The sequence below is a fragment of the Ochotona curzoniae genome, unplaced genomic scaffold (genome assembly GCF_017591425.1).
Source record: "Ochotona curzoniae isolate NIBS_2020 unplaced genomic scaffold, NIBS_Ocur_1.0 contig_4968, whole genome shotgun sequence".
Lineage (NCBI taxonomy): Eukaryota > Metazoa > Chordata > Mammalia > Lagomorpha > Ochotonidae > Ochotona > Ochotona curzoniae.
The window spans coordinates 26574-95226 of NW_024466443.1; the positions used below are offsets into that span (position 1 = coordinate 26574).

General features: G+C 50.3%; 5 protein-coding genes across 8 annotated transcripts in view; 1 reads left to right on the forward strand and 4 right to left on the reverse strand.

Annotated features, from left to right (window-relative positions):
* Window positions 1-1287, reverse strand: part of LOC121161967 (HLA class II histocompatibility antigen, DO beta chain) — a 4954-nt gene extending 3667 nt beyond the window's left edge. The window contains exons 1-2 of one of the 2 annotated variants that reach the window (XM_040988707.1): window positions 1190-1287; window positions 868-959 (exon numbers count right to left, since the gene is read on the reverse strand). In XM_040988707.1, coding sequence (XP_040844641.1) covers window positions 868-958 — 91 coding nt within the window. In that variant the 5' untranslated portion in view covers window position 959; window positions 1190-1287. Of the gene's footprint in view, window positions 1-867; window positions 1069-1189 lie in introns of those variants that run through there. The other variant, XM_040988708.1, reaches the window with a different exon arrangement.
* A 10925-nt stretch (window positions 1288-12212) lies between these two features.
* Window positions 12213-20738, reverse strand: TAP2 (transporter 2, ATP binding cassette subfamily B member). Its single transcript, XM_040988712.1, has 12 exons — window positions 20573-20738; window positions 19725-20225; window positions 19527-19641; window positions 18450-18580; window positions 18040-18245; window positions 16369-16566; window positions 16077-16205; window positions 14405-14593; window positions 14152-14325; window positions 13854-14013; window positions 13403-13539; window positions 12213-12707 (listed from the first exon to the last, which is right to left on the reverse strand). The coding sequence occupies exons 2-12, from the start codon at window positions 20215-20217 to the stop codon at window positions 12528-12530; spliced, it is 2112 nt and encodes a 703-aa protein (XP_040844646.1). The 5' UTR covers window positions 20218-20225; window positions 20573-20738; the 3' UTR covers window positions 12213-12527.
* Window positions 20739-23155: 2417 nt separating this feature from the next.
* Window positions 23156-26637, reverse strand: PSMB8 (proteasome 20S subunit beta 8). The gene is made up of 6 exons (XM_040988713.1): window positions 26241-26637; window positions 25459-25606; window positions 25208-25319; window positions 24719-24848; window positions 23904-24108; window positions 23156-23453 (listed from the first exon to the last, which is right to left on the reverse strand). Exons 1-6 carry the CDS (start codon window positions 26385-26387, stop codon window positions 23365-23367), a joined length of 831 nt encoding a protein of 276 aa, XP_040844647.1. The 5' UTR covers window positions 26388-26637; the 3' UTR covers window positions 23156-23364.
* A 1202-nt stretch (window positions 26638-27839) lies between these two features.
* On the reverse strand, window positions 27840-36798 carry TAP1 (transporter 1, ATP binding cassette subfamily B member). 2 transcript variants are annotated; one of them, XM_040988711.1, is made up of 12 exons: window positions 35926-36798; window positions 35398-35512; window positions 35138-35268; window positions 32729-32934; window positions 32178-32375; window positions 31248-31268; window positions 31140-31163; window positions 30790-30978; window positions 29982-30155; window positions 29648-29810; window positions 28957-29093; window positions 27840-28437 (listed from the first exon to the last, which is right to left on the reverse strand). In XM_040988711.1, the coding sequence occupies exons 1-12, from the start codon at window positions 36491-36493 to the stop codon at window positions 28225-28227; spliced, it is 2139 nt and encodes a 712-aa protein (XP_040844645.1). In that variant the 5' UTR covers window positions 36494-36798; the 3' UTR covers window positions 27840-28224. The 2 variants fall into 2 exon arrangements, with proteins under 2 accessions (XP_040844645.1, XP_040844643.1); XM_040988709.1 differs by having other exon boundaries at window positions 31140-31268.
* A 98-nt stretch (window positions 36799-36896) lies between these two features.
* PSMB9 (proteasome 20S subunit beta 9) lies at window positions 36897-41931 on the forward strand. Of its 2 annotated transcripts, none has more exons than XM_040988714.1 (6): window positions 36897-37112; window positions 39291-39358; window positions 40019-40150; window positions 40800-40929; window positions 41117-41258; window positions 41757-41931. In XM_040988714.1, the coding sequence occupies exons 1-6, from the start codon at window positions 37053-37055 to the stop codon at window positions 41882-41884; spliced, it is 660 nt and encodes a 219-aa protein (XP_040844648.1). In that variant the 5' UTR covers window positions 36897-37052; the 3' UTR covers window positions 41885-41931. The 2 variants fall into 2 exon arrangements, with proteins under 2 accessions (XP_040844648.1, XP_040844649.1); XM_040988715.1 differs by lacking the exon at window positions 36897-37112 and adding an exon at window positions 38744-39191 and having other exon boundaries at window positions 39252-39358.
* Window positions 41932-68653: the final 26722 nt, after the last annotated feature.

Genomic DNA, 68653 nt, shown 5'->3' on the forward strand with positions numbered 1-68653 from the left:
AACTCACACTCGGGACCCTGAGAACAGGAGTGTAGACAAGTTCTCTTACTTACAGCTGTACTACTGGGCCCAGTGCTGTGGGACAGCAGGTGAAATCACCATCCACAGAACAGGTATCCCATGGGGGCACCAGTTCAAGTCCCAGCTGCTCCACTTCTGATCCAACAGCTCTCTGCTAATATTAGTGCGTGAGATAGCAGAAGACGGTCCAAAGCCTTGGGACCCTGCACCCACGTGGGAGACCTGAAAGATGCTCCTGGCTTCTTGGCTTCAGCATGGCCCAGAGGATGGAAGAGCTTTCTTTTTCTTTTTCTTTTTCTCTTTCTCTCTCTTTTCTCTTCTCTTCTCTCCCCCCCCCCGCGCTCTCCCTTCCTTCTCTCTCCCTCTCTCTCCCTCTTTCCTCTACCTCTCTCTTCCCCTATCTCTCCTTCTCTCTCTGTAATTTTGACTTTCAGATAAATAAATCTTACAAAAATGTGCTGCCACTCTAACCAGATCTTAACAGGTAACAGAAGTCACCTTTACTTCCAAGCTCATGTCATCTACCCCCTTTTCAATAAACAGAGAGACAATGGTAATCATCAGAATAGGGTTTGGGAGTGGCAGCCATTCTCATACTGCATCTGCAGCAGCTTTTACTGTGCCCTTGGCTGACATTGATACAATAAGGAATCCAAACAAGACTAAATGTTTCCCTCCCATTGCCTCCTGATTCCTTGAATCTGTGGGAAGGAGTACTTCCTTTGTCATGACTCTTTGAAACTAGAAACCACCTCTGGTCCAGTCAAAGCCTTGGATCTATAGCAAAAGTCATCCCTCCCCATGGTAACGGTAGAATGCACACCTTGAGAGCAGTGCCTCTCTTACCTGGAGAGTCTCTGCCTTGAGCCATGGAGTAATGCAGCCAGGTCAGACTCACTAGCAGAGCCAACATCCAGTGGAGCCACATGGAATCCATTCTAGGGAGAAAAAAAAAAGAAATGAAACAATAAATTCATCAGCCACTTTAGACTGGAACTTGCACCACCCCACTCAGTCAAAAACAGTTCATAGAGTAGAGATTACATAGTGCCTTCCCCGGATTGGAAACTTCACAGATTGCTGACCAATCAAGAGAGAATTGTATTACATCATTAGGTGCTGGGTAGAGTACCATAGGGTTGCGTTATACCACTCAAGAATTGTTTACCTGCAGAATCACCAACCATAGCTCAGATATGTGGAAAATGGGCTGGACGAAGAAGGACAAGGTATTGCACAGAGTGTGAGGTCCTAGGATGACTGGGCAGGCTGCTTGTTGTGTCTCCTGCTGTCCTCATGTGGCATTGCCCCCTGCCTGCTCTGACCAATGGGTCTCACTTCCTATGGAGTGGCTGACATTGCCAGTGGGTGTGTAAATAAGAGGGAAAGTGGACAGCATTCTGGAGTGTACATGTCAAGAAGTGGTGAGGGTTACGGAGGAATAGAGGAGAGATAGAAAATGACCCTTTCCTGAAAGCAGGGGAGGGCCATGAGAACAAAAGGAATATGCAGAGGAGTCTCACAGGAATCTCACGCAGCAGAAATGTTCCTAAGGATGGAAAAAGGAAAACACAGGGGCAGGAAGGGAGGCACAACCAGTAAGATGGCAGGATAGGGCCTTCTGGCATCCCCAGCCAGCAACAACGCAAAATGGAACAACTCTCCATGCACAAAAGCACTCTGAAAAAACATGAAGGAAACCAGGTTAGAAATTAGCAGTATGTGGGTGTAGCCGAGTACTAAGAAGAGACACACTCAAGAGAGCAGGAAGCACAGTTTTGCATGATCCATGCCACTTCTTCCTCTAACCGAAGCAGCACAGTGTGGAGAGAGACCTTGTGCATGATGGAAGGAAGAAAGAGGAACCCTAGCTTTTGCCTCAGACTCCAGCATCAGACACTCCAACCAAACCCAGCAATGAGAACGCTCCCAAGGCACCAAACTCCTGGCCTGGCAGACTCTGTCTTCAGGCTACCCACTACCAGCCAGCCCCCATGCCTCACACTCTACACCGTGCCCAGCATAAGGCTGGCACTGCTGGTCCCAGGCTAAATATAACAACCCAGCACCAAGCTAGCCCCTAAGGTCTCAGGCTCTGGGAAAATGTGAGACTGTGTTTCTAGTCCTGCCCCATGCCAGGCAGGATCACAGTCACGGGTTCTAGGCCATCCTGGTGTGCCTGAGAGCAAAAGAGCACGATCGTCTATCAAATGGCTGATACCAAAGAAATGGGGTCGACAAATTATCTGGCAAAATTTCAAAATTGTTTTAATGAATTCACTGAACCTCAAGAAACCACAGGAAAAAATAATTTAGTTAAACCAGGAAGTGATAAATCATTAGAAGAAGAATTTTTTATTTTTTAAAATTATGCAACTATGGGCCCTGCACGATAGTGTAGTGGTTTAAGTCCCCGCCTTGAATGCACCAGCATTCAGTATGGGCACTAGTTCTAATCCCGGCAGCCCCACTTCCATCCAGCTCCCTGCTTGTGGCCTAGGAAAGCAGTCGAGCACGGCTCAAAGCCTTGGGACCCTGCAACCGCATGGGAGACCCAAAAGAAGTTCCTGGCTCCTGGCTTCAGACTGGCCCAGCTCCAGCCATTGCAGCCATTTAGAGAGTGAACCGTCAGATGGAAGATCTTCCTCTCTGTCTCTCCCCTTTCTGTTTATCTGCCTTTCCATTAAGAATAAATAATTCTTTAAAATATTATGGAATTAGAAAATGCAGTAAGCTAAATTTTTAAAAATACAGAGCAGCAGTGAAAGAATTAATCAAACAGAAGAATCTGTAAGTGCAAAACAAAGCTATTTGAAAATACACAGTGGGGCCCGGCGTGGTGGCACAAGTGGTTAAAGGTCCTCGCCTTGCATGCCCGGGATCCCATATGGGCGCTGGTTCTAATCCCGGCAGCCCCACTTCCCTTCCAGCTCCCTGCCTGTGGCCTGGGAAAGCAGTTGAAAATACACAGCGGGGGAAGATAGACATGAAAATAAAGAAAGTTTAGAGGATTTATGAGACAGTATGAAAAGAACAAAACTAGAGCCACTGGAATCAAGGAGAAAAGAATCACAAAGGATCAGAAAGCTTGTTTAGATAAACAACAGCATAGAACTCCCCAAAGTTGGGGAAATAACAGTATACAAGTGTCTAGAAGATTAAAAGTCTCCAATCAAATTCTATGCAAACAAGTTTACACCAAGTTTTTTAACTTCCAAAAAAGCAAAGACAAAGAGAGGCTCCTGAAAGCCACAAGAGAAAAGAGGCAAATGTCACACGAGGGAGTGGCAGCACACCTGCTAACAGACTTCTCAGAGAAGCTCACAGCTGAGAGCGGGGTGGCATACAGCGTGGGGAGGAGAAAACTGCCAACCAAAAACACCGCAGCCAGAAAGGCTGTCCAGCAGAACGAAGGCGTGGGAAGTGCCCTCCTGCACAAGCAGCTGAGAGGCCATCCTGAGACCTATGCCCCAAGACATGGTGATGAGAGTCAGTTACTCACTCCAAAACCAATGGACACTAATAAGTGACAGAAAAAACACAAAAGTATAAACATCACTGGCAAAAATAAATACACAGTAAAATTTAGAATATTATAATACTGTAACAAAGTTATTAAGAATAATATTCATATGGCCAGAAAGATGGCATAGCAAGCTAATCCTCAGCCTATGGCACCGGCATCCCATATGGGCATCATTTCATGCCCCAGCTGCTCCATTTTCCTTCCAGCTCCCTGCTACGACCTGGGAAAGCAGCAGAGGTAGACCCAAGGCCTGGCCACATTGCAGTCGTTTGGGGAGTGAACCAGCAGATGTAAGATCTCACAGTGTAGGGCCCGGCGCGGTGGCGCAAGTGGTTAAGGTCCTCGCCTTGCACGCCCGGGATCCCATATGGGTGCCGGTTCTAATCCTGGCAGCCCCGCTTCCCTTCCAGCTCCCTGCCTGTGGCCTGGGAAAGCAGTCGAGGACGGCCCAAAGCTTTGGGACCCTGCACCCGCGTGGGAGACCCGGACGAGGCCCCTGGCTTCGGATCAGCATAGTAACAGCCGTTGCGCTCACTTGGGGAGTGAATCATTGGACGGAAGATCTTCTTCTCTGTCTCTCCTCCTCTCTGTATATCCGCCTTGCCAATAAAAAAAAAAAAAAAAAAAAAGATCTCACTGTGTATCTCTCCTTCTCTCTGCAATTTGGATTTTCAAACAAAATAAATAAATATTTTTTAAATAACATTTACTACAATTATTTGTTAAGGCATATACAATATCAAAAACTTTACATTGGAGGTGATGGAATAAAAGTGTTAGGTTTGCTTTGTTTGTTAACTCAAGTAAAACTGTTATTAACTTGTTTATCAAATGCATATATGTATGTATCAGCTATATATTGTATTTATTCTGCACAGCCTGTTATTTTTTTTGGAAAATTCATGGTAACCACAAAGCAAAAAGTCAGTAGTAGATACAGAAGACAAAAAGTAAAAAACCAAAACAGAGCACTAGAAAAGAACAATCACTAAGGAAACCAAGAGAAATCATTGAAGAAAGCAGCTACAGAACAACCAGAAAGCAACTCAGAATAGTCACAAACGCAAGTAGAATAAATTCTCCAACCAGAAGACATAGGGTGGCTGAATGGACTAAGCAAAAACAAGATCCAGCCACATGGTGCCTCTAAGAGACCCACTCAAGTTTTATGAATAGCTAGTCTTATGCAAAGCTGGAGGGATAGAAAAGAAACTCAAGCAAATAGTAACAAAGAGAGGAAGGGTGACAGTACTTGTATCTGATAAAGTATGTATGCTTCAAGGAAAAAATGTCTAGGAGACAAGGAAAGTCACTTCATGATGACAAAGGAATCAACTCATCAAAACATATAACCATTTAAATGGAATTAAAATGGAATACTTGAACACTTAAGTCAAATATGAACAGAAATTAAGGGAGAAATATGTAAAAATACAGTAATAGTAGCAGACTTCAACAACTTATTTTCAGCAGCAGACAGATCATCCAAAGAAAAAAGCAAACATTAAACAATAAAATAACACTTTAGAACAAATGGGGCTCGTACAAAAAATATACATTCTCCTCAAGCCCATCCCTAGGAAAACGTGACCTTGAATCAGTAATAAGGAGCCCATATCAAAGATGCATGGGTTTACTTAGGGGATGTCTATTTTGTCCTATTTGCCTACATGTCCATTTTTAAGCCCATCCCATGTTGTTTTGGTTCTAATAGCCCTGCCATGTGTCTTGAAATCTGATATTATGATACATTGGTTTCATTTTCCAGGCTATAGCACCCACTGGCAAACACCGAGGTGAGGCAGGCTGTGCCAGACTGGGCCACAGCACCCAACCAGCACACGTGAGACCCGGGGTTGGGAGTGAACCAATATTCCTTTGACTATTCAGAGTTTCTGTGTGTGTGTTTCCAGAAGAGTTTTGGGATTGTTTTTCTAGGTCTGTGAAGAGTGCCCTGGAGTGTTGGGTTGACAGTGCACTGAATCTATAAATTGTTTAAAACTACAATATAGTTTATATAAATAGACATTTCTCAAAGGCAGAAATACAAATGGCCCACAGACATATTTTTTTTAAAAATGCTTAGGATCAATAGCTACAAGTGAAACGCAAGTAGAAACCACAGTGAAAAATTACTCCAGTTGGAATAACTACTACCCCAAATCAGAAAGTAACAAATACTGGCAAGTATGTGGAGAAAGCGTGCATTATTGAAGGGAATGCAAGTTAGTACAACCAGCATGGAAAACAATATAGAGATTACTGGGGGAAAAAAACTGAAAATATAATCAGTGCATTATGCAGCTATCCCACCTCTAGGAATTTACACGCACAGTGAGGTAAGCTCAAGAATTAGATGCCTGTATTGCCATGTCGACAGCAGCCAGGTCACTGAAGCAAAGATAGAAATCACCTTAGCTGTCCATCACGTGGTGACTGGATAAAGAAACCATACTATAAATACACAGTGGAATATCAAAAAATATGAAATCCTAACATTTTCAACAAAACAGATACGGCAGGAAGTCATCATAAGCAAAACAAACCAGACACAGAAGGAAAACTATCACCTTTTCTCTTACATGTGGGAGCTGATAAAGTGTAAAACTAATGGATGTCATATTATTTGGTGCATGAATAGGTGCAAATATTGTCCTCACTGAATTGTACCAACTACATGATAAAATGTCTTTCTTTCCGTATTTTAGGATTATCATGAATCCCGTAATATGTGACATTAGTCTCTCTGTTTTCAAAGAAAATAGTATACATGTGTATATATAATAGGGAGTAAACATGGGAAAATGTTTAAATCTGTTCAATCTTGAAATTCTATTAGTTAAAAAAAAAAGTTAAAGGGAAAAATAAAGTTATGAGGGCTTCCTTTTTAAAGAAAAGGAATTTCAGAAGTGCACACCAGGTGAACCGTGACACCCTCACTTGGGAGAAAAAAGTGATAAGAAGATAGCTCTAAGATAGGAAAAGCTTTACAAGGTTTAGTCAAGTGGAAGGCATCTGTACACAGGAGACACTGAAGATCCGAAGACAAGATTTCCCCAAAATTCTGAGTGGAATCCGAAAAAAAATGGAGACCACGTGAGACTCAGGAATGAAACGGAGGGTCTGCCCAGACAGGCAGAGCGTAAACACAGGGGCTGGGAAAGCCGCTCAGTGCATCGCCTCCGCTGACGGCGGGGAACAAAATAAGATCAGCTAGAAAGGAGACAAGACAAAATGTGTTTGTGAACTGAGACAGAGTTTTGTTTTGTTTTGTTTGTCTTGTTTTGTTTTGTTTTGTTTTGTTTTGTTTTGTTTTGTTTTGTTTGCCAAAGAGGGCCATAGTGAGTTCTCAGTATCATTTATTTGGCAAAGAGATACTACAGTCCACCCAACAATAAACCAGACACGTTCCTTATCCCAAAAAATGTATCCACTGGGCCAGGAATGTGCTATAATAGAGAAAGCCGGTGCTTGTGTCACTGGCATCCCATATGGGCACCTGTTCATGTCCCGGCTGCTCTACTCCCAATTAATGTGCCTGGGAAAGCAGCGGAAAATGGTCCAAGAGTTTGGACCCCTGCACATGGGAGACCCAGATGAAGCTCCTGACTCCTGGCTTCAGAAGGGCCCATGCACCAGCCACTGCAGCCACCTGGGGAGTGAAACACATCAAATGGAAGTTTTCTCTCTCTCTCTCTCTCTCTCTCTCTCTCTCTAATTCTGGCAAATAAATAAATAAATAGTGTACAGCCTGGGGTAATGGCTCAATTGGTTAATCTTCCTACTGCAAGCACCAGCATTCCTTATGGGTCCTGGTTCATGTCCTGGCTGCTCCACTTCCCATCCAGCTCCCTACCTGTGGTCTGGGAAAACAGTAGAGGATGGCCCATAGCCTTAGGATCCCGTACCCTCATGGGAGACCTGGAAAAAGCTCCTGATTCCTGACTTCGGATCAGCTCAGCTCCAGCTGTTGCAGCCATTTGGGGAACAAACCAGCAGATGAACAATCTTTCTCTGTCTCTCCTTCTCTCTGAAAATTTGCCTTTCCAATAAAAATAAATTAAAATTATTTTAAAATTGATATTGCAATGTTTGTATACATAAAAGAAATCAAATTGTAATTTCATCTAGGAAGAGTTTATGATAAAGTTAGTATTTGATACAAATAACATAGCAGAGACTTAAAGAATATGGACAATCTAATATATGAAGATTACAGAACAGAAACAAACAGGAAACCAAAGGTTAACTGGAATGTCTTTAAAGTTGCTGGTATCCACAACAAACAAAAACCTTCACACTGCTTCACTGAGTGGAGGAAAGATGCAAAACTGTTTTTCTTGATTCTTCACCTTTTTAAAGAAAAGTGTTTTGATGCGTATGTAGAGCGTGGTTATCACGGGAGTTGACGGAAAAACTCGGGACTTTTGAGTCATGCTGAGATGCCCTACACTGAAGTAGTAACAGCAAACTGTAAATCAGAGGCTTGCTCTATTTCAACAGACCAAATCCCCCACGCCCTAATGGAGATCTTAAAATTCTCTGGAGCACGAGGTCCCATACAGGGTCTCATGTTTCCTCTTCAATCTCATTTGTACCTCTCACCAGGTATAAATCCTGAAGGACAGCAGTTCTCAAACTCACAAGGACTAGAGTGGGAAGACTAAAGAGCGAGCCACACAGGCTGTGTTCCAACGGCTGGAAACAGGAGCCAGGGGAGCTGAAACAGACCTGGCTGACGTTACAGCCACGCCCCTCTCCTTCCACCTCAGTAAATGCACCCCGGGCACTGTCTTCAGTCAGAACAGTGACATCTAACAAGTTCACCGTGACTCCACTTTTCACCCACAAAACTGGCTAACTGTAAGGAGTCAAAAACACTCTGTGTTCATGAGAATATGAGGAAGCAGATAAACTCACACTGCTGCTGGGAGTATAAATTAACGCAAAATTGATAGAGGCAGCTGTGCAATGTCTATCGATATCAATAAAGTATTTATTAGGCTCAGTAACTCTCCCTTTAGGACTTTGTCCCATCTATCTTTGCTCGTGAGCAGTCCAAAGTCCGTACAACACACCACTGGCAATGGTGAAAGATTTTCAATAACCTAACAACCCACCAGGAAAAGGAAGTAAGTTTCATGGAATACGGTGCTTCTATAAAATAGAATATTGCACAGTCAAGTATTTCAACTTCAACAGTAAAGTTTAGGGGGCTGGTGTTGGGCTCTGCTGAGCTAAGCAGCCACTTGAAATGCTGATATCCCTTATCTGAGTGTGTTTCAGTCTTAGCTACTCTGTTTCCAACCCCAGCTCTCTGTTAGTGCACCTGGTAAGGCAGCCAAAGAAGACGCACGTGCTTGGTCCCTTCACTCTGGGAAACAAGAGCAGAGCTCGGGCTCCTGGCTCTGCCTTGACTCAGCCGTGGCCATTGCAGCCAATTGGGAAGTGAACCTGTAACAGAAGATTTTCTCTCTCTCTCTCTCTCTCTCTCTCTCTCTCGCTCTCGCTCTCGCTCTCTCGCTCTCTCGCTCTCTTTCTCTCTTTCTCTCTTCCCCCCCCTCAAACACACACAAACACACACACACACACACACACTTTCTTAAAATAAATTTCAAAAGAGTAGAATTACAGAGTTTCTACTTCCAAAAATAGGGAGATTTTATATATATGTGTTGAGTTTTTTCCAGAAAGACAAACATGAAGGATGCTTGCCAAACCGTGGGATAGGATGAGGTTGAGTTCTTCCGAATCTTTCCTGTGAGCAATTTTTTTGTCTTTTGAATTTTAAACTGCATTCATATATTTTCTATGTAAATAAATTAACACATTGTATATTTAACAAGTAGTGGGAAGACAAGTGGATGAGAATCTACATGAGAGTTAGAAAAATCTGGGCAAATCCTGCTTTTCCTAGCTGTGTTATCTAGGCAACTCAATAAATATTTCTAAAACTTTATTTTCTGTTTCTTAGAATCATGATACCTGCCTCACAGGCTTATCCGGATGACGAAGAAATAAGGCGTCTGTCAGACATTTACATCACTAGCCCCCATGGATGTTCATTGTTCCAATTCCTAACATTCTGTGAAGTGCTAGGTTCGCAGCAGGACCACTAGATGGCGTCAGAGTCCTTTAACTCAGGAGCAAAATGCAAGGGAGATGTGTTTCCCTCATTCCCTAGGTCTGTCCTCAACATCCTGACAACTCCTGACATGCAGCTGCCCTATGGAACCCCAGAGGACATCCCCCGGGGCGGGAGCCCAAAGAACTTGATACTTGTGTTGTTTCCAGTTGAGGCAGGGTTGGGGAAAGATACTTTGACTTTTCTAAGCTTTTCTCTCAGTTCAAGTCTTCATTTACAGGAGGGGGCAGCATGGCTAGCTGGGCAACACCCCGATGGTGACCAGCAGAAGAGGAAGCCATGGCACAAGGAAATCCAATGATGGATGATGACAGGACAGGCAGGGTGGACTCTGAGACAGAGGAATGACTGGTAGCGTTGGCTACCAGACTGCTCCCCCCTCTCCCCCTCCCCGCAACAACAACCTTGCCAAGATCGCTCTGCAGCTTTAAACCTTCAATGACCAGCGAACATTGTCCTGTGTCTTGGGGAGTTTCCGTCTGGAGATTATTAAGTCTGGGGGTCCCTACGGCTCTGAGGCTCCTCTGCATCTTCCTGTACTGCGTCTGGGGACTTGAGTGTCCTCCCCATGCTGTAGCTGCCTTCTTGCATGACTGCAGGCCAGGCACTCTACCTGTAAGGATGTGACTGCGATCTTATTTACAAGACACCTCCCAGGGCCTGGCGGCGTGGCCTAACGGCTGAAGTCCTCACCTTAAATCCCGGGATCTCATATGGGCACCAGTTCTAATCCCGGCAGCTCAGCTTCCCACCCAGCTCCCTGCTTGTGGCCTGGGAAAGCAGTCGAGGACAGCCCAAAGCCTTTGGGACCCTGCACCCGCATGGGAGACCCAGAAGAGGTTCCTGGCTTTGGATCCGTTGCGCTCACTTGGGGAGTGAATCATTGGACGGAAGATCTTCCTCTCTGTTTCTCCTCCTCTCTGTATATCTGACTTTGCAATAAAATAAATAAATCTTAAAAAAAAAAAAAAGACACCTCCCAGGCTTAGAGAGTTAAGGTCTCTGAACCAGCCGAGGTGTTCTTACATCAATGTCTGCCACGGGGGCTCCAGCTTGTACAAAGCTGGAAGGGGCAGGAATGATTATTTATTTCCATTTTACAACCAGAAAAAGCACATTTTGTGGGGAGGAGAAAGAATGATGCAGGCATCTCCACATGCTCACTTCAGCCCCTCAGTGAGATCTTGGAGGTGGATGGGTATGGGGCAGCAGGGGGCAGCAGCAGGATGAGGCAGAGGCTGGTGTGTGGCAGTCCCTGCTGGCACCTCCCCCTGCTCCCAGCAGCCGCCGGGCAGAACAACGCCTCTACAGCATTGGTTGTAACAGAGTCATCGCTGGCACTGGAAAGAACCCGCTGTTTCCCGGAATGCCAAAGTTTCTCTTTCCTAGAATGGGAGCCAGCCCTGCCCAGCAACCAGTGACGTTTGCAGCATCGTATCCTCAGTGGTTGGCATGAGTGGGAAGGGCTGGAATGTTTTCACATAATTTGTCTTCTGTGAATGTGGGTCCTTGAGCCAAGCAGAAAATAGAGACACCGAGCCATCCCTGGGTAGCTCAGGGCCTGGTGGAAGAATAAGAAAGGGGAAAGGCTGTGAATAGGATGTAATAAAGGCTGTGCTAAACCGCTCTTGGGACGGGCACTGTCTTCAGGCAACAAGGAAGATCGAAACCCTGAGTTAGGTCTTGAACTTGTGGAAAATCAGAAGGTTTGGGATAGGGGTTGGGAGGAGGCACGATGGTACCCAGAGGGCAGGAGGCTGTGGCTGGACCTGCGTGCCCCAGGGAAGGACAGTCAGGAGACCTGGGAAACATGTTCTGCAAAGATCAGAGCAGGATGGGGTAGGAGCACCTGACATGGTTTACAGAAGTGACATCATCCTATATGCCTTCTAGAAAGAAACAATGAGTTTGTGAACAGCAGCTGGAGCAGGGAGTCCACGGAGAGAAACTTCTCTGGGACAGAGATCATTTGCACAATGAGTGAAGGCTGGACCAGAGAGAAGACAGCAGCCTCAGAACCGCGGGGAGCCACAGGGAATGTCTAGCTCTGAATGTGAGTCACGTCCGTGACCAGGACAGGCAGGGACATCTCTGGGTTCAGAGTGGGGATTCTGCACTCAGGCTTGAATTCAAGCCCCACCTCCACCACTGAAGAACCCTGGCCATCACTGAGAATCTGATCCATCATCTGCAAAGTGGAGTCGATGACCTCAGAGGGCTGCAGGTAAGCATATAAAGTGGTAGACTATGAAAAATGCCCATCACAGTTACCACTCATACTAAAACTGTGAACAGTAGCTCCATCTATCTTGTTAATAACACCATTATACCCAGGAAGGGTGCTCTACAGGCCATACCCCAGCTGCTCCCAATATCAGGCCTTGGTGGCACTGCAGGGTGGCCTCAGGAATATTTATATCACACGGGAAACTTGGATCTCAAAAAACAGATAAAGGATTGACAGGCTGACCAGCAAAGAGCCATATGGCTACCTCTGAGAAGTGAAACAATAGGCAATTCTTTTTCTTTTTGTATTTTTCTCAAAATACCTATTTATTAGCATACACATATTAATGGAACAATTTTAAATATATGTATTATGCCACAACACACAGTTCTGCATCCAACAACTTCTGTTCCCCAAGGAAATAAGGTCTACAGACCCAGAGCACCCCTCTGGCCTCCTGCACCCCACCAAAGCATACAGGGTCCACACCTCCGTTCTGCCACAGCTCCCAGGCATACCCACCCAGGGCTCAGCACCAGGAAAGGCAACACAGGAGCCACAGTGGGTCACAGGTCACGGGGTGGCACCAAGAACCAGGCTCCCCGGGCTCAGTCCTGCAGCTGCAGCTGCACCAGGCGTGAGTAGAGGTCCTGGCCCTCCCGGAGCTGCTCCTGCTCCTGCAGCTGCCCCTGCTTCAGCACCAGGATCTGGTTGGCGTTCTGTAGCGTCTGCAGCCTATGGGCGATCACCAGCACTGCTCGGTTGCCACGAGATCTCCAGTCCTGCAGCTGGAGGCAGAGGACGGCAGGCTTCAGGGAGGTGGGACTGCCACAGGCCCTGGCCACAGTCCGAGCGAGACTCAGCTCCAGGGCTCACACAGATGCCCCATCCCTCAAAACATAAGTGAATGGAACCAGTAGGGTAGAACCGACCCAGCTATGGTGCTTAGGAGGTGGGCCCTGTGACAGGTCCTTAAGTCACTAGGTGTACACTCAGAAGGGAGTGGTTGTAGAGCCCCCGTCTCGGCCCCCTCCTCTCTGCATGGCTCGGCCAAAACCAGCTCCAGTCTCACCAAAGGACCAACCAATGTGGCCACACAATCTCCGCCTGTGCACCTCCGAGCCATGAACCTAACTAACCCTCTTTCATCCTTGATTGTCTTAGTTGTTATGGTGATGGGAAACAGCCTACTACACCACCACAAGTGAGTTCTTGGGACCTAGGGTGATGAAAGCGCACAACAGGGGATGGTAGGGAAGGGTACTGGACCGAAGTCGGCACCATCTCCTATCTGGGCTGTGGGGGAAAGATGGGGGATCCATGGAGCCATCAAGGGTGCCATCACACTTGCTTATTCTCCACTCCAGTACCTGGACCCAGGAAGGAACAGACCGCAGCCACCTGCTTCCCACTGGCCCTCCACCCCCACCTCACATACACAGCCCTCACACATGGCCCCCGGCGCCCCTGCCCCAGCACTCACAGCCTTCTCGCACTGGACATCCAAGGCACTGGTAGCCTCATCCAGGATGAGAATCCGTGGGTCCCGCACCAGGGCCCGGGCAATGGCCAGGCGCTGCTTCTGCCCCACTGCCAGCTGACTCCCTCTCTCCCCAACATCTGAAGAGATTGGAGGATGACCATGGCAACAGCCCTCGCACACCCCTATCCCCAGGAGGAACAGGCGCTCTGGGTGGACCCACCATCTGGACCAGCCAGCAAGGAGGAGGGCCTGGTGGGAGGGGACTCATGGGGACTCTGCTCCCTGGACACCAAGACCCCCAAGCAAGACAGAGAGGCCCCAGAACTCAGGGCGCCAGGGATGGCAGGAAGAGAGCGAGCCCCAAGTCACAGGGACACTGCCCTCACTCCTCAGAGCACACCCGACCTGCCCCTGGGACCCAAGGAGCAGGCTCGCTCTCTGGGCACCATACCTGTGAAGATACCCCGCTCCATCTCCATAACGAAGCTGTCAGCACAGGCATCCCGGAGGGCAGCCATCACCTCCTCATCACTGCAGCTAGCCAGCCCATAGGCAACATTGTCCCTCACGGAACCGGAGAACAGCACAGGCTCCTGGCCAACCACAGCCACCTGTGCTCAGGGCGGCAGCAGAGGACCAGTGTAAGCCTCTCGCAGGGACCCTCCCTGGCCCCGCGCCTATCGACAAGCCCCGAGGATGCCCCTGCAGGTCTCCTAGACCACCTCTCCCTCTTCTCACGGCCCACCCACCTGGCTGTGCAGGTAGTGGTGCTCATAGGCCGAGAGGGGCTCCCCGTCCAGCAGCAGGAGCCCCCCAGTGGGCTGGTACAGGTTTTGCAGCAGCGCAGCCACTGTGCTCTTGCCGGACCCGTTGGGTCCCACCAAGGCGGTCATCTCACCAGGGCGGAGGGTGAACGTCAGCCCCTGGAGAACCAGGCAAGGGTTAAGGGCCTGCTCTCCTCCCCCGGGGCCAGGTTCCCTCCCTGTGGCCTCCCCCAGGCACCTGCAGGACAGGTTTATCGGGGCGATTGGGATAAGCAAAGGAGACATCTTGGAATTCCACGATCCCCCGCAGCGTGGGAGGAGCCAGAGTCCCTGTTGGGGGCAGATCTGGCTGTCGGTCCAGGTAGCGAAACACCTTCTCCGCGGCTCCCACGTTGCTCAGCATATCCCCACACATGTACACCAGCGTCTGCAAGAAAGGAGCGGGCCCAGCCTACCCAACCATGCCTCCTGCAGGAGCCAGCCTCCACCTCCCCAGTCATCACTCATTCTTTACCCTTGGCCATGCACTCTGGGCATCCTACGGGCAGTGGGGACTCCAATCCACAAATGAGAAGATCACAGCCCTCCCCTCCCCTCCTCATCCCACCACAGAGCATCACTTCTGCTCCAGGCCCCTCCCACAGCGGCTGTGTGTTCTTTGCACACAACACTGACAGCATGACTACACACTGCCCCATGGTTTTTGCACACGCACAGCACTGACGAGCATGAACACACACCCCGCCTAACTCATCTCTGACAATGCCAGTGCCATGCCCTCTGCAGCTCTGACTAGGAAGTGACTCCAAACACTGAACATCGAGGGCTGATGCGGCCACAGAGACATCCAGGCCAGGACAGAGGAAGAACACGCCACCCAGGAAGACCTGGACCTAACCAGCTCCTCCGGGCACTGACAATTGACAAGCCGGGCAGCAGCAGAGCAGCCTATGCAATAACACTTCAGGAGCAGGTTTTAACAGCCTGGCGCTTAGGGCACCACGAGCTTGGAGTCCCACATAGTGGGACGCGGCAGAGTCCCAGCTCCAACTCACAACGCCAGCCTCCTGTTTATGCACACACCCAGTGGCCACCCTAAATGCTCAGTACTCCCTGCGTCCTCCATGTGGCAGACCTGGGCTGTATTCCCCAATCCCAGCTTCCCCCAATCCTTACCACACAGCCCAGGTATTATGGCACTTGAGAGGTGATCATCAGAGGGGAGCTAGCTCTCTCTCTCTCTCTTTATCCCCTCCCCCGCCCCATTAAATAAATAAGTGATAAGTAATTAAAACAACAAGGATTCAGTCAACAGACTCTAGATCATAAAAAATAACACTCTACAGAGCAAGCTATTTCTTCAACAAACAAAATGCAATAGGCAAATGTTTATAGAAAAACAAGGAGAAGAAGGAGGGGAGAGAGAGAAAAGAACAAATTTAAAAGACTTATCAGCTAATGACAATGTTTGAATCCTGACTCAAGGAACTAACACAGAGCAGACAAGCGGGAATTGGACCACTAGCTGTATCTGGTAAGTTTAAGAAAATATTGTTCATTTTTCCAGCATGAGCAAATGGATTTGTGGTCATTTACCTAAGATGTATATGCTTTAGAGGCACATTCTAGAATAGTTATGCATGAAAATGTATGCTTTCTCAGCTTTACTTCAAAATAATTTAGGTAGGAGGAAGCAGGGGGAGGGAACTACAGATCAAGCAAACTTGATCATGAATTTAAAAACATTACTGCAAGGGATGATCTCAGCAGGTCTCTTCTTCCTGGGACATTATTTTGCAATTCTCCATGAGAAAACGGGTTGGAATTTTTTGTTCTATTCAATATTATGAAGAGACTTAGGAGACCAGAAGGAAAGAGTCCCACCCACGGATGGTACACAGGTCACTCACATGCACGTAGCTGCCCACATCCTCCTGGTAGAGCAGGAAGGAGAGCAGCCCTCCCCGGGTGAGCTCGCCCGCCAGGATCTGCTGCAGCCCACAGCACAGCATCAGCACCTGCATGCCCAGGTGCAGCACCTGGGACGAGACAACAATGAGCTGAGATAGGGGCTCCACGTCCTGCCTCCTCCTGTCCTCATGGATCTGCAAGGGACCCCCGGCCCAGCTCCAGGTGCCCACCCAAGCCTTCCCTGACCACTCTGGGGTCCCTCTCCACATCGTTGCCACTCCACCACCTCACCCTCCGCAGGAGCAGGTAAAGGGCTCGCTCCAGGTCCCGACGCCACCACAGCTGCCGGCATCTTTCCAGGGCCTCCTTGTAGTGACAGACCTCGTGGTCCTCGGCCCCAAAACTGCGCACAGTCTTCAGCCCACCCACGGCCTCCCGCACCACTTGGCCCGCCTTCGCTACTGCGTCCTGGATCTCCAACAGCACTGCCTGGAAAAGGGAGTCAGCAGAGATGAGAGTGGATTAGGGGAGCAGAAGGTGGCAAGTTCAAGTCTCACTCCAGCCCCTAGGGTGCTCCGCCCACCTATCTAAAGGCAGCAAATTCCTTGCTTTTCTCTTCAATAGGAACTAGTACAAAAACACTAGTACAAACTAGTACAAAAACCCTCAACATGACCAATCAATCACCCAGCACTCCACTCTATGTCTGTATCTAAAGATGCAGTCAGCACACCAAAGATGAAGTCAGCCCTCCCATGCTCACAGTAGCACAGTTCACAGGACGAGCCAAGTACTCTACCTAAGTGGCCATCAGTGGAGGAATGGATAAAGGAAATGTGAATGCATAATGCAATACTATCCATCCTTAAGAAAGAATGTAATTTAGGGACAGGCATTCGGCTTAATGTTTAAGCCACAGGTTAGGGAGTCCACATAACCCACCACAGTTCTGGGTTCAATTCCTGCCTCTGGTTCCTAACTCTAGCTTCCTGCAAATGCACACCCTGGGAGGCAGCAGATGAGGGCTGAGGTATTTGAGTCCCCGACACAGTCACAGGAGACACAGAGCAAATTCCTGGCTCTTGGCTTTGGCCAGGCCCAGCCCCGCCCCATGTGGACCTCTGGGGAGTTAACCAGAGGGTGAAAGCTCTCTTTATCCCTCTCAAATAAGTGAACACTTTATAAAAAGAACAAAATCCTGACATTTGCAGTAAAAGGGGTGGAACTAGAGATCACCATGTTAAATAAAATACACCAGACACAGAAGGAGCTTTCTAAACTCTAATCACACTGTAACAGTGATGGCTAGAGACTGGAAGGGCGTGAAAGGGGAGAAAGAGTGACTGGATAGCAATATGAAACACAGCAGAGAGAAGCTGCAAGTTCTAGTTCTCCCAGCACTGGGAGTCCTGGCACTCACAGCAATGCACTGTGTGCTGGACAGAACTGGAGGAGACCAGGTGATAAGCTCCAAAGCCAACAAAAAGACAAGGAGGTGGAAAAGCTACTTGAGGCTGAGATATTGCACTTGGCTCCAAAAAAAAAAAAATGCACTAGTAATACATGCTAGTAAAAATTACTCAGACATTTTCATTTTACTTGAACTGAAGAGGGCAGGGCAGAGATGACAGAGAGCTCCCATCCGCTGCCCTCCCCCACAAATGCCCAAGACACCAAGAGCCAGGAACTCAATTCAGATCTCCCACATGGCTGGGAGGAACCCAATTATCCTCCCAGAAAAATGGCCCCCACACATGTTTTCAGGGGAGCCATAGGCCTCCCGAGCTGCCACATCCACTGGCAGATGGCTGGATAAACACGGTGACGTTTATGCATACAACATCGCTTCCACTCAGCACCAAAGCGAGAACGTCTCTTTCCATAGCAGACCCTCAGTTTACAAACATGGATGTGCCCTCACCACCAAGCTTTGCTCCTGCCCCAGGACTCCCTGTCAAGTACCTGATGGCGGCTGGTGTACACTTTCTCTGCAGCTATGGTGAGGGGTACATGGAGCAGAGAGAGGAGGGTCAGCCGGGGCGACACGCACAGCATGAAGCCGTACAGTCCCAACACTTTGACCAAGCTTCGTAGGAGCACATTGGCATTGAGTGGCAGCCAGCGGCTCATCAGCAAGGTGTCAGAGCTCAGCCGGGAGTTCAGCTCTCCTGGAAAGATGAGCAAGAGCAGCGGTTCAGGAACCACCACCGGGAGTGCCCTTCTGCCCATCCCCTCTCACAGGCGGGGCAGGGGCTGTAACCCTCATCCCCAGCCCATTCCAGAAGATAGACCAGGAGCTCCAGGCCCTGGTGCCCAGGTGAAAGCAGGCTGGTAATGGCCAGGGGCCTCCCAGACCCCACTCCAGGCCCCACCTGTCTTAGTCTCCTGGAAGAAGCCCAGGTCCTGGCGCAGCAGGGAGGAGAAGAGTTGCTCCCGGATCCGCAGGTTGATTCTGGACATGGTGAAGGTGAAGAAGCCTCCTCGACAGCCTGCAGACAGCGAGCTGTGGGGGTGGGTGGAGGGGGGCAGTCAGGGGGCAGTGCAGAGAGGTGGAGGAGGGGCAAGGGGTGAGATAGAGGGGGCAGAAGACAGAGTCCAGGAGAAGGGAGAGCAGCCACAAAGGGCAATAAAGAAAGAATGGGGGCAGGAGGTGAGGCATGGGCAGGGACAGACGAAGAAAAGAAGATAAACCACGGCATGGCATGTACCATCTCACAAGAACGCATCGGGACCGTGCTGTGCCCAGACACAGGGAGGCCAGAAAGACACCAGCAAAACAAACACCCTGGTGCCTGCGTCCGAGCTGACCTCCCATCACTGCCACTGCCCTGGGCTCTCCTCATGGCCACCAGGCTTGACGATGGAAACGGCAGCAAAGACCCCCTTCCCTCCCCTACCTTGCATCCTCCATCTGTGGGGGAAGAGGATAAAAGCCTAAAAGCAGGTGCTCTCTGAGCTGTGATACAAATGCAGCCTTGATGTGCAAGCAGCTGTTATCGTGAGAAGTAAAACTGAGGGATTGGGTGCTGGCACTCAAAGTGAGGAGAGAGTAGAAGACATGGAGGCAGGTGGATGCTGGGCCCACCACTGCTGCTAACTGGCAGTTCTGTGAAGTGGAATAAACAGAGGGGGTACGCACCCAGAGGCCAGGACGGAGCATGATGTGTGGTGGGTTCTGGGTACAGGAAGGTTGGGGGTAGTGAGAATATCAGGAACTAGGCTTGCAGGAGTGAGCATGGCAGGGACATGGAGATCTGGATGTGACGTGAACTTCAGTGATACTGAACAGACACGTGAGGGAGGGGATGAATGGATAGATAAATGTAAGGTGAATTAACGCATGAGTGCATATTTTAACTAGTTGTGCCTGCACCGTTCTGAAGCTACTTTAGGGAAGTGAGGGCTCGTAGAAGTAGACCTAGCCTGCAGGCTCACTTCCCTTTACCTACCTGCCCACAGAGAAGAGGCACATGAAGAAAATGGCACTGGCAAAGGCCTCAGGGTCAAAATCGCTCCCCAGGATGTCAATCACGCGCCCAGAATAGTGAGGGATTAAGGTCTCGCCTGCAAGAGGCATGCATGCGCTGTAATTGGTTTCACAAAAGGTTTTCTTCCACCTCCAGCCCCACACATTCGTCCCCACTCACCCAAAACAGCCAACACCAGGAAGAAGAAGGCGGCGGCCAGGAAGGGCAGGTCTGGCCTGGAGAGCTTCAGCAACCTCCACATCAGAGCTCGGCTGTTCTCCTGGCCCTGTGTCTTCTCCCCGGCTCCGGGGGCGCTCAACACAGCCCACACTGCCCAGCTCAGCCCGGTTGCCCCGTACCCCACCAGCAGCCAGGTCCAGGACGCCGAGGCCACTCGGACTGGAGGCGCGCTCACGGCCCCTGCCACCAAGGCTCTCAGCGAGAGAAACAGCGGGGTGGCCAGGCCAAGCGGGAGCAGCAAGGGCCCCACCAACCCCAGCAGCCCTCCCAGCTTTAGCAACCCCCATAGTCCTCCAAGCCGCACGGCCCCTTCCAGCCAAAGTCCGGGGAGTCCTTGGGGCAGCAGAACCCCCACGGTCCCCCGAAGCAGCCAGAGTAAGGCCAAGTCCACCAGCAGCAAGGAGGCCCAGGGTCTCAGGTCCGGGAGCGGCATGGCGCGACCTAGAGGCAGAAGGTGAGTTGATAACGGGTCTTGGCCCTTCTGCAGCTACCCGCCTGTGCCCGCCGTCCAGGCGCTCCAGGCTGGCTCCAGCCTCGCCCCGCAGGCTCTGGTACCCGACGGTAGCGCGCACCTCCCGCACAGGCGGCGCTCAGGCTCACACTTTAGGGGGGGTCTAGTCCTCCAGACGCGGCTCAACCCGCTCCAGGGACTCCAGAAGTCCCATCTTACTCTCACCCGCACTTCCCCACTACCACCAACATTACACACACACATTTTCCCCGAGACCACAGGAGTCCAAGCAGGGGCGTGGGATGAGAAACAAGTTAAGACGTCTCTGTTAGCATACCAGTTTCTGTCCCCGTCAGCTCAGCAGCGACGGCGGCGGCCCTGGAATCTTGGGGCCCCGAGGACTGAGTTCTGAAGCCACTGCCTCGGTCTCAGCCTCGCTCCCCACCCCGGCCGCCCCCTCGCCTTGGCAGCCAAGCAGCCCGTGCGCGCCTGGCTTTCGCTTTCGCTTCCCATCCCGGCTCCCGCTGGGCTCCAGCAGCCACGCGGGGGCGCGCGAGACCAGAGTGCGCTGCACCTGCGCGCCCCGACCTCCCTGGACCTCTCCGAAAACTACAATCGCCTGCGTTTTTCATTGTCATTCGGTAAAGCTATGGTAAGGATTGGGCTGTTCTTTAGCTGGAGAAATACTGAATTTGCTCAAGGGTACCATCCCAAGCTCCAAAGTTGCTTTAAGCAGTGTCCTCTTGGCTCCTTGCAAGTTTAGGTTTTAAGATACTGGAGTAAAAACAATCATACTCTGAGGTCCCAGCCACTGTCACCTGACCAACGGGTCTCTCCACTTACAGGCTGTGAAAATAGAGGTGCCCTGGGCTTCCCAGCCGCGCCCCCTGAGCCCGGCACATGCCCAGACATCTCTTCACTGTCACTCCGTGTTCCCACCCGAGATCTTGGGCTCAAGAGGGGAGAGCCCAATGCTGCATTTGGTTTCCTGGTGAATTTATCCCGGATTATACCAATAATCAGATATCTATGGACCCTGCCTGACCCAAAGCCACCTATAAAATATGCAAATTCATTGATTCTACACATTCTAGGAGTAACTCTTCAGGTTGAAACTATTTCGAAAAGAAGGAGGAGGAGAAGGTGAAGACGAAGCAAAACGTGGTCCTCAAAGGAAGGCTCGTTGAAATGCCAACCCATTGCTGAAATGTGGTCAGTGAGTCAGTTTAAGTTTAAAATGGGGACACTGAAGGTCTAAAGTAGGGGATCACTAGCGTTTTTCTAACCCTGTGCATTCTGGGATTTTAAAGATCTCTCCCCCTTGGGAGCCAATGTTATAATGTAGGGTGTAAACCTGCCGACTGTAGGGTGTAAAGACTGTGGCCCTGGCACCACGCGTGCACTAACTAGTCCTGAGCGCTAGCTGCTCTGCTTCTGGTTTAGCTGCCTGCTAGCATACCTTGGAAAGCAGCAGGAGGTGGCCCAAATGCCACATGGGAGACCCGAATGAAGTCTGGCCTAGGGCCACCGGGGAGTGAACCAGCAGACAGAAGATCTCTTTGTGTGTGTCTCTCTGTGTGTGGCCCTCTCTGTCTCTCTAGCTTTGCCTTTCAGACATTTTTTAAAGATTTATTTATTTTTATTGTCAAGTCAGATTTACCAAAAAAAGGAAAGACAGGGAAAAAAATCTTTCATCCACTGATTCACTCCCCAAGTGGCCACAACGGCCAGAGCTGAGTCATCTGAACCCAGGAGCCAGGAGCTTCTGCTTGGTCTCCACGTGGGTGCAGGGTCCCAAGACTCTGGGCCGTCATCAATTGCTTTCCCAGGCCACGAGTAGGAAGCTGGATGGGAAGTGAAGCAGCTGGGATACGAACTGGTGCCCATATGGGATCCCGGCACATGTAAGGTGAGGACTTTAGACATTAAGCTACCACAGTAAACCCATATACTTTTTTTTTTTTAAAGAAGACCTTGTCACAACAAAAAGTATTGCACCCTCAACTACTGCCTCCTGCTCCAAGCATTTCCTCTAACTCTGCCTTGGGTGGTGATGTGGTCTACAGTCCATGTCCGCTTCCCATGCCCAGCATGTTTAAGAAATCTCCTTCTGGAGTCAGCATGGAGGCTCAACAGGCTACTCCTCCACTTGCAAGCACTGGCATCCCATATGGGTGCCAGTTCATGTCCTGGCTGCTCCACTTCCAGTCTAGCTCCTGAAGATGGTCCAAAGCCTTTGGAGCCTGTACCCGAGTGAGAGATCTGGAAGAAGTTCCTAGCTCCTGGCTTTGAATCAGCTCAGCTCCAGGCACTGTGACCATTTGGGGAGTGAATCAGCAGATGGAAGATATTTCTCTCTCCATCTCTCCTTCTCTCTGTGGATCTGTCTTCCTAATGAATATAAGTAAATCTTTTTTAAAAAAATCTGCCTCTCATTTCGAACATGGGTCATGCAATTTTTTCCCTCATCCTCTCCATTTTAAGGGGCCCTCTTAATCATCCTGTCACCTGCCATCAGGCAGGACACATCAGGAGACTGCACGCCTAACATCCATCCTGATGCTCATGAGCCAGTGTTTTCCAAGTGCATTCTGGGGTCACAAGTACAGCTTTATGATTTCCACACTGCCGTATGGTGGGAGCTTTCTCTTCTCTCTGCAAGTCAGGAATCCCTGCTCCCAGTAGCCCCAGCCATTGCCCATGGACCACGCAGGCTGCATCTCTTTAGACAGAAGCCTCAACTGAGTGAAGCCACAGACCAGTGTCCACTCACAGCCACGGTCAGCTAGCCTGGGCCCTGGAAGCCTAATGTGGGAAGGAACCCCGGAGGGAAACACAGGGATGTACAGGTTTGAGCCCCTTCTCTAGAAGTCTCTTTTCCTAATCCTTCTCCCAATAGCCACAGCCACAACACGGGGCGTCGCTAACCGTTCGGCTTTATTGTGCTTAGTGGGGCATTCAGGGGGGCTCCCTACACAGGGAAAACACACAAGGGTGTGCCCACCGCCCCCGTAGACTGCTAAGCCTGTTCCCTGCCGCTCGGCAGCCCCTCCTCCTGGGCTTGAAGCCGGTGCTGGTCCTTGAGTGGGCCAGGCAGGGGCCAAGGAAGCCTGGCCGATGGTCGCAGCATCACTGCATGGTCTCCCGGTAGTGGTACATCAGGTCACTGACGTCTGTGCTCTCCACCTTCACCCATCCATCCTCCTTCATGTGGTACACTGTGGGAGAGAAGAGCAGAATGACCTGTCAGTGCCCCCAGGGTGTCAATGCACTTCCCACTCTGGATGCTCCCTGACCTTCATTCTCATCCCCAGGATGTACATTGTGGCACAATGGCTTATGCTGCTGCTTGGAGACCTACATTCCACAGCCACAGGGACTGGCTCCAGTCCCCAACACTCAGCCACTTCCTGTACAAACCCAGCTTCCTGCTGACATGAACACAGAAAGCAGTAGATGAAGACCCCATCATCCAGGAAGGAGACTCAGATGGAGCTCCTGGCTTTGGCCTGGCCCAGTCCAGCCAGCATTTAGCAAATAAATCAGCCAGTAAAAGACTTTCTCTCTCTCTCTCCTCTCTCTCTTTTCCCACCACCCTCCTCCCCCTCCCTTCCGAATAAATACATTTTAAGCATAATGTCTGTTTCCCTTCCACCAAGGTCTCTTACTATTGACTACGCCTCCAGAATAGCTGTCTCGGTGGGTGGCATGCACAATAGCCCTGCGGCCCAGGTCATAGGCCTCCTCAGGGCTGAGGTCCGGCCGGTAGCCGCTGTCCATAACCCCATAGGCATATGTGTTCCCACTGCCGGTGGAGAACATGGTTCCTGACAGCCGTGTCCCGTTCTCATCCACGTAGTAGAGTCCCGGGCCCTAGATGAAGAAGGAAGCACTCAAGATGAGGGGCTTGTTAGCAGCCAGAGGTTTGGCTGCAAGTCATAGAACCGTGGATTGAAAAGTGTAAAGCAGGACGTAGGCATCTGGCTCAGTGGATAACACAAAGCTAAAACATTGGACCCCTTATCAATTCCTGGCTCACACTCCTGATTCCAGCTCCCCGCCAAGCCCTGGGAGGATGTAGGTGCTGAGTCCCCACCAATCAGACAGAAAACTGCATTGCACTCTCAGCTCCTCCCCTGGCTGAACCCCTGCCACTTCAGCCATTTGAAGAATGAGCCATCAGATGGGTGCCCTTCTTCTCAAATACATTTTAAAAATAAGAAAAGTAAAATTCATGGAAATAGAATGTATTTAAAATGAAAATTACAAATGGACATTTGAACTATGCCAATGCTGTGTAAAGTCATCTGAACGATGAAATAGAAAGAGAGAATCAACTTGAATTAGACATTCTAATAAAAGGGTCAAGTTTTTAATACAAACGGCAGTGCAGAGAATATCAAAGCAGCCCCAGAACCAAGTGCTCTGGGGTGGGGTGGGGGGACAGGGGCTGCCTCATCCTTGGGGGTGCGGGGGCGCTCACCTTCTTGTCCCAGCCGCAGATCATGCTGCCCATGGAGAGGCCCATGCCCCGGTACTGGTACATCATGTTGGAGAGCAGTTTGGAGGCAGCTGACACCGAGATGCGCTCCCCATTCCGAAGGTAGTACAGCCTGGGGGAGGGGCACTTAGAAAGTTAGCTCTCTCCCACTCCCTGGGGACCAACTTGCTAGGATCTAACCATCAGGGGAAGATGTGAAATGTAGAGGACCTAAAGCAAGCTGAAAAGCCAACTCTTCCACAGGGGTCCAGGGTGCCAGGGCTAAGACTGAGGAAGCATGTGGCTGAGGTGTGAGGATACTCTCGCCCCAAGGTTGCTTGCACAATCTGCCACACCACTAAGAGGGACCTCAGGGGTTAGGGGTGAGAAGCAGCAACAGACCCCTAGGCACTGATCCCCAACACCCGCCCCCCCCCCCCGCAAGTCCTCCACGGCCACCAGCTGAAAAAGAGGACAGGAGGTTAGGCTCACCTGCACTCCTTGGCCAGCAGCCTCTCCCAGTACTGGCAGTCCGCTGCAGAGCCAGACATGGTGCCCAGCAGGTAAGGGTTAATCTCAATCACCTTGTTCACCCTGATGGTGTCTGGAAGAAGAGGGGTATGAGGCAGGGGGAGGGGTCTCATGGCTCTCCCTGTGTGTCATCAGTCAGCATTGGGCTACTAGTGTGTGTGGTGTTGGGAGGGGCAGCCCAGCTCCTCAGACTGTCCCCAGGGAACACTCACCAATGTAACTTCCCGCGGAGGCACGGGAGTCCACAGCAACCACCACTCCATGCTGGAACTTGAAGGCAAGTGTGGTGGTGCCATGGGCCATCTCGATCTGCACTCTTCTGTCTCCATGCTGGGCCACAGATTGCAAGAACTCAGTCGGCTGATGAGAGAGAAGAGGTAGACTGTGGGAGCTTGCACAGCTCAGGGCAGGGCTGCTCCGAGACAGGGAGTGAGGGAGAGGGGTAACATGCAGGTAAACAAAATCCCAGCAAGGACAGGGCTGGAGAGAAGCAAGTCAGACACCCACCTTTCCCACGTTTCCTGAGCCAAGACAATGAAGGGAACCGAAGCTACAGTAACTAAAACTTGAATAGGGTTTCCATTCATTCATCCCCCAAAAGGCACCTTTGGGATATCAGCATCCTCCTTGCACCAAAAGAGGCTAGAGACCTAAACTCACTGAGTCACACTGCAGCGCAAGGCAGAGGTGTCCAGCCCCCCGGGGGCACGACTCTCCACTAAGGCACAGTTTCCGCACAGTCCCCATAACCTAGGTCACCTTAGCCCTGACACAAGAACAAGGAAGCTCCCTGGTCCTCCCAGGGGCTCTCCCTCCTCACGGCTCCCTCTCTGCCACAATCTGCACCTCCTTGGCCCTCTGGTCCCCAGACCCAGGCGGTAGCTCCCAGTTGATTGCTGAGCTCGCGGACCACAGGAGTGTGCCTGCCTCGGCAGGGCAACGTCTAGTCAGACCTTCCCTTGCGCAGCCCTCAGGACTTCCTCACTGTGCCAACCTGCATCCCCCGCGGGAGGGCGAGCTCCGGAGAGTGCAGGGAGAAGGTGTAGTGTCCCGGGTCCGAGCCAGACTTCCTTCCTGCCGCCGGCTCGGTCCATTCCGCTTGGCAGCTTCGCGAGGTTCCGCACACGTCCAGGAGCGCCATGATGGCCCGACACCCGGAGATTCGTCGGCTCTTGCAGGAGGAAGTGAAAGCGAAAGCCGCGCAGCGCGCGGGGAGGGAATCGGCCTTTTCCCCACATCCTCCTGCCTTTTCCAAGAAGCCGAAAGCGGCTGACGGAGCCGGGAATTTCGTGCTGGGGAACAGGCTCAGCGCTCCACCTGCCCCGGAGTTTGGGGACTGGGTGGCCAAGGAGATAAAGGCGAACGGGGGACACCTTTGAAAGACCCTTGGTGAAAGGTCGCAGCCAGAGCCACTTGCTGGAGAGGTGTATTTGGGAAACACAACAGGAATGTGTGGGGTGCGGCTTCCTAGGGGGGTAACCCCAGCCGGAAAGCCGAAAGCCAGCAAGTGACTGGGGCCCCTTTCCTCTGCTGTTCATCTGAGCATCACTTGACAGTCCCGGAGCAGAGCCGGGAGAAAGGGGCACTGCTTCCCGAGGACAGGTGCCGGGGCAACCGGCCAGACGGTGGACCCCCCGGGGTGGGGAAGGGGGACGCCAGTGAGAGGGCGCGACACCTGAATCTTGAGACTTGGTTCCCACACAACAGCCCCGCACATCAGCAGCACCCGCCAGTTTCCAAGTCCGCAGACTGCCTGCAGCGTCCCGACCGCCTCCGCACTGCGTGTTACGCCTCGCTGGGTCCATGCCTCCAAACCCCGCCCTTCCTTGCAACTTGCGCCCACTTCATCTGCCCAGCAACTCCCTCCGTCACACTGCCCAGGAGGAGGGCATTCACCAGAGAACTTGGCGGGCTGCCTCGAGGCTGCCTGGGGTGGTACTACTTGCCAGTGGCTGAGCAATTGTTCCGGAAGCCCCAGCAACGTGTGGTGGTGCAGTGTGGGCACCTCAGCGCGCTAGCAGCCTGCTTGCCTTCCCGCTGTGCAAGGGGGAGGTGGTGGAGAGGAGGAGACAAGGGGATTCACAAAAAATGGAAAAGGCCAGAGGTGTACTTAGGGCTCAGGAAATTAGCGATGCTGGGCCCCGCGTGGTGGCCTAGCGGCTGAAGTCCTCGCCTTGGACGCCAGGATCCCATATGGGCACCAGTTCTAATCCCGGTGGCTCCACTTTCCATCCAGCTCCTTGCTTGTGGCCTGGGAAGGCAGTAGAGGAGGGCCAAAGCCTTGGGACTCTGCACCAGTGTGGCAGACCAGGAGGAAGTTCCAGGCTCCTAGGTTCGGATCGGCACAGAACCAGCCATTGAAGGTCACTTGGGGAACGAATCATCGTACAGAAGATCTTCCTCTGTGTCTCTCCTCATCTCTGAATATCTGACTTTGGTAGAGAGAAAGAAAGAAAGGAAGAGAGAAAGAGAGAAAGGAAGGAAGGAAGGAAGGAACAAACAAACAAACCAGCAATGCTAATGGCAGAGCCCAGGCTGCTGGAATAGGCAGGAGCCGGGGAGTCTATCAGTGCCAAACAAACAGGACACAGCATGAACCAAAACACCGATTTTATTACAAATATTAACATCCAAGGGGCGTTTATTGGCCAGGGTGTATCCTGAACCATGCTGGAAGAGCCAGTCTTCCTTTTCTGGCTTTCTAAGCTGTCCTTATGAGTCCCACAAGTACCCGAGCAGCCTCCTCTGCCCCAGGAACTGAGCTGCACTGAGCTGTGCTAAAAGCCCATGTCCACCCTCCAGGAAGCCTGGGACACGGGGGGAGCCTGACAGGAGACAGCAGCAGTCAAAGTATGTTCCCAGACTCTCCCAGAAGTTCCATTTTAGGATGTAACTCCAAGATACCCACTCTACACCTTGCTCCTAAGTTCTCCATCATGCCGAGGAGAGCTAAACAGATGGAATGTGCCGGCCAGAGCTCACTGTCGCTCTGGGGCGCCTGCCGGTGCCTGCACCATGGCCCAGTAGCGGCCCCTGTTCTTCATGAGCTGCTGATGGGTGCCCTCCTCACAGACTTTGCCTTCTTCCAGAAACAGGATGTGGTGTGCCCGCTCCACCAAGCTGAGACGCTGAGTGATGAGAAGCACAGCGCGAGAGTCCTTTTCGGGACTGTCATACAGGATCTGCTCCACCTGCAGAAAGGGGAGGGGGACTGTGTCACAGCTGGGGACCCAGGACAGACTTCCTGGGGTCCCTGCCTGCAACCCCAGCACTGTGAAGAATCCCGTTCTGGTGCTGGGCTACCAACCCTCTTCATGGGACCTGCAGTCTTAAGGGAGCAGAGAGTTCGAGGATCTGAGTGTGGCAACCTGAACTTGGGTCCCAGCTCTGCGACTCAGCAGCCACATTTAGCCCCCATCAGGTTGTCTGTGCACAAGATGAGGATCACAGTGCCTAGTTCACAAGGATTCGTGCTGAATACGTGGCCAACACAGTGCGTACCTAGCATGCAATCCTAATTCATGCTCACATTATTAGGGTGGTCTTTTCCTTATGTTGGACTTTTGTACTACGAGGTTTGCAGGAAGCTAACAGGAGTGTGGAAGTCAGGGACTACTGTGCACAGCTATGATGCTGGTGCCACTAACGTGGGATGAGTGACAGGAGCCAGACTGAGTGGGCCACAGGTACAAAAGAATCAGCGCTCTCACCCGGAGCTGGTTGTCTGCATCCAGGGCACTGGTGGCATCATCCAGGATGAGCACTCGTGGCTTCCGGATCAAGGCTCGGGCCAAGGCCACTGCCTGCCGCTGACCCCCTGACAGTCGACCTCCAGCCTCCCCGACATCTTCAGAGACAAAAGCCAAGATGAGAGCTGAGTTTACACTCAGGTACACACACACACACACACACACACACACACACACACACACACACACAAGAGGACTCTCCATGCAGGCACACACATACACACACACACACAAGCTGGGTTCCCACACAGGTGCACACAAGAATACACACAATAGCCAGGTCTCCACACAGGTACATGCGCACACAAGAGTTGGGTCTCCACACAGGTGCACACCACACACATACACAAAAGCTGGGTCTCTGCACAGATGCACACAAGGATACACACAAAAGCTGGGTCTCCACACGGGTATACACCACACACACACACACACACAAGAGCTGGGTCCCCACACAATTGCATGCACACACACACACACCAAGGATTGGCAGATTTGGCCGCATAGGGGAGGCTCTGGGAAGGTGAATTGCATTGAGAACAAAGCAATCCCAGAAACCAGATCTTCCATCTTCACAACCATGTCCGTGGGTACAAGGAACTCATGAATAAAAGCAGGACTGACTGGGGTTTCAGTAGAGCTGTGTGGGTACCTGTGTCATAACCCTGGGGGAATCCAGAAATGAAATGATGGGCCCCAGACTCTGTGGCAACAGCTATGATGTCTTCCATAGCCGGCATCTCCGACAGCCCATAGGCAATGTTTTCTCGAAGACTTCTTCCAAACAGCTGTGGTTCTTGCCCCACTGCAGCCACCTGCGACAGGGTATGATGCAGAGGAATGTGGCAGCAGGCTGAAGGCTCCAACCTGACAGCATGTACCAAAGCCACAGGCCCTCTCTCCTGGCCACACTCCCACCTCATCCCCAGCTCACTGAGTTCATCTCACCTGCTGCTCCCATCCACCCCGGCCACCTCCTGGCTCACCTGGCTGTGCAGGTAGTGGTGCTCATACTGGGGAAGGGGCTCCCCGTCCAGCAGCAGGCATCCCCCGGTGGGCTGGTACAAGTTCTGCAGCAGCGCAGCCACTGTGCTCTTGCCAGATCCGTTGGGTCCCACCAGCGCAGTCACCTTGCCTGGATGGAGTGTGAATGTCAGCCCCTGGAGGCCAGAGAATCACACGTAAGAGACAGAGCAAGGTCCCTCGCCTCGACACAGTCACTGTCTTGCGATGTCTTATCCCAAAGAAATAAAAAAAAAATGGCAGAATACAAGAATACTTCCAGAATTGTGTGGAAAATGAAATGAAAAGATAATTTGCTTCAGTGCATTGATATCCAGGCATAGTTTTTTTTTTCACAATATTCATTTTCCATGAATTTTTTGAAGTATTCTCCCCCAGACATGGCTGTTGAGTTAAGGTCTACCCAGGGTGGAAGAGATGGGTAAAAACACAAGTGAAGGTAGTAAACCATGATGACACACCCCTGGAGCCAGGTACCACCAGGAACTAGAAAAGCTCACACATGGAAAACAGCAGCAAGGATGAAGACTGGAGACATGCATTTTGCTGCAGCAATTTTTTGAATCAATAGAGCCTTCTCTTTGTAACTTCTCCTCCCACCCTCCTCGGAAGCCCAAAACGATTCTTAAGTTTGGAGTTTATGGACCTGGTCACACTTATCATTACCTTGGAAGGGTTGGAAAGGAAATACTCTATGAAGTAGGCTGAAAGCAGAATGGAGGGCAGCGTTGAGCGCTGGGGCAGTGAGATACAGAGTTTCGCAGACTGTACCTGCAGCACCAAGACTTCTGGATGGTTTGGATAGGCGAAAGAGACATCTTGGAACTGAACACAGCCCTCCAGGCTCTTGGGGACCAGCAGACCACTGGGTGGGCAGCAAGGGGTCCGGTCCAGATATTCAAATATTTTGTCTGAGGAGCCCAGAGCCTTCTGCAAACGGGGATAGATGGAGAGCAGGACCTGGGGTGGGGAGGGGAGAAGAACAGTGAGAGGGCAGTACCGACACCTGATCTGTTCACCAGCCTTAGAAGAGCGGTGTCAAGAGCAGAAGGGAAGTGCCGCTGATGGTGACAAAACAGGGGAAGGAACTGCACTGGGACACGGAACTGCAGCATGCTCACCTCCACAGCCACAGTGAACTGGATCTGATAGAGAACAAAGGTGACGAGGTTCCCACTGCTCACAGCCCCACTTGTCACCAGCTGGCCACCCAGGTACAGGATTGCCACCTTCAGCAGCATGCCAGAGATCTGGAGAGAGAACATAGGGAAGGGGGTTCAGAGTAGAGTAATCAAGAGGGCTCACAAAGCACCAAGCAAGAAAAATTAAACAAAATTTGTTTTAAAAGGTCACATCATTCCCACTTTCTGAAGTGAGGTAATAGTTTTAAAGAAGATAAACTCCTTCTTGCCAGTGCTCCAGAACCAGCAAGTGAAGCAGCAGACTAGGAATTCATATATTTTTCCAGATTTGTTGATTTAAAAGGCTGAGTGGCAGAGATGGAGAGACAGACAGGAAAATCTTCCATCGGATGGTTCACTCCTCAAATGGAAACAACAACCAGGGCTTGTCCATGCTGAAGCGAGGACCCACCCAGGTCGCCCATGTGGGTGGCAGGAGCCCAGGTACTTAGGCCATCATCTACTGCTTTCTCAGGCACAATAGCAGGGAGCTGGATCAGAAGTGAGCAGCCAGAACTCAGGTCAGCTCTGAAACTCGGAATGCTGGTGCCTCAAGTGGCAACTTCACATGCTGTACCATGATGTGGACCCCCAACTAGGAGCTAACGATGGCTAGTCTAGTTCTCCTCCCATGACATCACAGACGGCCTCATCCTTAACTCTGGCTTCCAGTAGTTCATCCACAGAACCAGTGCCAAGGAGGCCAAGACCCAGGAAGCTTTGATTCCCTTAGTGTCCCCTGAAAGGCACCAGAAGGCCTTAGGCTGAGAACTCACAGCATCTCTCCGCCTCTTGTGATGGCATGTATTCTGCATGCTGCAGTGAAAGGAAGTGACATGGTGGGGAACCAGGCACACTGAACAAAGGGAAGCCTCACACTGGTGGGGCGAAAACACTGAGCTCCCAGAGGAGGGGGAACGAGAGGAAACGTGAGCGGGATGCGGGCGTATCAGGAACAAGGGAACATTCAGTGCTCACACTGGTGGTCCAGAGGTTAACTGAATAGGCCACGGCCTGCTTCTGGTTGAGCATCTTCATTTCCTGCAGCTTCTGCCTAAACTTGCGGGCCTCCCCCTCCTCGTTGGCAAAGCTCCGGACTGTAGGCATAGCTGACAGAGCTTCCAGGGCCACCTGGCTGGACTGCGCCAGAGAGTCCCGCACCTGCGCTTCCAGTGACTGCGGAGACACAGACAAGAGAAGCCAAGGGTAAGAACACTTAAAGCCACCTGGTTGGCGCTAAAGGTTAAGGGTAGGCAGAGGGACGTGAGACAAGAGACAGGGACATGGTTTGGCCCCTGATACCAGAGAGATGCAGAGGAAAGGACTATGATTCAGCCTAGGCTGGGGATGGTATTACTAGCAGTAGACAGGGATTAGAAGACCCAATGAACAGGAAGAGCCCGCTGAGCAAGCTGGGAACACCTTCAGGATTAAGGAGCCCCGGGGACATGGAGAATCAGGGTTCCGGGAAAGGGACCTGCATCTGGGAGGCGGGGTTTGTGTGGACTGAGCCAGCTCCCAGCACATACCTGATGCCATTTCCCCATCTTCCTGGGCAGAAGGAACAGCAGAGGCAGAGCAGCCAGCGTGACCATGGTGAGGGACAGTGACCCCCAGAGCATGAACCCCAGGAGACACAGCCCTCGTACCAGGTACCACTGCAACAGATTCAACTCCTCACCCAGAGACTCGCTCAGGGTGGACGTGTCCTCTGTCACCCGAGATGTGATGGCACCTGCGGCAGGAAGGGGGAAGAGAGTGGAGAAAGTGAGGAAGGTCCTAGGTGGTGGGAAGAACTGACAGGGTGTCAGCAAGGTGGTCTCAAGAGGCTGGGACAAGCGCTGGGGGAGGTTGGTCATCTCAGTGCAGGGAGGAGGGGTGCTCACGAGAGTGATCCTGGACAAAGACCTTCATTTGAACTGTCAGGTGTGCACATGAGCTTCTGCTTCTCTGATTTCAGATTTCCACGCTACACACACGGGCAGAGCTTCTGCTTGACCTGAGCTGGAGCGCACAGCAGGAGCGTGTGGCAAGCCTGGGCCTCGAGAGCCTGGCTGCAGCCCCAGGTGGTTCTCAAGGTCACACACAACCAAGCCAGAGCCGACATGTAGGATTTCCCTCTGTGTAGTGAAGTGGTTGGACCTCATGATATCAAAATTTCCAGATTTGAAATTCTGGATTTCTACTTAAGTATCTGTGAAAGAAATTCTTAAACACAGCTTTTTCAGAGCCAGCACAGTGGCACATTGGATTAAGCCACAGACTGCAGGGCCAGCCTTCTCTGTGGGCACCCATTTAAGTCTCGGCTGCTTTACTTTCAATCCAGCTCCCTGCTTATGGCCTGGGAAAGCTGTGGAAAGCAGTGGCCCCCTGAGAGACCCAGAGGAAGCTCAGGTTCCTGGCTTTCACCTGGTGCAGCCACAATGGGAAGTGAGCCAGAGACAATATTCTGCTCCTGAGATACCTCAAAAAATAACAGTAACCCCTGTGAACATGGCACTGTGGAGTACCACCGGGCATCGGGCTGCAGCCTGCTCCAAGCCTTGGCATCCGCCCACCCTGCCAGCTTCTGTCCTGGCTGCTGTGGGCAAACACCATCCAGACACACTGCTCACGGGGCCCACTCTGCTCTCAGTGTGCAAATTCACAGAGAAACACGAATGTGCAACAATCAAGAACGGTACTGGGTCAGGGAAAGCAGCAGTTTTGCACAGGAAGCCTTGGGAGATGCTGTGTGTGTGCTTGAAGTTGGGATCAAATTGAAAGAAGAGGAGCAGGTGCTTTGGAAAGTGTACAGGCTGCTAGGGAACTCTCCTCCAACAGAAGTTACTGGGTTGAATGAGGCCCTCACAGAAAGCCCAGGACTCCTCAGCAGACCGAGTTAGGGAAACGGCTAGCTCATCAGGATGCCTCCAATCCTTCGGAACCTCAGGGAGCAGCGTGTGAGCGACACCTGGCATGTACTGAGCCGTGAAGGTGGGGAGTAACAGCCCAGCAGAGTTACTAGTGAAACTAGTGGTGGACAGAGGATTTAAAATCACAACTTTTAGCAATATTGATGGGAAGAGACACAATTCTCCAATCAGCTACTGGGAAATAACACCCCAGAACTGTATAATAATTATAGATCAACACAACGTGTGTCTTTTTCCCAACAGCTTGTGACTTTCACACTAAGCACTAGGCACTAGCATTCAGAATGCATGAAATTATCTGTAGTTAAAATAAAAGAAGTTTAAATACATAGTATAATTCAAGGACAACAATGTTATCTTAAGAAGCCTTCTGCAACATTGTAATTTGCCTATTCCCATTCCTGGATTGGGATCAAAATGCACAGTGAGGGGCTGGCACAGGGGTACAGAGGAGTAAGCCGCAGCCCGCTGCACCACATCCCATATGGACACCAATTCATGTCCCGGCTGCTTCATTTCTGATCCAGCTCCCTGCTTGTGGCCTGGGAAAGCAGTGGAGGACGGCCCAAAGCCTTGGGACCCTGCACCCACTTGGGAGACCTGGAAGAAGCTCCTGGCTTTGTATCGGCTCAGCTCCGGCCATGGCGGCCATCTGGGGAGTGAAACAGTGAATGGGCAGTATCTCTCTTTCTGTCTCTCCCTTTCTGTAATCTGACTTTCACATAAAATAAACATTTTTTTTTCCTTCTAAATACATAGTACTCTTTCCACAGGAAGTAACTGGAAGTAAAGAATAGCTTTTGTTAGTTGCATATGTCAGGTAAACACGATCCCATCTCAATTTTGCTATATGTGGCATCACCTGATGCTGTTTTACACAGCAAAGCAAGACAAGCAGACTAAAATGCTTAACATCCTCATTAGAAAGCAAACAGCAGACATTACAGAAAGCCATGGGGTTGTAAGCAGTGACCCAAGACTGGGGATACGAAGAGCATGAAAGACGGTGAGATTCATGAGCACCTGTTTGGTTTTGTTGGAAAAACTCCGTCTCCTGGCGCAGGACAGCCCGAAACACCTCTCCTTGCAGGTGGGTGTGAGAGCGGCCCATGCTGCTGTTGTAGAGTCCATCGCCCACAAACTCCAGCAGGGCGCTAGATGGAATCAGGAAGAGAGCTTAGGGAGCGGTCGCCAGGCCTCAGCCCCTCGCAGAAGCACCCTGTGCTGCCAGCCCCAACTTGCAGCTCCCTCTCTCCCGGGCTCCCCATTCTCGGCGCCCAGACCTGGCTATGGTGAGAACAGACATGAGAGTTATGTTCCTCATGAAGGTGGTGGCTGCTGTGTCCTGGAGAATCCAGTCGGTGAGGCGGCCCGTGAAGAAAGGGATGGCCATCTCCCCTGGCGAGAGAGGGGAGAGAGGTGTCGGCCTGGCAGGGGAGGGTGATCAGCCAGAACCAGCCTGCCCCCAGCGGCCCCTTCACGGTGACCCTGGAGAAAGGTGGGGTCCCAAGGCTGGAGAGACCACCTGCTCTGCACAGTGTTCTGGCTGTCCCATCACACCTTCCTGCAGGTTAACTAAGAAGGCTGGAGATCAAGGGGGCCTGTCAGAGGCCAAGCCCTGGGGCCTAGAGACAGGATGCACCCTGGGGCGCAGGGCAGGGGCAGAACAGGCCTCTGGGATGCCTAATGCCCATCACAGCCCCCAGCTCTTCACAGCCCACGGGTCTACACCTTGATCCACATGTGCCAGAACCCACTCCACTCTCCTTCACCCTTACCCTCCAGGGCCCTTGACCCTGCCACCTGCTTACCCAGGCAGGAGAGAACCAGCAAGGTTAGCACCAACGGCAGGCGGCGAATCTCCGGTTCCAAGAAGCCCAGGAGCCTTCGCACAGCGTCTGCGGAGCCCCCAAGCCCGCCGGGGCGCGCCAGCCCCTTCAGCCTGTGCCACAGGGCGACCGCGGACAGGGCGGCGGCATAGCTGAGCGCGAAGGCATCGGGGCGGCTGCCCCAGTGCAGGATCCGGGCGCCGTCAGCTGTCCCGCGCCTTCCCCACGAGCCCAGCTCGCGGAACAAGGCGAGTCCGGGCAGCGCCAAGCCCAGCGCCGCTGCCAGCGGCTCCCAAGCGGCCAGGCATCCCGGGACGCGCGCGGCCCCGAGCACCCCGCGGGCGGCGGCCCGCAGCACGGCCCAGCGGCTCAGGCCCACCGCCCACACCCGGAGCAGCGGCGACGCCCAGGGGACCAGCAGCGAGAAGACCCCGGGCAGCGCGACCCGCAGCAGCGTCCAGTCGGCCAGCAGCAGCAGCAGCGACGCGCCCCAGGACGCGCGGGAGAGGCCGAGGCACCGGCCCCCAGCCGGCGGCCCCGAGCTCGCCATGGGCGCGCGGGCGTGCACCCGGGAGCCGGCCCGGCCAGGGAGTCGCCGCTGTCCCCGCGCGCCGTCCGGGACGCCGGGACGCACCGAGGGCGGAGGCCCAGGGGCCGGGCCGAGGAAAGTCCCCGCAACCGGCCAGTCCGGGCCACGCTACCAAGAAGCGCAGCGGGTTAGGGGAAAGGGAAACGGAAAGCGGGCTGCCGCGCCCTGGCCCTCCGCCCACTCGCAAGGCGAGGCGGCACTGGCTGGGCAGCAGCGCCGACGTCAGCTCCCAGGTCTTGGGGGGCAGCCCTGGAGCCCCGCTTTCCGCGCACACGGACCCCGGAGCGCGCTCCCTCGCTCCGCGGAGCCCCCCGAGCCAGTTTTCCCACCGACGCCGGGAGCCGGCCGGCGCGTCACCAGTCTCCGGGCAGATCCGCGGTGCTCGGGTTAGCGCCCGGTGCCACGCCCCCGCCGGAGCTCACGGGCGCCCTCTGGCGGGCGTGGCGAGGGGCGGGACCGCCGGCCGAGCGCTGACCTGCGCGCTCCGCCGGGCTGCGAACCTGTGTCAGAGGCGGCCGGGATGCTGCGGGCTGAAGCACCTGCGGGGGACTGGCCCCGGGCCGGCGAAGTGCACACCGGGGTAATGGGCCTGGGCTGGAGGGAAAGCGGAGGGGCGGAGGAGGTGGCGCGGCCGGGGAAACGTCGAGGAGTGCAGAGAATGACAGAAGCACGGGGGAAGTTGCTGGTAGCGGCCGGCGTTTGCACTGCGTACCGGACCTAGGAGGTCCTTCTGGGGAAAGGGGGTGGTTTAGGGTCGAGGAAAGGTCTCGTCCCCCCACTCTCCTAGGCTGGGGCCGGAGTCGAGCAGTGCTTTAACTTTGAGCTAGAGGAGTCAGGGCAAGCTGCGCTGAACTGCTTTCGCTTTCACTCTGATCTAGTTCCTAGGGGCTAGTTAAACCAGAGGTGGGGGCTCAGGGACAGTGCCAGCAGGAGAGGACGAGGTGCTGCTGGCAACGTGGAGACGGCTATGGGCGTTTGGTGGAGGCCTGGACAGCCCGCAGCCCAAGCGCTGATAACGGGTTCCCCAGCTTGGCTCAGTGGCAGCAGCCCCCGGTACCTGGCGGAAGGGGGAGGGGGCCTCCACACCTGTGACAGCCCCAAGGCTGGCTGGCTTCTGCTCTCACATGACACTCTTGGCTGGGGGGCGGCTTTGTCACACATAAGTGGAGCTACCCCTGGATGGGCTGATCTGTGGAGGCTGAGGATTGTAGCAGAAGGAGCTGGCTGCCAAGTAGACAGAGAAATGAGAAGTGAAGTAGAGGCAGAGGCAGGAGTTAGCCCTGGGGTTTAGTCCCAGCTCTGCTGTTCCTTCTCTGTGCCGCTGGGCACGTCATCTGCCTTCTGAAGGACTCCGCTTCCTCATTGAAGTCAACGGTTTTTCCATTTTCTTCCAAAGCAAAAGTAAAAAATCAAAGGGTGGCGTCACTTCCTTCATGCTTCCTTCAATCTTTCAGTGACCCGATCTCTCAAAATTAGCTCAGATTCCCTGGGGTGGCTTCTCTCTTGGTGCAGGTGCCTGTCCCAGCTGAGATGGGTGTCTGTTCACCTCTTGGTCAGAGAGTTCGTAAAGTGAGACCTTTCTTTTTGTTAAAGGTTCATTTATTTGAAAGATAGAGTTCCAGAGACAGAGATCTTCATCTGCTGGTTCACTCTCCAAATGGCCACAAGGGTCAGGGTTTGGGCCAGGCTGAAGCCAGGAGCTTCTTCCGGGTCTCCCATGTGGGTGCAGGGACCCAAGGACTTCGGCCATTTTCTGCCGCTTTTCCCAGCTGCATTAGCAAGGAACTGGTTCGGCTGTGGAACAGCCTGCATACAAGCTGGCATACATGCACAATGCCAGTGTCATAGGCTCAGGCTTAACCCACTATACCACAACACTGGCCCCAAGAACCTGTTTATATTTTTTAAAGATTTGTTTATCTTTACTGGAAAGGCAGATCAGATTTAAGAAGAGAGGAGAGATGAGGATCTTCCATCATTTTATTCACTGCACAAATGACCGCAACAGCAGGAACTGAGCCGATCCAAAGCCAGGAGCCAATAGCTTTCTCCAGGTCTCCCACACGGGTGCAGGGTCCCAAGGCTTTGGGCCATCCTTCACTACTTTCCCAGGCCATTAGCAGGGAGCTGGATGGGAAGTGCAGCAGCCAGGACACAAACCAGTGACCATATGAGATCCTGGCAGATGCAAGATTTAGCCTTTGAGCCACCATGCCAAAATCTTGTATTTTAAAGCATCTTGTGCCTTCCTTGCTGCTTCCCTCCAGCTTTGATTCCCAGCTGTACCAGCTGGTGACCTCTCAGTGCCACTCGTTGCATGGTACACTGATGGAGCTCGTCTGTAAGTAAATGGAGGGCAAGGGGGAGGATGCTGAGCCTCTCCCCATGTCTGTCTCCAAGGATATCATCCCAGCGCCCCTCTGTAGAGGACCCCAGGGAGGAGAGTAGAGGCTGAGGGATACAGTACAGTGCTGTGCTGTATAGCAACCAGCTGGGACATTCCCCTGGAACTGGATGAAGTAACAGAGAAAGTGGAAAGAGCACTCAATGCAGTTGGAGCCTACTCTGGAGCCAGCTGTGCCCTGGGCTACTGGTCAACCTTAGCCAGCCACCTGCCCTCTCTTAAGGTGCTTCATCTGCCATGGCATGGGGGACCCAGGCCCCTGGAGCCACAGCATGGGGGACCCAGGCCCCTGGAACCATGGCATAAGGAACCCAGGCCCCTGGAGCCTGACACTTTCTCCCTATGTGTCTGCAGACGACCATCATGGCGGTGGAGTTTGATGGGGGCGTCGTGGTGGGTTCTGATTCCCGAGTGTCTGCAGGGTGAGTGCCAGGGAAGACAAGCGCTGAGCTGCGTCTCCCTTATTCATCCACTAAATGACTGAGGGACCCACACCATGGAGAAATGGAACTATCTGTGCAAAAAGCCTCTGTGTTAACGGCAGAGGCCCTGGGCTATGCATGCTTGTGTGGCCCGTTCCTGTGCTGAATTTGTCCAGGGACGCACATCCACGGACAAGGCCCGAGGTGAACAGGAGGCAGTCCTGGGGAAGCCCTGCTTCTGTATGAATTTAAGAATAAAAGCCATAGTCTCTGCAACCGGAGATGGAATTTCCCCCTTTCCCATGAGTTGAATTCATTTTGTCTCCTTTCTCCCCTCCCACCCAGCGTCCTCATGTGCTAAACGAGAGTTGGGGATCCCTGTCCATGTTATTTACACTACATTTTGTAGCTCATGACACAGTCCTTCAAGATGATTAATAACAAAAAAAATTGGGAGGAGGCACTTTTTATTTACTATTTTTGCAATCAAAGGCTCCGAATGAGTCTAATTTTTATTAATACTTGTAATAATGCATTTATTTGAAATGGTTTATTTTTTTCCCCAGTTTGATCCAATCGTTGCATATCATACTGTTCTCTTGCCAAATAAGCATGAAAGCCTCGGGTGACTGACCCTGCTGACTGTAGACTCTTCTTCAGACAGGCGGTGGTGAACCGGGTGTTTGACAAGCTATCTCCCCTCCACCAGCGCATCTACTGTGCCCTCTCGGGCTCGGCCGCCGATGCCCAGGCCATTGCTGACATGGCCGCCTACCAGCTGGAGCTCCATGGGTATGACACTCTGGGCTGCATGCTCCATGCCCACAGGAGCTGCTCCAGCCTGCAAGCCCTTACACCACGACCTCTGCCAGGGAGCGCTGCCCAGGGAAATAAGGAGTTCTTGTGTGGGCTTCCGCTTGTGTTAGCTTTGAACTGGAGCACAAATCTCCTTAAACCTGTGTCTGCACCTACCAGAGAAATAGGACAACCCTACCCCACCAGAGGGTTATGTTCCGAATCAGATAGTTGATATGAAAAGCATTTGAAAAAGATCCATCTCAGCCTAATATAACTAGGAAGAAACTAACGGCGCAGACCACTCTAACGTCAGGCAATTACGTTGAGAAATCACGGTCGGTCGTTGAGGCAGAACTAAAGCTTATCTGCTTTGACCGACAAGGGCAGGGTTCTTGCAGTCAAAAGAGAAGCTTGTCCTTAGGGGCAGGTGGGTGGGGCCGGGTAAGCAGGGGTGAGCAGTTGGAAGCTTCTTACCAGTTGGTGGTGCACAGCCCCATAGTCCCCTGCACACGCGAGAGGGAAGCGGAGTTTGAACTATTGCCGTGTTGGGTTCCAAGTATCACTTGGCAGGCACGATGGTGATGGCAGAGAGGCTGTGACTTAGAAACTTTATCCCCACCTTTGTTCCTTACCCCTCCTGCAGGTTGGAACTGGAGGAGCCTCCACTCGTTCTGGCTGCTGCGAACGTGGTAAAGAACATCAGCTACAAGTACCGGGAGGACCTGTCGGCCCACCTCATGGTAGCTGGCTGGGACCAGCAGCAAGGGGGCCAGGTGGGTGCCTCCCACAGGGGTCCTCATGTCCCACAGAGGGAGGCAGAAGGCCTATGTTATTCTAGCAATGGAAAGCACAATGAAGTCCCCACCATAAGGGACCTGAGTGACTAAAGATTCACAGCAGGAAGTGGAGGCTTGATGGCCATTTAGACTCACCTACCAATGTCCCCATCACCGCCACCAGGTGTACGGTACCCTGGAAGGAATGCTCATCCGACAGCCCTTTGCCATCGGCGGCTCTGGCAGCACCTACATCTATGGCTACGTGGATGCGGCCTACAAGCCAGGCATGTCCCCTGAGGAATGCAGACGCTTCACCACAGATGGTAACTCACCAGATGGGAGGGTCCAGGGAGGGTTGTGATGGGGAAGGAAGCAGACTGTGAGGAGCAGGGAGGAGCCATGGACTTGAACGTTCACATGGGGAACTCGGTGGGATGTGTGGACAGAAAGGGGCACATCGGGAGATTCTGAGTAAACCAGGCTGGGAGGGGTGGGCAGCATAAAAACCAGGGAGGTGTATTTAGTGGCATACTGGCACAACTTGGCCCAGTCCCTGGGAGCTGATTGTTACCCAGCCAAGGATCTGTGCCCTGCTAGATAAGCTATTTGCAGCCTGAAATCAAAGTACTTCCTCCATGAATGTCAGCAGGTGCTACATGGGAAAGCTTTTTTTTTTAAGCCAGTTTATCAGCACAAGACCAATTTCACTTCTCTTGAAGATGAGTTTGCAGTGAATTGGGAATGGCCAAGGGCAGAGGGGAAGAGGACATTTTTGGAAGCTAAATCTCTCTCTCCTTGTCTCCAACCCAAACCCCCTGCAGCCATCACTCTGGCCATGAACCGGGATGGCTCGAGTGGGGGTGTCATCTACCTGGTCACCATCACCGCTGCCGGCGTGGACCACCGAGTGATCTTGGGCAACGAGTTGCCCAAGTTTTATGATGAGTGATGCCTTCTCAACTTTCTTGTTTTGTAATAAACTTTCTAGGAGCAGAAGGCTGTGTGGTCCATGGGGAACAGGGGCTCTGTGAGATGTGTGGTCCATGGGGAAGAGGGGCTCCAGAAGATGATGCTTAGGAAGGAACCGCTTCCCTGCCAGAGGTCAGCCTGCATTTCTGTCCCTCACTCCCAGGCCTGAAGCCTGGATATACCAGAGGTAGAAAGGAATCTAACCAAGCAGATCATCTCGTACTGAGTGACTGCGAGATAGAACAGTCAACACAAAGCCTCACTGTGATGAGGATGCAACTGAGGAGTTGGGACGCCTTCCTTTAAGGCTGAGACTGATGGCGGATGAGACAGCCACACACAGAGGCAGCAGCACCAGAAAGCTCACGTGGGAGAGAACTCCTTCCCCAGCGTATGCATTCACATTACAAATCAACACTTCAGCATTTGGAGAGGAGGCACATGGGACCTTCAATGAGTAATAACAATAACTCAAGCAATTTAAAAAGTCATTGGGCAAATGCTTTATGAAGTGTATCTCTGTAGAACTCAAATTGAAAAAAAAAAAAAGCTGAACATCTTTTCTGGAAGCTTGCATGAGGAGCAGGATTGGGGGGCCAGCACAGTGACAAATAGGCTAATCCTCCACCCTGTGGTGCTAGCATCCCATAGGGGCACCAGTTCATGTCCCAACCACTCCACTTCGATGTAGCTCTCTCTTTATGGCCTAGAAAATCAGCAGAGGATGGTACCAAGTCCTTGGAACCCTCCACCTGTTTAGAAGACCAGGAGGAAGCTCCTGGCTCCCAGCTTCAGACTGGCCCAAATCTGACTGTAGTGGCCTACTGGGGAGTGAACTGGCAGATAGAAGATCTCTCTCTGTGTCTATCCTTCTCCACCTGTCACTCTGCCTTTCAAATAAACATTTTTTAAAAACACCCTACTTAGGTATCTACTGAGGGATGATGGGGCTTAGAAAGACTATGTCTCTTGACCACAGTTCAAGGCTAGGGTCTGGAGTTCAGGGTTATCATCCCTCCCTTCTACCCGCAGGCAGAACTGTCCATTGCCTGGAGCTCTGCATGTCACCTGTTCCTTGACGTCTGTAACCATCAGCCCAGCAACGCGCTGGCAGTTAGGAAGCTGTTAGCAGATGCCTGAATAACTGTGCTACACAAAGTGCAGCTGGTGCGCTCCTTGCAAGGCACTTCCTGAATGGTGGGACCCATTCTCCTGTGAGCCCTCATTTCCTCTCCTGCGGAGAGAAACGGTTGCTGATTTCTAAGGTAGCTCACAGTGCCATCACACAATGCCATTTTGCTAAGGATTAAGCAGTTACATCAACCAAGGTACCATGGCAGAAGGAGCTTGGGCTAAACCAAAGAAGCTTGGAAACATCTCAAGTTACAAAAGCCTTGCTTCTGATGATGTTTAATTTATTTTGAATTTTAAAATAATAGTTTGAGAACTTATCTCACGAAGCTGGTGCTTCATGTCACATTTAAGTGACTGTTTAGGACACCTGCATCCGGTGTCAGGTCAACAGCTTCCAGTCCTGGCGATCGCAGCTTCCTGCCGCATGCACCCTGGGAGGCAGCAGATAACAGCGCAAGAGTGTGGGGTATGGCTTGAATTCAGGCTGACCCAGAACCAGGAGCTGTATCCACATGGGGTGCATTTGGGAAGTGAACCTCATTGTGGATGGAAGATGCCTCATTGTGTCTGTCTGCTTTTCAGACAAAAATAAGTTGGAGAGGGCGGTGAATTGGCTTTGTGGAATACTTGGGACATGGAGTTTACAAAGAGAGAGGAGAGAAGAGGAGAGGAAAGGGGAAAAACCCTGTGTCCCTGTATCACTGAACCCAGCTAGAAATTCTGGGAGCCTACAAAGCACAAGAGGCGAAACCAGGAGACTAAAGAGGGGAAGCCTGAGAAGCAACCCCACCCCAAGGAGGGTTTCCACTCTTGCCCAACTCCACTGGAAGCCTCAGGTGCATGGCTCCCTGGGGAGGCAGGGCAAGGTTAACTCTCAAAGCAAGCACCCTTTTTAAAGTTTTACTTATTTTTATTTGAAAGAGAGAGTCACGCACAGAGAGAAGGAGACAGAGAGCAAGAGGGTTTATATCTGCTGGTTCACTCTATAAACAGACACAATGGCTGGAGCTGAGCTAATCTGAAGACAGTAGCCTGGCGCTTCTTCTGTGCCTCCTCCATGGGTTCAGGGACCCGGTCATCTGCTGCTGCCTTCCCAGGTGCATTACCAAGGTGCTAGATTGGAAGTGGAGGGGCTGTAGGTGGATCTGGAACCCAAATGGGATCCCAACACCACAGGCAGAGTCTTAGGCTACTAAACCATGGTGTTGGTCCCCAAAACAAACACTTAATAACAAAAGGACATTTAGAATTCTCCTGGTGTGTAATCTGAAAGTTGATAAATATCATGAACTTAAAAAGTCAGACAAAAAGACTCAGTGCGATAGCGTAGTGGCTAAATCCTCGCCTTGCATCCACTGAGATCCCATATCAGCCCCAGTTCGTGTCCCAGTTGCTCCACCTTCCCTCCAGCTCCCTGCTTGTGGCCTGAGAAAACAGTGGAGAATAGCCCAAAGCCTTGAGATCCTGCACCTACATGGGAGACCCAGAGGAGCCTCCTGGCACCTGGCTTCAATTTGGCTGAGCTCCGGACATGCAGCCACTTGGGGAGTGAACCAGTGAACGGAAGATCTTTCTCTCTATATCTCCTTCTCTCTGTGAATCTGTCTTTCCAATAAAAATAAGATTTTAAAAAGGCAGACAGAAGGAAAATTAGTTCATTTAGAGCCAGATGTTAAGCTGATGTGGCATAGTGAGTGAAGGTATCACCTGTGATTCTGGCCCCATTTGAGTAACAGTTCAAGTTTCCACTGCTCCACTTCCTGTCCAGCTCGGTGCTAACACACCTACAAAGGCGGTGGAAAACGGCCCAAGTGCTTTGGCTCCTGCACCCACACGGGAGACTGAAAGAAGCTCCTGGCTTCAGCCTGGCCCATCCCAGCCCTGGCCATCACAGCCATTCGGGGAGTGAACTGGTAGATGAATGGCATCTCTCTCCCTGCCTCTCACTCTTTCCTTCCTTCCTCCTCCTCCTCTTCCTCCTCCTCCTTCTTCTTCCTTCTTCTTCTTCTCCTTCTTCTAGAAGAATCTGTCTTCTGAATAAAATTAAAAGGGGCACAGGATGGCACATCTGCCTAATCCTCCAGCTTCATGCAGGCATCCCATATGAGCAGCAGTGCATCTTAGCCTGAGAAAGCAGGGAGGATGAGTCAAGTCCTTGGGCTCCCGCAGCCACATGGAAGACCCAAAAGAAGATCCTGGCTCCCAGCTGCAGACCGGCTCAGCTCTGGCCTTTGCAGCCATTTGGAGAGTGAACCAGCAAACACATGATCTCTCTCTCTCTCTCTCTCTAACACTTTCTTTTGAAGGATAAACGAAAATAAAAATAAAGCTTTTTAAAATAAGAAAAGCAAAATATTTATTTGCAAGGCAGAGTAACCGAGTGGGCCTTATGGTGCATTGAGCTAAGATATCTCACAGAGAAACATTAGGATAACTTAGAATTTTAAAATTTCAAATACATTCATTGGAACCAGAAATTTCAACATTAAATGACTTAAAATGCCTCCTCAAATTTAGGGGAAAAAAACAGTTGAACAAAGCTATAGCAATATGAGGAAAAAGAATCTATAAAAATAAGAACAGAAAATAACAAAAAAGAGAACAAAAACAAGGTAGTGAAGAGCCACAAAACCAAAAGATGTTTCTTTAAAAATAAATAAATAAATAAAACGGATTTTAGACCTGCAATGTGGTACAGCACCCCGCGTGGGTACTCCTGGCTCCTGGATTGGACTGACCCAGCACCAGCATATGAGGAATGAACTAGTGGACGGAAGATCTCTCTCCCTGTCTCTCCTCAATATAACTCTATCTTTCAAATAAAAATAAATAAAGATTTTTAAGTAAGTTTGTCCCAGCTGCTCCACTTCCCATCCAGCTCCCTGCTGATTGCCTGAAAAGCAGTGGAGGATGGCCCAGGTGCTTTGGCCCCTGCACCCATGTAGGGGCCCTGGAAGAACTTCCTGGCTCCTGGCTTCAGCCTGACTTGACTCTGACCTTTGTGGTCATCTGGGGAGTGAACCAGCAGATGACTACCTGTCTCTCTCTTTGCAAATCTGCCCTTCAAGTAAATATAAAGGACTGAGGGCTGACCATGCTGAGCATGGTCACTGTACCCACGGACGTGCCCGAGATCCAGGGCTAAGAGCAGGCCTGGTAGGGAAACCCCTGCTAAGCTGTAGCCCCCACTGGCAGCACAAGAGCCAGGGTTGGGAGTGGGCCAGACCGGACAAGTCTGCAGCACCACTGGCAAGCACGAGCCAGGACAGGATAAGCCCCACACCCTGCTGGGCTAGGCTGCAACATCTGCCAGTAAGAGCTGAGTCTGGGGGTGGGCCAACCCCAGATGGGTCAAGGCACCCATCAGCATGCACAAGACCCCGGGGCTGGGAATGGGCCTAGGAGGGGAATTCTGGAGACACCCCTGCTGGATTACAGCTCCAAGTGGTGTGTGCAAGAGCAAAGGCTGTGGACAGACCAGGCTGGCAAGGCTGCAGCACCCACTGGCATGTGTGTAGGCTAGGTCTGGAGGCAGACCAGAGTGGGCTAGGCTGTAACTATGCCCATACACACTGGTAGGAGCCAGAATGGGTGCAGGCCAGTCAAGGTGGGCACTGTATCTACCACTGGTGAGCACAAGAAGCAGGGCTGTGGGCAGCTCAGGCTGGACAAGGCAGTGATACCCTTCGGTATATGTGTGGGCCCCTTCTTGGGATGGAGTAGGCTGAGTTAAGCTCAGCACCCATGGGTGTGTATAAAAGCCAGATGAAATGTGGAATGGACCTGACGAGGCCACAGCAAAAGCTGGCACATATAAAAACTAGGGCTGGGTGTGGGCCTTGAGGGGATTATTGAGAGTTGCCCCTACTAGGCTGCAGCACCCACTGGTATGTGCGAGGCAAGCCGGTTGGGCTGGGTCGCACCACCCGTTGCTTCTCAGGAGATATGGGGCTGAAATGAACAAGCTGCAACTTGGTGCATTGGCTGATGTAGGTGACAGGCCAAACCTGACCCTGCACTGGCTGGTACACACAAGAGTCAAGTCTGAGGTCACTCCAGACAAGGTTTCTTAGGAGACTCCCAGACTAGACTACTGAACTCAGACTCCGGCCACAAGGAAAATCACAGGATATGTGGTCTGACCTCGGAGTGCATGGAACAACACTGAGCCTCCTCAGATACTGGACGCCTGTGCAGGGGACAGCATGTCCAGATGCTAGGCCAGCAGAAGATGCTGAGTGCCTCATCAGAGAATGGAAATCAGAACAGGTTGGACAATTCTTAGGCCCAGTGCAGTGGCCTAGCATAATGGTTAAGGTCCTCGCTTTGAACATGCCGGAATCCCATATGGGCACCGGTTCTACTCCCAGCAGCTCTACTTCCCATCCTGCTCCCTGCTTGTGGCCTGGAAGAGCAGTCAAGGACGGCCCAAAGTCTGCGCCCACATGGGAGACCTGGAGGAAGTTCCTGGCTCCTGGCTTTGAATCAGCACAGCACCAGCCGTTGCACTCACTTGGGGAGTGAATCATCGGATGGAAGATCTTCCTCTCTATATCTCCTCTTCTCTGTATATCTGACTTTCCAGTAAAAATAAAATAAATCTTAAAAAAAAAATAAGAACAGGTTGGACAATTCTCTTTGCCAAGTTAGCAGCATGTTCCTGGGTCTGTGAATGCACTACAGTGGACTTGGTCAATCAACAGACCTTGGAAAGATTTTCTCAACCCTGGAGCAACAAAACCAACAACTTCTCACCCTCGGAACGCTCTTCCCCACATGGGGTCTCCAAGGCATTGTTAAATGACCACCCCCCATCCAAGTCCTGACATAGTTTACAGCAAGGAGCAGCTGGCTCCCTGTCCTCCTCCTTCCCAGCAGATGCAGAAGAAAAACCTGAAATATTTGCCCCACCCACCTTCCTCCATACCTGAGCCTCCCCACCGTAATCAGAGACCCACATGCGCATCATCCCTTTCCACTGTGTAAACAATATCAAAAAGAAAATTTTAAAAGAAAGAAAAAGATTTTTTTAAAAGCAGAAAGAAAGAAGAAAAAAAGTTTTGGTGCATTGCACCTGTTGGCCTGGGAGACACAGGAAGGGGGCCAGCTTGGAGAAGGGAACGGGAAGTGGGGAGGGGAGAGGAAAGGCCTCCCGTGTCGGGTGCAGGATTGGAGGGACTCTGAGGTGCTGAGCCAGATCGAGTGTGCAAACCCTGGGGTCGAACAGCTCCTCTCCTGGCTCGCTGTCCTGCAGACCCATAGGGACCGTTGCTTGTAGGACCAGGGTGATGGACACAGAGGCCGTGTGTGTCAGCAAGACGGTGAGGACACACTGTGAACGCACAACCAAAACTGAGCAGTTAAAACAAAAGTAGTCATTTGATTATCTCTGTGAATGTGTGGGTGAGCTGGGCTGGACAGCCACTGATCTTGGGTCCAGCATTGTGGTGTAGTGGGTAAAAGCCACATCCTACAGTGCCAACATTCCACATGGGCTCCGGTTCGAGTCCTGGCTGCTCCACATCCAGTCCAGCTCCCTGTTATTGCATCTGAGAAGAGCTGCAGAACATGGCCCAAGTGCTTAGGCCCCAGCACTCACATGGAAGACCAGGAAGCGGTTCCTGGCTTCAGCCTGACCCAGTCCTGGGGGCTGAACCAGTGGGTGGAAGATTTTTCTGTCTCTCCTTCTCTCTGAGAATCTGCCTTTACAACAAAAATAAATTTTATAAAGCATGTCCAATGGCTTTTAGAGCTCTATATTTTCTGTAGATCCTTGAGTTCATCACAACACACTGCAGGGCTTTTTAGTTGCCATGAACAGTGTTGTTTGTTGTTGTTTGTGCCAAGCCACCATGCACAGCCTGTGAACACCACGTTGTCTTCTGAAGTGTCCCCCATCCCCTGAGCCCTGCCTCCCTGCGGGAGAAGTCAGAAGACCCACTTCCCATGGTCCTAGCTGAAGCTGGGCCCAAATCCAGAAAACTAATTTCCATCGTTCAAATCCATCCACCTGTGACTTCAACTCAAAAGTGAGCAAGAGGAAGAACCCCGCCCCAGCCAGCGCTCATTTCACTGCAAAGCTGACAAAACAAGCAAGCGGCGTTTGGGGAAGCTCTAGTTAAAAGGCGAAGTTCCGGGAACAGTGGTGGCACCAGAGGTGCCTGGGCAGTGGTCACTGTGCAGTCCAGTTCCTCACAGCAGAAAGAAGGGGGGCCCTCTGGCAGTGAGCAGTGGGGGGCCAGGATGGCAGGTGGCTGGCATCTCAGACGCATTCTGGGCATGGTGTGGGCCTTGACTGACCCAAGATGAGTTTCCACCTGTCGCTCCAGGATTTCCAGCCTCCAAGCTGAAATCTGAGAGATACGCATTCACCAGACCCAAATCAGAGCACATTCCTCCATGGAGCCAGGAAGAACACAAGGAACTTGGTTCAAAGAGTATTTGAAAACCCGACAGACATGTCCCCTTTAAGAAAATGTTTCCAAGCTAGAGATCCTGGATGGTTAATATCCTACAAGGCCATAAAGTCATAACCTTGGCGTTATCTTTGGCAGAGAAAAAGCTGAAACAGCCACACCTTTTCAACTTTCCCCATATTAACCTCTAAACAGGGCTGGCTGGAGCAAGTTATGGCCCCTCAGCTTTTGACCAGGCAGGATTTGAAAAAAATATTCTAGAATGACATGAAATAATCAAAGTAGCACAATTTTACCTTGTTTCTAATTTTGGAACTTATTGTCCTATAGAGTTCTCAATATTGAAAGTATGAAATTGACCAGATCATACCTTTGGGAATGTTCTAATTCACTTTTAGTCATTGTTCCTAAATATTTATACTTTGTAGTCTACATTAAATTGTATGAGAGTGGCATGGTGGCGTGGGAGGCTGAGCCACCGCATCCCGCATCAGGGTGCAGTTCCATTCTCACCGCCGCCCTTCTGATCAGCTCCCTGCTGATGTGCCTGGCAAGGCACTGAACAACGGTCCAAGTGTGTGGGCCCCTGCCACCCTGAGAGAGACCCGGAGGGAGTTCCAGCCTTCCGGCTCTGGCCGAGCCCAACCCCAGCTGTTGTAGAGTGAATAAGCAAATGGAAGATCTCTCTCTCAAAAATATACAAAAGTTTTTTAAAAAGTAGAACATTAAAGACATTATGTATAGTATTGTACTATAAACCAGAGTAATTAAGCATTGCCAATAGTCCCATCCAACTCTGTTTCTTGTTCTGTTGTTCTTGGACTACTGAACCCATTGTTCAAGCCTCACACCAACTGACAGGTGTCAATAGATGGCGGGTTGCACTGGAGTTCTGTTCTTGCAGTTCTATTCTCTGCAATAGCACCTGTTCTTATGCCTGATAGAGTCGCTTCCACTGAGGTGCTGAGAAGCAATGGTCATTTCAGAAGACTCAAGTTTTGCTGAGGACTTTATGGCAGGGCCTTCGGACAAGCATGAGGGGAAAGCAGAGTGTCGGCTCACGGCAGACCAGAGGGCTCTGGGTAATACATCACAGGGAACAGCTCCAGAGCAGAAGAGTAAAATCTCTCTGGCACCAAGATTAGAAGGAAAGAATAGACCTCAAACACTGACAACTTTTGTGGTCTTCTAGCCTATCCTGTGAAGCTTACATTGGTATTCTTACCAATTACAAATATACTTTACACTCAGAAACAGAAGCTTCTTAAAGATTAGCATATTGGGGGACCCCATGCAATAGCCTAGTCGTTAAATCCTTTCCTTGCATCCACTGAGATCCCATACAGGCACCAGGTAGTGTCCCAATTGCTCCACTTCCCATCCAGCTCCCTGCTAATGACCTGGGAGAGCAGTGGAAAATGGCCCAAAGCCTTGGGACCCTGTACCCATGTAGGAGACCTGGAGAAGGCTCCTGGCTCCTGGCTTCAGATCAGTTTAGTTCCAGCCGTTGCAACCACCTGGTGAGTGAATCAGCAGATGGAAGAGCTCTCTCTGTCTATCTCTCTCTGCATTTTAAATAAATAAATATTTTTAAATAGGCATATTAAAAGCATCATGCCAGAGTTGGAAGGTGAAAAAAAAAGTATGTCTTCACCCTTTCTGAAATATCTGCAATCACCAAGAAATGTATAAATGATATTTTTCACCTGGATAAAATTAATCAGCAAAGGCCTCAGTCTTTGTCAGCGTTTGCCACCGTATGTGTTGGCACACAGTTATCTCTTTTGGAAGTGTAGAGTTAATCTGGAATGTGTAGAGCAAGTAGGACACACCTAGTCATCACGTGCACTTCATTTTAGAAAGCAAAAATTAATCTTTGGCACCACCTAGTGGCCATCTGGGTCATAGCGCCCTACTGCAGGGAAGAGCCTAGATTCTGGAAAGTAGGAATCAGATTGGCTGTTACAGGACTCTGAATTCAGGGTCTGGGCCAGAGGAAGGCAACAACAAACAGATTTTGCAGAGGAAATCAGTCACGTAATTCAGACAGGTGCGTGGCAGTGAGCAGTGATCACAACCTCAGATACAGAGTGACCATAAAATGTTTTGAAATAAACAAAGAAGGCAATAGTCTTAGGTCTCTCAGAAGCAGACTTTTTGTTATTATTTGGGATTTTTGAAATATAATTGTCCTACAAATGTTTAAAAGATTGGAAAAGCAGATAAGATTTACAAAGAAGAGAGACAGATAGAAAGTTCTTCCATCCACTGGTTCACTCCCCAAGTGGCTGCAACGGCCAGAGCTGAGCTGATCCGAAACCCAGAGCCCAAGGCTTTGGACTGTCTTCTCCTGCTTTCCCAGGCCACAAGCAGGGAACTGGTTGGGAAGTGGAGCAGTGGGGATACGAACCAGCACCCATATGGGGTTCTGGCACTCGCAACTGAGAATTCAGCCACTGAGCCATCGCATCAGGCCCTGTCCTACAACTTTTCTAAAAGATGTATTTATTTGAAAGGCAGAATGACAAAGATCTTCCATTCACTGACTCACTCCTTAAAATGACCTCAACAGCCAGGGCTGAGCCAGGCCAATGCCAGGAGCCAGAAACTGCATCCAGGTCTCCCACGTGGGCAGCAGGACCACAGCACTTGGGCCGTCATGGCTGCCTCCCAGGGGCATGGGCAGGAAGCGGGGCAGGAAGAGGAGGAACTGAGACTTGAACCCAGTACTTGGAGATGGTATCGCTGCTTAATCCACAGAGCCACAAACTCTGACCCTTGTCTAAAACGAAGATGACCACTGGGGTCTGCGTTGTAGTGAGGAAAGCTGCCCCTATGATGCCTGCATCCCACAGGGGTGCCGGCTCATGCCTTGGCTGCACCCGCTCCCTGCTAACGCACTTGGAGAAGCAGTGGAAAGTGGCTCAAATGGGCCCTGCTCCCATGAAGGAGGCCCGGAAGAAGCTCCTGGCTCCTGGCTCCCAGCCTTTAGGAAGTGAACCCGAGCGTGGACAACCTCTCTCTCTCTCCCTGTAACTCTTTCAAACTCACAAACAGAGCTGCAAAAATAAATGAAAAATATGACAATATCAGCACAAAGCCCTAAAAAAATACTCTAATATCGAAGCACTCTCCTAAGAAGACTTTGCCAGCTGGGAACATTGCCCAATTATGCTAAACGTGGAAAAACCTTTTTCTGCCTCTTTTTTAATGGATAAATAAATATCCCAAGATCAAATTTAAACTAAATAGTCTTCTCCCTTTTGCCTGTTAATTTTAATACATAATTTATGTGCATGTTAAAGTAGGAGTACAGAAATACGTGTCTATTTAGGTGACAATATTATTTAAAGCTACAAATTTTATCTACCAAATGTGGTCACACTTATATACACAACGCTCTGTAGTATATGCCACATTAAATGTTTTTTAAGATTTATTTATTTTTATTGGAAAGTCAGAGAGGAAGATCTTAACTGCTATGCTATCGCGCCAGGCCCAAATGAATTGCCTTCATTTGAGTTATTCAACAAGTAAATACAGACAACAGCAATCACAGAGGGGCCAGCTTGGTGGCTCAATGGGCTAATCCTCCACCTGTGGCAGCCACGTCCCACATGGACTGCAGTTCTAGTCTCAGCTGCTCCACTTCCAACACAGCTCCCTGCAGCCTGGGAATGCAGTAGAGGAGTCCCAAAGCTTTGGGACCTTGCACCCACATGGGACACCTGGAAGAAGCTCCTGGCTCCTGGCTTCATAGCAGCTCAGTTTTAGCCACTGTGGCTTTGTAGGGAGTGAACCAGTGGATGGAATATCTCTCTGTAAATCCGCCCTTCAAAGAAATATATATATTTATTTTTATTTGAGTGTACTTTCTGGTACATACATAAGCCACTGTGGGTGTGGATTGATTAGGCTTTGCCGCAGCATCAGCTGGCAGATATTGACACAGGGACCAAATTCTGTCAGACACAGGCATAGTTTAGACAGATGGTGGTACTCACTGGCACCAGTGTGGACTGGATAGTGGGGCTAGTTGGGACAAACTGGGCTTCAGTGTCCATCAACATGTACGAGAGCTGAATGAGATGTGGAACAGACGGTACCAGTCAGCTGTACATACTGGCAAGCACGGGAACCAGAGCAGGGGCTGGCCTGGTGGGGATTTTGTGGGTCGCTCCAACTAGGCTGCAGCTCCCACTGGTTTACGTGAAGGCCAAGTACGTGGTGGGCAGGATCGGGCTGGGCTCCAACACCCAACACAGGCTGGAGACAGAACTGACCCAGCAATTGCAGCTACCAGTGTGTGCATAGGCTAATTTGGGTGATGGACTGTGCCAGACCCTGTATTGGCAAACACACACAAGAGTCAGGTCTGGGATGGCCTCAGATGAGATTTCTTTGGCAATTCCCTACCAGCTGAACCGCTGGACTCAGAACCCTAACCATGGAGAGAATTGCAGGTTCCATGGTCTGACCATAGAGTGCATGTGTCAGAGCTGGGCCTTCTCAGTGGCTCAGCTGAAGCAGTGGACAACATATCCAAATTCACATGGAGGATATGGCAGTACATTGGAGCCTCCAGAGGACACCTGGTACCATGGCAGAGGACAGAGGACAGAACAAATTGATCAACTACCCCAGTCAAGCATTGGCAGTGAAGATCTGGGCAGATGGCAACTCTAAGGTGAACTGTAGCAGCCAGTGGATTCTGGAGGTTTCATCACGTTTGGAGTGTCAGGATCGCCAGCTATTCAGGACTATTGAACTATCAAAACCTCTTGAGAAATTCATAGTGTTGTAAATTTCTGTTTTTCTTCCTGTTGTTCATTTTGTATTGTGACTTTCATGTAAGAGGGATGTGTGGTGACTGTGTAATGGAGACTATCATGTCCAGATGTGAGGATACAGTGCAGTGTGCATCTCTACTTCCAGATCAAAGACGGACTCCCAATGAAACTATTAGCTGTATCTTGACAATAGGATGCTGGCTCTCTGCCATTGTCCATGCCTGCAATGATGAACATGTGACTGCTTATTAAGAGCTGTGCTATAGTAATAATATAGGGGAATTCGGTGGGGGATGGATTTGGGAAGGGGACAGAGGAAATCCCAGGACCTATGAAACTGTATCATAAAATGATAATGATTTACAAAGAAGTAAAAATAAAATAAAGTTTTAAATGCATATGTCAGGATTGGTCCTCCTCGATTGCTAATGCCCGTGCAGTGGACAGCATGTTCAGGTACACATGCAAGTCAAGACAGCCAGCTCATTTAGGCCTGCAGAGGGCGCTAGTGTCATATCAGAAGATGGAGAACAGAACAAATTGGGCAACTCTCCTGACTGCGCTTTGGCAGCAAGTGTCTGAGTGGATGCATTGGGCGCACTCTGCCAGCCAACGGGCCTTGGACGAGTTTTCTCAACCTTGGAGCAACGGCACCTTGGGACTATCAAAACCACTCAACCAATACCCCAGAACATTCTTATCCACTCTGGGGGTTCTAAAATGACATCAAGTGGACATCCCATCCCCAGATATTAATACAGTTTGGCAGCTGGGAGTGGTCCCTTCTCCCTTCCTCCCTCTCCCCACCCCCATTCAGGAGAAAAGGGAAGAAATGGAAAATTGGAAGTATTTGTCCCGCCCACCTTCCCCAGTTCCTTGACCCTCCCAACCCTGACCAGTGATCTGCCTGTGCATGTGTCCTTTTCAATTATGTGAACAACATCAAAAATAAGATAAAACAATGGGCCCTGCATGGTAGCCTAGCTGCTAAAGTCCTCACCTTACATTGCACTGGGATCCTATATAAGCACTGGTTCTAATCCCAGCAGCCCTGCTTCCCATCCAGCTCCCTGCTTGTGGCCTGGGAAAGCAGTTGAAGAACAGCCCAAAGCCTTGGGACTCTGCACCCATGTGGGAGACTCAGAAGAAGCTGCTGGCTCCTGGCTTTAGATTAACTCAGTTCCAGCCGTTGCGGCTGCGTGGGGAGTGAATCATCAGACGGAAGATCTTCCTCTCTCTCTCCCCCTCTCTGTACATCTGACTTTCCAATAAAAATAAATGAATCTTTAAAAAATAAAATTTAAAAATATATAAATAGAAAAATGAATAAATAAAAGAGCATACATAGAAATGGAACTCAGTGACCCTAAATTTGCAGGCAATAGCAAGTCTTCTATTCACTCATTGTAAATTAGCTCAAGATCATAAAATCAGATAGGACGAGACCAACAGCAACACAATCAGCATATTAGAAATTTTCCAAAGAGGTGAAATTTTGAAATTTTACAGCCAAATAACTAAGACGAGTTGCAGCACTTCTAAAGTTCATGAGAGCCACCTATTCAAGAAAAGCATCCCTCATGGTAATCTAGTGAGATTAAACACATATGTTCACATTCAGGCCAGGAAGAAACCCTTTGTGTAAATAGGTGGTTTCCGTTTCTCTCCTTCCAACACAAATGCAAGGGAATCTACTCAAGTTGTCAATTACCGCATCACTTACAATGATTGTTCTTGACTGTTCATGGTGATTCTGCATAAGTATAAACAATGAAGCCAAATTACTGAAACAAAACCCTGTCCGTTTGCATGTATGCAGTGATGTGTGCAAAGTTCCCAGTGCTCACAAATAGAAAACTGGTGCTAAGCACTGCTCAGTCATCCGTGTCGGCTCCTGTCACACACGGAAGAAGGGACGGCTGCGAGCTGACGGGCACGCTCATTGTTCCACTGTAGAAGTCAACGGACTCCATACGTGCATGGCATATACAAGTCACACATACATGCCACACACGTCACATATGCATGCCATGTGCCCAGGTCATATACACCTGGCATGTGCACAGGTCACATGTGTAGCCCTGTATGATACACATATGTATCCCACAGTGCTGTCTGCTTTGAGTTTGTACAGCACAACCTTTGATAAACAAAAATCAAAATGAACTGATGCTAAACTTTCCCATAAATAAGTATCACTCATTGGAAAACAGTGAGAAAAGCCTTACATATTGCTAAGAGATGAACTACCAACAACTTGCCAAAATGTAGAACATTTGTATTGCTTTGATTTATTATGCTTTATCCCTAAATACAGCAACAAACAAAAGAAGATAGCTTAAAGAACTTCATGGTCTCAAAAACTTTAACTTTATATTGACTTTATTGTTGAAAAAAAAGTATGATATGGTGGGCCCGGCACAATGACTCAATGGCTAAGTCTTCACCTCCAAGCACCAGGATCCCATATGGGCACCAGTTCATGTCCCAGCTGCTCCACTTCCCATCCAGCTCCCTGCTTGTGACCTGGGAAAACAGTAGAGGGTGGCCCAAAGACTTGGACCCTGCACCCACATGGGAGACCCTGGCTCCTGGTATCGAATAAACACAGCTCCGGTCATCACAGCCATTTGTGTGAACCAGCCCACTATCATAAAAATAAAGGGAAAAAATGGATCTGCATTAAAAATATATGAAGAATATACATAAATATACATATACATATACATAAGTGAAGAATTTTGGGAATGAAAAAGTTAGCAGCCAAAAACATGCGAGAGCACACCTGAGGGTTCAACATCGTGCTGGAGGGAGCAGAAGGAAGAATGAACGAGCCTGAGATAGAACGGCAGCAACTGCCCACTCTAGATAGGGTGGGGGAGAAAGAACACGGGGTTATAACTCAACACTGACTACAGAAGGAGAGGGAGAAGAGGGTCGGCTGATAAACTTCTCCAGGAAATATGGCTGGCTGCTCCCCAAATTTGACTAAAGATACCCACCGGGCCCGGCGCGGTGGCGCAAGTGGTTAAAGGTCCTCGCCTTGCACGCCCCGGGATCCCATATGGGTGCCGGTTCTAATCCCGGCAGCCCTGCTTCCCTTCCAGCTCCCTGCCTGTGGCCCGGGAAAGCAGTGGAGGACGGCCCAGAGCTTTGGGAACCTGCACCCGTAGGAGACTCGGAAGAGGCTCCTGGCTTCGGATCAGCATAGCTTCGGCCGTTGCGCTCACTTGGGGAGTGAATCATCAGACGGAAGATCTTCCTCTCTGTCTCTCCTCTCTGTATATCCGCCTTTCCAATGAAAAAATAATAAAAATAAATCTTTAAAAAAAAAAAAAAAGATACCCACCTACACTCTACCGGCTGAGTGAACCCCAAACAGAACAAACATCCACGTAGGAAAACTGGTTCTAACAGTATCCAAAAAATCCCCAAATCAGTTATCCACAACATAAGCATCGATTTAAATATCTAGTCGTCCAGGCTTTTCCATCCCAAAGGCATTTCTTTCCTTTTTGCCTCTATCATAGTTTTCAAAAGTAGAATTCCAGCAACTTGTTCTTTCCGTCACTGCTGTTTTGCTGTGGTCAGAAAATGCTTATCTTCTCTAAGGCAGGAAGAGACACGTGAGCAAAAGAATCCTTCGCTGAGGTTTCAGAATTTTTCTTGCCATACCCCTGGAGATTTCAAAGCTCAGATAACAGTCCGGCTCGCTCCGAGCCCCACAGCGGTTATCTCTAGGAGGCAGAGTGGAATTTAGAGAATCAAAAAACAAGCCTTTTACTCCCTGCTGTTCTGTGTGGTTCCACCGTTTATCAGAACGGAAGAATCCAGGTAATTGTTGCGAAACTGTTTCAGCAGTGATAAATCAAAAGAAGTGAACGAATCCCCACTAGAGGGCAGTAGAAAACCACGATCGCTGCCATAAGGGCCAACGGGAATACTGTAGCCGGCTTGCAGCTGCAAGTTCAGGATCTACTCCAGCGAGTCCTGCGTGTCCAAGCAGCCCCTGCCTTTGCCCAGCTGCTGCACTCATCCGTTTTCCCCTGTCCCCACCGCCAGCTGAGACCCTTCGCTGACCTGGCTGTAAGAGCGAGACCCCACTCCCTCACCTGATGTGGGCTCTTCTCTCCTAACGTGGTTTCTAGCTTCCACCTCCAGCACTTTGTAGGGACTTCTTGAGATGGGTGGCCATTCACCTGGCCTGGCATTCAGCTGCAGCAAGAACCAACTCCTGTAGTTTTGTATCACCCTGTGTCCATTCAGAAAGACAAGGGCCTTGGGATCCTCCCGGGTGTGAGAAGGTAAAAGACCTGTCCTTTGCTGCTGCCACAGCGGACCTCACTCACTAACAATGTGGCATCTGCGCCTCCCCCAGCTTTGATAGTCTGACCTTCAAGAGGGAAAGGCTCCCAGCACCGGGTGAGGGTGCTCGGTGTCCGGGAGACCCTCCTCCCTCAGAGGGGGCATCTCTGTGCAACCTGAGACACACGTGCTCCATCCCCCAGCAGCTGTGCTGCACGGTGGCTCAGGCTAGACCATGGCTGACTGGACTGGCACAGCCACGTTAAACTTCCATCTACTGCCGGAGACCAGCTCCGGCTGACTGAGAGCCTGCAAAGGATGCGTGGATCGGCGAGATGATAGGAAGAGATAAGAAGCGGACCACTATGACATGATGCTTATAATGGACAACTCACAAAAGTTGCCTTCTTTATTTATACATAAATCATCACAAGTTTTTATACAACATCTAATTGTTTCATTTTTCATTACATCATGGTTATGAAAATGCAAGAAACAATCCTAAGGAAAATATTTTCAACAAACCATTACTCATTGAAACCTGCAATCACCTGGCTGAAGCCAGGAACTCCACGGTTGGCAGCGCATGCAGTTACATAGTGACAAGTAGTTTACTTATACTCAAAATCAATTTTTACTAAATGCAAACTAATATTGATTAAAATATTAAGAATACAGAATTAAAAGAACATAAATGAAAGGATTTTACAAAAACATATAACATAGATTCTTTGCTAAATCTTATAATCAAATCATGCATTAATTACGGTCACCTTCACCTAGTGCGGATTCAATTGTTTTTTTATTCTTTTGTTAAAGGGCAGTGAAAAGGATCAAGGCAATTCAGCCAATCTACAAACAGGGCTTTTACAAGAAACTTTCTTTTATCTTTATAAACTCTTTTCTTTCCCTAAATATAAGTGCCAATATAAGATAGAGATTTTAAGCCATTTTGAGGGGGTTCACATCTATTTTCTTATAAAAGATGCCCCATATACTTTTGCTTTCTGTGGTAAGAAACTAAAATGTGTCATATCATGTGTTGTAACAGTTCGAGGTGTATGGTAAACAAACTCTTTGTACCTCCATGATTGTCATCTGTTCCAGGATATTATCAAGCCATTTCTTAAGGAAAACATTACTTATACTAGGGCAAACTTCAGGACAAAAGTGGGCACATAACAGGATGTTTGGAAACATAGTGGGCTCAATTGTACTATTGTATACTTTTAACTGTGTGTCATAGCCTTACGTTACTATAGGTGTTTTTATCATAACATGATTGATCAATTTGAAGTGTCATACCAGTTACAGGAATCACTTCACATTAGTAGAAAAACAACACCCTCAGGAGAATTCTATGAAACATCAGAGAGGTGATTGAGTTCCATACAATGGGGTGAGGCAGCAATGAGGTGACCAGAGACATTCTGCCGGGCCTTGCCACGCAGCCAGAAACTCCTCGCAGCCTTGCTAACTGAGGAGCGGTGCTCATCACACACCCATGCCATCTGACCCAACTGCACGGCTCCCCACAATCTACAGTGCTGGCATCCAATACAGGTGTTGGTTCAAGTCTCAGCTGTTCCACTTTATTCCAGTTCCCAGGCCTGTCACGATGGCCTAGTGGCTAATTCCTCACCTTGTATGTGACCAGATCCCAAATGGGTACCGATTTGTGTCCTGGCTGCTCCATTTCCCATTCAGCTCCCTGCTTGAGGCCTGGGAAGGTGATGGAGGACGGCCCAAAGCTTTGGGATCCTGCACCCATGTGGGAGATCTGGAAGAAGGTCCTGGATCCTGGCATCATATCAGTTCAGCTCTGACTGTTGTGGACACTTGGGGAGTAAACCAGAGGATGAAGATCTTTCTGTACATATCCCCTTCCCTGTGTAAATCTGCTCTCAATAAAAATAAATAAATCTTTAAAAAAAAAAAAAGTGTGGCAAGTGCTTTAGCCTAGTGGCTAAACTCCTCACCTCCAAGCACTGGGATCCCATATCCATATGGGTGCCAGTTGATGTCCCAGTGGCCCTACTTCCCATCCAGCTCCCTGTGCTTGTGGCCTGGGAAAGCAGTAGAGGACGGCCCAAGCCTTGGGACCCTGCACCCACGTGGGAGACCCGGAAGAAGCTGCTGGCTCCTGGCTTTAGATGGGCTCAGCTCCAGCTGTTGCAGTCATTTGGGGAGTGAATCATCAAAGAGAAGATCTTCCTCTCTGACTCTCCTCCTCTCTGTGTATCTGACTTTCCAATAAAAATAAATCTTTTAAAAATAAAAAGTAATCCAGCTCCCTGTAATGGGTTGGGAAGGCAGTGGAGGATGGCCCGAGTGCTCAAGTCCCTGTGTGCAGGCAGGAGGCCCGGATGTGGCAATGTCTTCACGTTCCCATTTGGTTCTGCCCTATTTGCCCCGTCATCTGCATCTCCATCCCCAACACAGCCCAAGTCTTGGCTAGTCTTCATAACATGTGGTCATGGCTTGGGCGCTCCCAGGCACCTCTCCATCTGCAATGGTCTCTTGGCCCTTCTGCCTCGTGCTCCTTTTTGTCATTTTAGACTCGTGTGCGTCTAATGTTATGACACAGTTTTTCTAGGAGTCACATGAAGGGTGTGGATCATGTTGGGGAACTGACATTTCCCGACGTGGCTGGGTGTGCCTCTGTTTACCTGGATCCTTTGATGTCACTCAAGGCATTTTCCCCCATCAAGCTCTTGCGTGTATTTTCTTTCTGAACAGTCTGCGCTGGTCACTGTTCACCTTTGCTATGGCTCATCTCTGTTTTATCACATTTGCTACTATGGTTTTTAGGGGAAAATGCAACTGACTTCTTATGTTTAGCCAACCACTATGCTAAACTTTTTGCTAATTTTCATGCTAGTTTTTTTTTTTCTTCTTCTTATTTTCTCTGTGGATAATCAAGTTATCTGTGAGTGATGCAAGGTTGCTTTCTTCTGATCCCATCTTGTATCAGTCAGCTAGTACTAAATACATGGGAGGCTGATAAAGAGATTCCTTTTGGCCCACAGTTGTCAAGGTCACAGTTCTCGACGGGGCAGGCCTCACTGGCTTGGCCTCTCTCTGAGGGTGCCTGCAGAGTCTGGAGCAGCAGAGTATCAGCAGCATTCAAATGCAGGTGCTCCACCCATTTCATGGCTTCCACCCATCACAGGGGCCTCACCCATCAAGGGGCCCCACCCATCGCAGTGGCTCCTCTCACCACGGGTAGTCTGCTCATCACAAGGGCTCCACCCTTGTGGTTTACTCTACTTTTCATCACTTCCCTAAAGCCACATTTCTTCAAAGCACCACAATGGGATTGCGTTTCCACCTCTTAGTGTAACCAGGAGTACAGGATTCCAGAAAGGGAGCCTGGGACTCTGGTGGAGAATCTGAGCAATTCACTCTCTCTCGAGCTTGGATTTCAGAGGATTTCCAGGAAAGCTTATCTTGCAACGTGCCATTCAGGCCTGGCACAGGGTTACACCGACACTTGAGAAGCCACCTGCATTCCATGTCTGGCCGGTAGTTGGAGTCCCAGCTGCTGGATTTGAGCCAGCTCCTTGCTGATGCACCTGGGTAAGCAGCGGAAGATGGCCAAGTGCCTGACCCTTGACAAATCATGAGGGAGAGCTGGAAGGAGTTCAGGTTCCTAGTTTTAGTTTTATCTAGCCCTGGCTGCTGGTTTAGATCTTTAAAGTAAATTTTTAAAACTCCATGGCCATCAACCAAGGAATGGCGAAAGCTACAAGAAATCAGTTAGAGCCAGATTTGTAAGAATGCATACATGGACGTATATGAGAGCAGAAGGGCCCGCCTGTTCCCCCTTTTCACAGCCCGGACGTTTCGCCTGTCCTGGGAAGGCCCTGGCAACAGCCGCTCCAGGGAGCAGCGTCACTGGAGGCTACCTTCCCTCTGTCTCCTTCCTTTGCCCCCTTGAGGCTGACCGGCTGACAACTCCTCAGGCAAAGGGATTCCTTGTGTTGCCAACATCGGCATCATTAATTTATGACTGAAACTGAAACTCCAGGGATCAGAGGGACAAATGGTCAACCCATAGTATCTCCTTTTTTTTTTTTCTTTTGGTCTATATTTCAAAGTCCCCTATTCTTGTGTAGGTAGAAAGTAACTCCAATAGGTCATGTCATTTTTCCATTTCCTATTATAAAATCAGATTTCTTAAAATGGTCTTTTTCTTTCTAATTCAGTGCCAACACTGGAATTTTACTGTTTAACCCTGAAGCACTGAGGAGAGAATTTTCAGCAATATAAGATTGAGTTTTCCACTGCTCCTTGCTACAGGGTGCGAGCGAGATCACCCCAGACATGTCTGAGGTTTATTAAGGAGTCTTTATTAACCAGGCTTGGTGAGAACAGGGACCACTAAAAATAGCAAATCACAAGTCCATATGGCAACACAATCAATTGTAACTCCAAGAGAAACAAATGGCCATTACACTGAAGTCCGTACATTAAGCTGCAGACATTCACCTTTCCCTGGCTTCTCTGCCCACATTCCACTACTGCTAGGCCTCACCCCTCCTGGAATTCCTGATAGTACACAAATTAGAAATACAAAGCATCTTAGCATTGCTATCTTCATTGTCCCACCCAAGCAGTGAACAGAGGACAAGGAATACAGACACACAGAGGCCATGCTCAGGGGATACCTGTCCTCAGAGGTGCTGGGGAGACCAAGAGTTGGGGTACCAAAGTAATGGGAGCACACCACCAAGAGCGCAAACCCCTTCCTATCATGAGCCTTCACAGGGGCAGAACAATACCACCCCCTCTCAGGTGATAGGTGGGCAGGAGGGAACACCCAGGTGTGGCGGAGTGACTTCCAAGCTTGTGACTTTGAACTTGCTGCCTACCTCACCGCACTCCTGAAGCTAGGAGAACAATGGATGCAAATTCTCTTTGTAAATGCGATTTCCAATAATGTGTTGAAAGTCTTAGACTTCAAACACTGATAAAAATGATTCTTAACCTGTAGAAATCTGAAATGCTGACCATTGTCTTTATTTGTAATTTAGTTTCCAGGTGACAAAGTTAAAAATCATCATTTTAAAAAGAAAAAGAAACTTGGAAATTTTCTCTCTCAAAGCAGGAAGGAATCTTATATTTATCTCTTTCTTCCTTTCTTTCTTAAGTATTTGTTTATTTTTATTGCAAAGTCAGATATGCAGAGAGGAGGAAAGACAGGAGCCAGCAACCTCCTCCAGGTCCTAAGGCTTTGGGCTGTCCTCGACTGCTGTCCCAGGCCACAAGCAGGGAGCTGGATGGAAGTGGGGCCACCGGGATTAGAACTGGCGACCATATGGGATCCCCGCACATTCAAGGTGAGGACTTTAGCCATTAGGCCATCGCACCAGGCCCTACATTTATCTCTTTCTTTAAGACTTATTTATTATTATTATTATTATTATTATTGGAACAGCTAGAGAGTTAAGAGAGATATCTTCCATCTACCTGCTCCACTCCCCAAATGGCTGCAATGGCTGGGGCTGTGGTTGCACCAGGCCGAAGCCAGGAGCCGGAGCTTCTTCCAGGTCTCCCACATGGGTGCACGAGGCCAAGGATTTGGGCCATCCCCTGCTGCTTTCCCAGCTATATTGGCAAGGAGCTGGATCAGAGGTGGAACAGCCAGGACTCAAATAAGAGCCCATTTGGGATGCCAGTATCCCAGGCAGAGGCTTAACTTGCTATGCCACAGTGCCAGCTATCATTTATCTCTTTTCACACATGAACAGAACAAAATAGTTCTACTTTTTCTGAGAGAATTGGAGATTTTGTTGAACTAATGAACCAAGCAGGGATTGGAGTTTAAGAGTGACTTCATGTGAGCAGACATATGCAGCTCCTGACTTGGAGTCCTACCAATCAGGTCCACGCAGGAGTCGCTCAGAGTAAGACTTTATCTACTGGTGATGAGCAAAGCAGACATGGGAGGATAAAGTTCTCTAAAGAAACTTCAAGCTGAGAGGTCACACGGGCTTGCCTGGCAAGGGTTGGGGGAGAGTCTAGGATGCAGAAGAGAGGCATCGGTGGGCTTCTTCTGCTCAAGCAACGCCCGTTTACACACACTGCTAGCTCACAAGGGCAGCTTCCATCCATTCCTAGCTTCCCCAGGCTGATCACTGTTTGACCTCCTGCTAGTACAAACTTGCAAGAGATTTCCCAGAGCATCCACTGAAACAAGCCCAGGGGAGTGAACTTTTGATTCTCTGTCCCTGGGCCAGTGCCCCCTTGGTACCCAAATCCTACCCCCTGTTGTACAATGAACCTGCAAGGAAGAAAAAGAAGGCAGGGAAGATGAAGGGTGCTGGGCCCCTGTGAGAGCCTGCTTGACTGTAATCTCTCTTCAGCTATCCCAAGACTTTGCTTTCCTTTTTTTTTTTAAAGATTTATTTTTATTATTTTTTATTGGAAAGGCAGATATACAGAGAGAAGAGACAGAGACGAAGATCCTCCGTCCGATGTTTCACTCCCCAAGTGAGCGCAATGGCCGATGCTATGCCGATCAGAAGCTAGGAGCCCCTTCCGGGTCTCCCACGCGGGTGCAGGGTCCCATTTGGGCCGTCCTTGACTGCTTTCCCAGGCCACAGGCAGGGAGCTGGAAGGGAAGCAGGGCTGCCGGGATAGAACCGGCGCCCATATGGGATCCCAGGCGTGCAAGGCGAGGACCTTAACCACTTGCGCCACCATGCCGGGCCCCAGCTATCCCAAAACTTTGTTGCTAAAGAATTATTTACTTTTACAGAAAATCAAAAGCTATTAGAAAGTAAGAACGTTGCAGCGCTCTATTCTGTTGTTGACCTCATTCTCAGAATACTCCAGAAAGTTCATGAAACATGCAAACACACACTATTAAAAACTGTGCATAAATTCACAAATGTTTTTGTAACAAAATAAGCTTTTTAAAGAGCTTATTCAGTTCCAGCTGAGTTCGGAACTCAAGAAGGGTGCATGGATGAGGCGCAAAGAGGAAAGAAAAACGGACTACTAGGATTTCATGATCATAATGTACAATGCACAAAAGCTGTCCACTTTATTTCTACAGAAAGAGTCAAACTCTGGCTCAGACTTTTTGCATCATGGTCAAGTGGGTGTTTCTAAGGATAATTCTGCCATTTGTTTTACCTAAAAACAATAGAAGTTCCTACTACAATTCTTATTCTACAATTTAATTTTGTTTCACAAAGAAAAGGAGAACCTAAAGATCAAGGAAAGAATGAAAGCCTAAATATAGGTCCCTTGATTAGCATAAGGTCAATGGGGACAGCCAAGACAGTAGGAATAATAGAAGGACCTTTTGCAAGACATTATTATTGACATTAACCTCCAAGCTCACATTGAGTAAAAAAGCCAACTCCACAGTAGCAAACAATGCCTGAATGAATTAGAGTTCTTCCAACAGGGTGGTGCAGTGTCCATGCCAAGGAAGGTGGAGCTGCATTCAGGTGGTTGTAGAGACGTTCACGGGGCCCTGCCATACAGCGGGAAATTCCTTGCGGCCCTGCCTGCAATGGAACAATACTCTTCACATCTTTGCGTCCCCCTACATCCACTGCACGGACCCCAACAAAAGAGGATTTTATAAACTTTTTAAGCACATGATGGCAGTCATGATTAGGCCCAGCTGCTTGCTGCTGCATAGACCTGCAAAGGAGAGGTTGAATCTAGAGGCCACTTGGGGGCAGAGCTGGCTTCCAAAAGTGGGCTTTCCCATTGGTGAGTTAGCAGGAAGGATTTTTTCAAAGGCAAAGCAGAGGTGAGGAGCTGGGAGCAAGTGGGACACCGGACTAGGTGGCCAGCATGACGAAGGGGCTGGCTGAAGCCCCAGAGTTTACCTCTCTCTACAGTCAGAATCAGGTCCTTGGTCATACTTGAACCACCTGTGCCAGATTACGCTGCTACATCACTAGCTGTGTCAAGGCCAGGTTCTGGAGTTCAAGCAAGCATCGTTTCTACTGAATTGAACAGTCCAGTCAAGAGATCAACATTTTGCTTTGGTAAACTGTGAAAAGCAAGGGAAAGATGTATCCATTATAACTACATAGAGAATAACTCTAGGTTCATGAACACTTTGTTTTTGTAAAATTGAAGTCCCTTACTGGAGTGCGGCCCCGAACGGAACATTCATAGGGTTCTTATAGGGGCAGTCCACAGTAGCTTGGAAAGGGGCGATTCACAATTGCCTGCAAGGTGGGGGGAAATATTACACATTCCCTGCCTATCTCAGCTGGACAACCCGTGCCTCCAGCAACTAAGGGAAGCACCCAGTTAATTACTTGGAGCCACCCGTGAGATAACCAGACTTAGGCAGGCCTTGATTCGTAAAAATTGGGGCCCATCGGTGCTAAAGATCACTTAGGCCGTTTGGCCTGCAAGCTCACAGTTTCTTAGTAGCAAACAGTCATGAGCAAATGGCTGGGGTTTTGATACTGAAGTTCCTCAGAGGCAAATGTTTTCTTTAAAAACAAAAAAGATTGATTTGAAGGGCAGAGTTACAGAGAGAGGGTGGGGGTGGGAGGTGTTGTCACAGCCAGAGATTTCACCCATGTTCCCTACATGTATGCAAGGGCACAAGCACCTGGGATATCCTCCTCTGCTTTCCCAGGCACATTAGCAAGGAATGGGATGGGAATTAGAACGGCCAGGATTCCAATGCTGCATCATTTTAACCCGCTGTGACACAACGCCCACCCCCAGGCGAGCATTCTCAATCATATTGTTTCCTACTATTTTCCACTACAAACGTTTTTAGTCTCCATCTAAATGTGTTCTTACTTGAAATTTGAAGTCAGGGAGCTCCGGCAAGAGAAAGCGTGTGCGGCTTCTCCCATCCTGTTTTCTAGGTAATCCTGAACCACGGATCAGAGCGGTTGAAGCGGCCACCATGTGCCCCTTGTCTGGGGACAGTGCCTGCTCCCCAGGCCGGCGCACAGGGTCACAGACAAGGTCATGCCCGCCTCTCCTCTGCAGCCGACGGCATGGAGGCCAGGAACCGTCCAGCTGCTCCTGTCCCACGTCACCTGCCTGGGACTGAGGTCCTACACTCCTCTTCCTGTTTAGATACCAGGAGGGCCCCGGGGAGGGCACCAGAAACCACACCCTCCCTTCCCTGCCCTCCTCCAGACCCTGAGGCACAGGAGGGCGCAAATGCGCAGGTGCAAGGAGAAGCAGCCGGCGTGGACCTGGAGCTGACCAGCACCGCTCTGCCCTTCCTGAGGGTCCTCCCCCTTCCGGATCTGTGCACCCCACTCAGCCGCGACCCCATCCCCACCCCACCTCCTCCTTTGCTTCTGACTGAAGATTATTTCTGCCCTCCTAACGTCTTCTCAGGGGTGGGGAAAATGTCAGCGGACATCTGAGAAGTGAAATGCATGTCCAAATACAGGAGCAACAAGGCAGACAAACCATTCCAATGCCCCAAAGCCACCTCAAGGTTTTTTCAGACATATACATGATATTAACTTTAAAGAACCCTGATTAACTATGTAAAGATTGTCAAAAATATAATTAGAAAATGCAATCATTTTGTTTTTGTTTTATTTAAATGATGTTTATATAACGGATCAGGGTGGGAAGGATCGGGTTAGGGAGAGGTGGGTGTGATCATTGTTTCCAAACTCTCCATTTCTTCTTCCCACTTCTTGGGAGAGGGGAGATAAGGGGATAGGCCATACCCCATCTCCCTACCATTCCAGTAGTCAAGGATGGGGAAAGGCCACCTGCTATCAACCCAGGGTCATAATGGCACATGTTCCTAAGGTGCTGCTCAGGTTGGTGCGATACTTCTGAAATGCTGTCCTATCTTCTATCGGAGTCACAGAACCAGATATCAGGGGTCCTCCCGTCCCGCGGAAGAAATCACCCGACACTTGAGAGTCTCCAAGGCGCTTTATTCCGATCTTCCGTTGTGAACGTTATCACCGTTATGACCATACGCTCCAGCCCCTCCCCCACCAAACCCCCCCCCTCGCTTATCTGTCAAACTTGTCCAATCAGCTTAAAGATAACCAAGGCACACCAATCAGGGCAAAGGGCCAATCACAGGGCAGGAAATGGTCAGTGCCCCCAACACTGTCCATCTTTCCA

Bases quoted from the DNA above. Each gene is read 5' to 3' on its own strand.
- TAP2 (XM_040988712.1), bottom strand. From the start codon at position 20,217: ATGCCGCTCCCGGACCTGAGACCCTGGGCCTCCTTGCTGCTGGTGGAC. The intron at 13,540-13,853 runs GTATGGTGCCCA...CAATCTCTTCAG, and splicing joins GGAGCGGGGTATCTTCACAG to ATGTTGGGGAGAGAGGGAGT. The intron at 12,708-13,402 runs GTGAGTGCTGGG...CTCTGCCTCCAG, and splicing joins ATGTCCAGTGCGAGAAGGCT to CTGCAGGACTGGAGATCTCG.
- PSMB8 (XM_040988713.1), bottom strand. From the start codon at position 26,387: ATGGCGCTCCTGGACGTGTGCGGAACCTCGCGAAGCTGCCAAGCGGAA. The intron at 25,607-26,240 runs GTTGGCACAGTG...CTCTCTCATCAG, and splicing joins CCCTCCCGCGGGGGATGCAG to CCGACTGAGTTCTTGCAATC. The intron at 24,109-24,718 runs GTGAGCGCCCCC...TTCTTCATCTAG, and splicing joins TCTGCGGCTGGGACAAGAAG to GGCCCGGGACTCTACTACGT.
- TAP1 (XM_040988709.1), bottom strand. From the start codon at position 36,493: ATGGCGAGCTCGGGGCCGCCGGCTGGGGGCCGGTGCCTCGGCCTCTCC. The intron at 32,376-32,728 runs GTATGTGCTGGG...GTGTCTCCGCAG, and splicing joins AGATGGGGAAATGGCATCAG to TCACTGGAAGCGCAGGTGCG. The intron at 29,811-29,981 runs GTGAGCCAGGAG...ACCCTGTCGCAG, and splicing joins ACCACTACCTGCACAGCCAG to GTGGCTGCAGTGGGGCAAGA.
- PSMB9 (XM_040988714.1), top strand. From the start codon at position 37,053: ATGCTGCGGGCTGAAGCACCTGCGGGGGACTGGCCCCGGGCCGGCGAA. The intron at 37,113-39,290 runs GTAATGGGCCTG...ATGTGTCTGCAG, and splicing joins CCGGCGAAGTGCACACCGGG to ACGACCATCATGGCGGTGGA. The intron at 40,151-40,799 runs GTATGACACTCT...CCCCTCCTGCAG, and splicing joins TACCAGCTGGAGCTCCATGG to GTTGGAACTGGAGGAGCCTC.